The sequence below is a fragment of the Equus asinus genome, chromosome 8, assembly GCF_041296235.1.
Source record: "Equus asinus isolate D_3611 breed Donkey chromosome 8, EquAss-T2T_v2, whole genome shotgun sequence".
Classification (NCBI taxonomy): Eukaryota; Metazoa; Chordata; class Mammalia; order Perissodactyla; family Equidae; genus Equus; species Equus asinus.
In genome coordinates, this window is record NC_091797.1 from 58,705,140 (window position 1) to 58,775,826 (window position 70,687).

The window sequence follows — 70,687 nt, forward strand, 5'->3', positions numbered from 1 at the left end:
ACGAGGAAAACTATCCCAGATGCCCCATCCCCAATCGGATTTCCCCTTACAAGGCTGAAAATTGCTTCATGTGCTCATTTCTAAACCAAGCACCAGAGAGAGGAGTGGAATGATCATTACTGACTTAAAAAAGTGATTCTCAACCCAGGCTGCACACTAGCATAACTCGGAGAGTTTGCAAAACTGTCAAACTCAAGACAAATTAACCAGAATATCTATAGGTGGGCCTGGACATCAGGATTTTTATAGAGCTCCCCAGAAGATTCTGATTAACTGTGAGGGGTGATCACACTTGTTAGAATGGCTATTGTCAAAAAGACAAGAAATAACAAGTGTTGTCAAGGATGTGGAGGAAAGGGAGCTCTTGTGCACGGTTGGTTGGGATGTCAACTGTTGCAGCCACTATGGAAAAAAGTATGGAGGTTCTACAAAAAATTAAAAATAGAACTACCATAGGATCCAGCGATTCCGCTCCTGGTATTTATCTGAAGGAAAAAAACCACTAATTCAAAAAGATATATGCACCCCCATGTTCATTACAACATTATTTACAATAGCCAAGACATGGAAACAATCTAAATATCCATCGATGGATGAATGGATGAAGAAAATGTGGTATATATACATATACAGTGGAAAATTGAATAATAAACAAGAAGGAAATCCTGCCATTTGCGATAATATTGATGGATCTCAGGGACATTCTGCCCAGTGAAATAAGTCAGAGAAAGACAAATACCGTAGAATCTCACTTAAATGTGGGATCTGAAAACAAACAAAAAAACAAGCTCATAAGTGCAGAGAATAGATCGGTGGTTGCCAGAAGTCGGGGTGGGGGTGGGGGATGGGTGAAATGGGTAAAGGGATTCAGAAGGTACAAACTTCCAGTTATAAAATAATTAAGTAGTGGGGATGTCATGTATAGCACAGTGACTATAGTTAATAACATTGTCCTGTATATTTGAAAGTCGCTAGGAGAGTAAATCTTAAAAGTTCTCATCACAAGAAAAAAATTTTTGTGACTGTGTATGGTGAGGGATGTTAACTAGACTTATTGTGGTAATCATTTTGCAATAAATGCAAATATTGAATCATTACATTGTACACCTGAAACTAACATGTTATATGTCAATTATACCTCAATAATTCAAAAAAACAATGAAACAAAACCTTCTGAATAAAAAAATAAAAACAGTGAGGGGTGAGAACCAGTGAATAGCCTAATTCTTGGATGAATCAAGATTCATTCCCTTGGGTATGGGAGGAACCCAGGCTTTCTTGAAACACGTGGTTGCTTGATAACTGAACAAAATCTGGATTCTGTTTTCAAGAAAGTAGAGAGAGAATGGCTTTGCTAGGTAGATCATGGCATTACAGAGAAGATTTAAGACCTAGTTGGTACTCAAGAAGCACTGGTTACTGGTACATACTATAAACACTGAAGATGATTTTCATTTTGAAGTCACAAGCAGTCCACTGCATAATCATTGGCCATTAAAGGAAATGAATTCCTTCTTGTCTCCTTAGGTTCCGAGCCACTCAGACATCGAGAATCAGGTTTGTCAAGATGACGGAGCACCAAGGTAATGGATTCCAATGATGAAACAGGAAATTCATTCAGGAGTTTTTGGTACATCTCCAAATCAACTATTTAGCCAGAAAAGGGATAACTAGATTTTCCTACTTCTGTTTTACTATCCTCAATGAGAATGACCAAATAGTCAATGAGATGGGACCTTAGAGAAAATCTGGCTCCCACTCTCTCCCCATCCCGCCAGCCTGCCACCATTTTAATATTTGAAGAGACCAAGGCACAGAGAGGTTATGTAATTGCTGGCGATTGCACCAGGAGTCTGTGACAATAGTAAAACCTTTTCTCCACCTTTCTCCGACCCTGTCTCTGGAGCTCTTTCTACAATCATTAGAGTATTTTTCTGGTCATAATTCTGCATATCTAAACTGTGAATGCTGCCTAGGAGGTGCTAAATAGATACAATTTAGCTTTCACACTCAGTTTTCTAAAGGGACACATGGGGGCAGCAAATGTTTAGGAAAAAATTCCAGTTCTAACTTGTGCGGGCTATATATATATTCAGAAAACATTTGGTAAAAGGGATATTTGGGGGGGTGGGGTTGGTTTTGTTTATTTGGTGGTACTGAGATTGCTTATGAGCCATATGCTTCAACGTGGTCCTGGGGATTTCGGAGAAAGTGGTAGTCACTACAACTCAATTTTGCTGCCAAATGTGCCAAATGTGCCACTGCTAAGAGATTATGCAAAGCACTCCTTGTAAATAGGAAGTGTGTCTTCTTCAGGATGTGCATTAATATTGAGCCACACCTTCCTTATAGAAGGTAATGAGATTTTGTGTCACATGGACTGGAATAAGCACAGGCAAACTTATTGGTGAAGCCCCCTTTCAGAAGTTACCATTACCCATGTTCACTGTTATGATTACTGAGGAATAAACGTTCTCTTTTGGTAAATACTATTTCTGATTTCCTCACTCATTTAATGTTTTCTCTCTTGTTGTCAGTTGTTTCTTATCACTCCCTAAGAACTCCTAAATAGTGATTCCTGACGGATTATTCCTGCTTTCCTGCTATCACTTGTTAGTAAAAGTGGAGCTCTTGTACTGGAATTTTTTTTTTTCCTTTTTCTCCCCAAAGCCCCCCAGTACATAGTTGTATATTCCTCGTTGTGGGTCCTTCTAGTTGTGGCATGTGGGACGCTGCCTCAGCGTGGTCTGATGAGCAGTGCCATGTCCACGCCCAGGATTCGAACCAATGAAACACTGGGCCGCCTGCAGTGGAGCGTGCGAACTTAACCACTCGGCCACGGGGCCAGCCCCTCTTGTACTGGAATTTTGTGCCATAAATATCAGGCATGTGTCCAGACAAGGTTCAGGACACATTAAAGAGACAGGTAACTGCAGGCATATTCAGACTAGACTTTACATTTTCTGGTTTTCTTGTAGCTTTCAGTGGAGGTTGAGCTCATTCACGGGAACGGTCACCAATGAAATGTCAACATCAGACCCAAGAGCCATTTCTCAAGTATCATCCAGAATCAAGCCTTGGGATGTCATTTCTATCAACCCTGGACATTTTCTGTCTGCAATTAACAACGGATTCATAGGCCATATCTCATTCCAACCCCTTTAAAGCAGGTTGGACGCTTAGGTTTACAAACATTTAGTCAAAAAGGGATTGTAACCAGGCCTGTATTCCTGAGCACAATCCAGGGTGCAGTATCGTGGACTAACTCAGTAGGGAACAGGTGAGATGAGAAGGTCTCCAGCCTGGACACTAGTCTTGACCCCCTTGGCCACCAACAAGCTGAATGGTGCTGCGTTCGGGATACACACCCCTGTGGGGAGGGGCATTATGATGAGAGCTCTAAGACTCTCAAATTGTGTGGTTCTGATCATTTCTCCCTCATGATAAAACTCTGGAAAGCATACTGAATTCCTTCTCTTTGGGAGGTTTGAGCCAGGCTGCTGTTGAACATCGCAAGTCAGATTTTTCCTATACAGTGTTGGCATGGGGACGCGCCAGAACTGCCGAGGCCAAGGAAATCCTGTAGTTTGAAGAAGTTTTAGTTTGTTATCATCTCTTTCTAGTAGTAAAAGAAAAAAGATGTTAAAAATCTCGTCAATATCCTGGAGCGTTTTTGTATAAATATTTCAACACAGTAAGAATATATAAACTGGATATATATTTTTTACACATTTTACTTAACTTTATATAATGGTTGCTTAAGGTGCTCCAACAATGAAAGGAGAAAATATGTATTTAAGCGTTTTTAGGGATTTATCCTTTATTCAGCAAAATTGAGAGGGTCACTGAAGCTGTAGTTTTAAAATTGAAAAATTTTAAGATAACTAGAAATTAAAAGCAGTCAGATGTGATTATCTGAGTCTTTGCTCAACTAAGTGTCTTAGACAACTTCGCCTTTAAAAGTTCCTGGAGCAAACGAAAACCAGTTTTTTGAAGTTAGAAATAAAATATCTGAACTGAAAACCAGTTAACTTAGTAGCCTGTGACTTTGATATTTTAAATGGTAATTCTCAAAGGGGAGAGTCAAGTCAGAAAGGGAATTGTGTGTATAAATTGTCAGGTTCTGGTGTTTGTTTTCAATCACTTCTCAAAGAAAAGCTTCCTTTTCATTCTTCTCAGCACCATACTTCAAAGGAAAATTGTATAGCTCTTATATCCACAACATTAGGGCTGAAATTATCTAATCAGAAAGGTTGTACAATTTACATTTTAAGATTCAGAAAGAATACATTTTGAGTTTGGAAGCAGATGAAGTGATGTGTGCTATGTTAATTTTTTAAAAACCTCGTACACTTGATCCGACCTTGTTAAATTGTCAGCTTAAATTCTGAAAGCAACTTATCATGTTGATATAAATATGGAAAAACATAATGCCATTTGAACAGTGCCTCCCCAAGGTTCAAGAATCATGGTAAGTATTGTTTTATTTTGAAAAAAAAAAATTTAATGACTTCAAAAAAATTCCTCTCTAGACTTGAGAAGCAAGATACATGCATCTTTGATTTTTGAATATGTAATTGGAAATGCAGAGGAAGCTGGCCGATCATTTTGAGATCTTTGATAAATAATGTTGGGCAGCTTCAAAATACCCACAGCAGAGCACCTTCACTGTAGAGCTTGCCTTTCAGGATCACGTGCAAAAGCAGTAAGGCTCCATTATCCAGAAATTACAAGAGATTAAAACATGGAAATCTGGCCGGTTTTAATGACAACCGAGGTTTGCTCTTTGAACGTCTGTGGTCGCGTGGAAAAGCAGTGGAATCTGGTGTCTGCGGTCCCGTTGAGCACATCATTAGGAGCTTCCTTTAGGAAGGCAGAAAAGGCAAAGCGAGCGATCTCCACTTTTTAAAATAAGGCCTTACCTCGTATTTCTAAATTAAAGTGACAAATCCTTGAGAAAATCTCAGAGCACGCCTTACAGCCTGTCCCGCCATTAGTCAACTAAGACGAACTGAAAGCAAACGGAGCCTTGTCGGAGTCGATCCACAACCCCGGAGCCCTGCGGGCGGCGGGAAATGGGGAGAAGGTTGGAGGGCCTGCCAGAAGGGAGCGGGACGGAGCCCTCGCGCAGAACGCGCTTTGCGCAGAAGAAAGTTTTGAGGCCTCCCCGCAGAAGATCAGGAGACTTCCATCAACCTAGGAGACTCTCTGTCTCCACCAGCCCCTAACTTCTGAACGGGAACGAGCGCGATCGGCTCCCAGCCCGCCCGCCGGCCCGCCGGGGTTGGCGCCGGAGCGCGCTCTCGCCAGAGGCCGGCGCGTGGCCGACTGTCCGCCCGGCGGTGGCGCCCTCAGCTCGGCGCGGCAGCCCCTTCTCCGCCGCAGCCGCGGGGTCGGCCTCCGAGGCCCCCGGCCCCGCCACCCGGCAGCCGACCGGGTCGGCCGCGCAAAGCAGCGGCGGCGGCGGCGTGGGGAGCCTGCGCGCGCTGTTCGCCCGCGTCCCCTCCGCGCCGCCCGGGAGCGACGCCCACCTGTTTGCCCAGATCCTGCCATTTCCAAGGCAAGAAACCTGTAGCCCCGAAGGGTGACCAGGCCCCACCCGGGGCACACACCCTGCTCGGATTACGTGGCCTGAGGGGCAGCTGCGGGTGAAGCCCCAAGGGCCGGGCGAGGTAGCCTGCGGCGCAAGCCTACCGCCGAGATGCAGTCGCCCCGGGCGCCCGCTCCAGGAAAAGGCGCCGGAGCCGCTCCTCCCAGCGCCCCAACCCACCCAGCGCCCTCCGGTAAAGATGCGGCAAGCTTGCCCTAGGGGCGGGGGCAGGGGGCGCTGAGAGGGCGCTGCGACTGGGTGCAGGCCTGATCGGCAAACCTAACCCGACGAGTCTGGGGGCAGGATGGAGCAGAGGGCGGAGATTTGACTCCCTCAATGCAGGAAGAAGTCCGAGACTGAAGGATTCGCTGTTTGGGTTCACAGGACAAGTCCCAAGCACATGGCCTGAACGAGTGAGACTGAGATGCCAAGTCGGGTTCGAGGAGTTGGGAAGAGGGGAGAGAAAGGGTGGAAGAGGGAAGATGGAAAGAAAGAGGAGCCCAGAGCTAAGAGGAGTGAAAGGTACACCTGGCCCCAAGGAAAGCCTACTGTCTCCATTTCTTAGCGTGCGAAGACCGCCTGCGGTGTGGTTCTAAACCTGTATCCTGGGAAAACGGCGACGCCACCAAGAGAGGCAGGGAAACGCTGGGGTTGTAGCAATGATGTCAGACTTGGTCTTAAGATGGTTAATTCTCCTGCAGGGCAATTCGCTTGAGAGATTTACACCTTGCCATAGCTAAGACTAAGACACGCCCTCTTTCCGAGCGATGGACAGGTAAAGTTGGGGTCTCGAGTTTTTCACAAGGGCAAAGATGAAGAATAGCTGCAGTTTAGAAGTCAACCCCAAAACTCTACCTCAGATGGAAGATATTTCCCTTCCTCAGTGGTTCTCAAATTTAAGCGGGCACTGGCACCGCTGGGAGGGGGGCTTAGAGCACTGATTGCTGGGCCCCACCCTCAGAGTTTTCAGTAGAGCTAGTGTGCAGTCTGAGAATTTGCCTTTCTAATAAGTTTCCTAGCGATGTTGCTCATGCTGGTCCCTGGACCACTCCTTGAGAACCACTGCCCTAAGCCATCGGTTCTCCAGTTTGGCTATACATTGCAGCACCTGAGAGTCTTTTAAAAATATTTGTGCTTGGGTCCTACCCTAGAAACTCTGATTTAATTGATTTGGGGAGCCACTTGGGCATCGGGGTTTTAAAATTCTTTAGGTCATTCTAATATACAGCAAAGTTTGAACGCCACTGCCCTGAGTCATCAGTTGCTCCCGGACAACTTTCCTGGGGGGAGAGGGGATTCAGACCTCCTCCCATCCTGCTCTGGGTGGTTCCACTGTCTTTGGATCTAGCCCCCGAGTCTTTGGAAAGGAAAATTGTTCATGTTACAGATGATTTGCACAGTGACACAAGCACGACGTTGACTCTCCACTTTCATCAGCCACAAAGAAATAATAAAGGATGAAACAGTTCTGCCAAGCCCTTTAAAAAACTGCAAATGATAATCTAACATTGAGAATTCTGCCTATGAATGGGGTATCAGGTAGCCCCTTCAACCACGCCAGCTCAGGATATTCCATTAGGAGCCAAAGTTATCTCTCAGGGCTAGTGGTTATAGACTTTTCAGGCTGGAGTGATGGAGACCAAGAGTCCTAAATCCAGGTTGGATCGCAGGCGCTTCATCCAAATCCGATGAGTATTCACCTGCTACATTAATGTGGGCTGCAGGGGAAATCTGGCCCTTGGCTAAGAGAGTGGGGTGGGGCAAGCAGTACTGGATGTCCAGGATCGCTCACGAACAAACCCAAACTCTGCTGATATTAAGGAGTGAATTACTGATACCAAGACTAGAAAGGTCTTCCCAACGGACATCTGATGGGAAATGGTGGGGGGTGGGGGTGGGAAAGCTTGTTCTCTTCCCCCTTCTGAAGGACAGCAGGAGAGGCAGAGGCACACCAGAGGGAACGCCCCAAGCACCCCGCTGTTCATAGGTTTGGCTCCCTGAAGCTTTTCTCATCTCACTCTAGACAAGCCAGGAAGGGGATGGAGATAACTGGAATGGACTAGGTCCCGACAGGGATTGCTTATAACTTCCGAGGACTTTCTGCGTTTCCACCATTTCCTGGGCATTTGGCCACAATACTGCCCAGCACATCCTTAATCTGTGCCCCTGCCCAACCCGGAACAAGTGCATTGAGGGGAGGGTGGGGCTGGGGGTACAGAAGGGTTAAGAGGAGCAAAACCCTTTAAAACTGGTTAGGAATTCCTAAAGACTGTCTTTTGGGCCTTGCTGTGCCCCTGCGAGGGAAGAGATCAAAAGGGACCTAGCAGTCTCCAAGAACTCACTTTCCCCCCCCTCTGCCCATCTATTTCAGGGAATGGGGGGAGGGCTTTAGTCTTTGAAGATGCCAGAAAAGTAGACATCGGAGTCTAGCTGCGGATGGGTGGATTCCAAAGAGCCAAGAGAGGGATTCCGGCCTCTGCCCGGCCCAGTCCCAGGCTGGGCTCCCCTGTCACCCTCCGGCACCGGTGCTCAGGCTGTCCTCTGTCTCTCCCAGGCCTGGAGGGACACGGCGTGTCCGAGTGATTTACTCTGGAGGAGAGTTGGGGGAGCTCTCCTTCCCTTTGCCCCCTCCCCCCCGCAGACACACAAACTCCGCGCGGTTCTTCGCTAGGGTTTCCCTCGGGGCAGATTACTTTATGACAGGGTGTGATAAGTGGTGATTTTGTTCCTCTTTTGATGGCAGGATTGCTTTGTAAACAGAAGCGCAAACTCGTTCCGATAGTGGTTCCGCACCAGTGCGCGGCGGCCGCCCTGGCACAGCAGGCGGCCGAGGCTGCGGCTGCACCTGTCGCCTGAGGCCGGGAGGGACCCGGGCCGCGCGTGGAGGGGAAGCACCGAGCCGGGTCGCGGACCTCCGGCCTCCGGGGCATCTCTAGGTTCTTGGCCTTTGGGCCTTCTGGCTTGCTGCGCTGTACCCTGTGCTCCAAGAACTCTCCTGCACGCCAGGGAGGCACCGCGGTGGACACTTGTCAGGGTCACCAGGCCTCCCTTCTGGACTCTCCCTGGGCACCTTTAGTAAAAGGTTTGGCTTCTTTCTTCTGTGGTTACTAGTAACCCTATTCCTTTGGTCTAATCCTTTTGGAGAGTCAAACGGGTTTTTGCACCCTGGAAGAGTTGCCCAGATGAAGGCTTCAGCTCTTGGTGTGGCATGACGCCCCACAACTTCTCCCCTGAGTGGTCCAATCTTCTCCTTTCCTTGCCCCAAGTCTGGGGCCCGTTTACCTCTCCCAGGGGCCCAAGAAAGACCCAAAGTTGACTTTGGCTCTCTAAGCCCAAGGTGGGGGGGGGGGGGCAGGAAGATGAGCCTCTGGAGGAGAAGAGGCACAGGCACAGTGAGTGGTCACTCAACTTGTCCCCATAATCCCCGAGTCCTCTAGGGGACAGCGAAGCCAAGGCCACCACACCAGTGAACTTGCGAGTTAACCCACGGCTTTAGACTTCCAAGTGCAGTAAGGAGACTCAAACGCTGCGGTGAGGGTTTGGCACCGGATGATGAAGGAAAAGGTGGGAGAAGAGCCCTAGATGTTCTAGGGTAGGGGGAATGAGGTTCAAGCAGACTTGTACCCTAAAGGAAAGATTGTTCCTGTTGCAACTTTGAGACTGATGAAGCTGGGGGGCGGGGGGGGGGGGGGGGCGTTATAGGATAGGAATAGATTCCACCAGGATATCCTAGGTCACCAGGGGCCTCAGAGAGCCTGAGCTCAGCATTACCTGAAGATAGGAGCTCCACAATTTGACACCAAGTCATCCCGCTCCTTCCCGCAGCCCAGGATGCCCACACTGAGCAACGCACAGAAAAGCTCCCAATTGGGCCGAGAGTCCCAGGACCTGTTAGCAGCCGAGCCTGCTTTGTGGTAGCAGCACCCAGCATGGGGAGAGGGACTAATGATGATCTCCCTCCTCTAACCCAGTAAAAAAAAAAAAAAAAAAGCCGCAATTTTTTCTGATTCGCAAGTGGCCCGAGGCCAGACAGTTCTGGAGAATGCTTGGGTCCTGGGGCGGGTCGCCAAGGGCAGTTAGCGGCCTTAGGCCTGCCCTGGCACTGGGCGCAGCTGTCTCTCTCTGGCGGCTGACTGGAACCTGGGCGCAGGCTGAAGCTGGGAGGCGTCCTCCACCTGCCCCCTACGGCTCCGTCCTGGAGTCGGCAGAATCCGGCTGTGCGGGGCTAGGGAGGAGATTCAGGTGGAGAAGGGCCCTGAGGGGCGAGGGGGTGTCTGGGGAGTAAAGGGGAGGGCACACACCTGGGAGGACCAGGGTTCTGAGGAGGGAGTCGCGGGAGGTGCAGTTGACCGCGACGTCCGGCTGCGGCTGCCTAAGGAAGGAGTGGTGAAGTTGACATCATCTTGAATTGAACCGATCTTGGAAGCCATGAGGGTGGGGGATGGGGCGGAGTAGGCCATCCTTGACCAGGCTCGGCAGCGTAACGTGGGCCAGGAGCTGTGCTAAGCACTTTGCACACTCTTCTGGTGAGTTCTCACAGCAAATTACCCGTTTTACAAATGAGTAAATTTAGGTTCAGACAAGTCCAGTATCTTGCCAAGTCACTAAGCCCGTAAATGTAAAGGACAGAGCTGAGTTTGGACCCCAAGAGGTCGTACTCCAAAGCTAAATTCTAGCTCCCGGCCGCTCCCAGATTCCTCACGTCCCTCCTCCCTTCTTTCCCCTCCCCCTACTCTGACCCCAGCCCCTGTCCCAAGCATCTGAGTAGACCTCAAGGGCCCTTGCCCAGGGCCTGAACTGCTTCGCTTCCACACCATCCTGTCCACTTCCATGCAACCCTGCACGGCAGCTTGGCTTCGCGTTTAATCCCACTGGCAGCTTTGCCTCCTCATTGCCCTCCCCACCCCCACCCAAAAACACGACCGAAGTTGGAGATGGCACTCTTCCTTCGCGCTCCACCCCGGCCCGTCCTTCCTGGGCCCAGCCAGCGGGGTCCCAGGTCCCTGCAGCTCTTGTTCCACCCGCGCGGGAGAAGGCAGGCCTGAGGCCGTGCTCATTTTTAAGAAGGCACAGCGCCTCTGGTCGGAATGTCGAAGAACTACAGGCGCGTCCTCCGCGTGTGTCTTGGACTTTGATGAATTCGATTTTCACCAACTTATTTCGACAGTCTGGAAAAAGCCAGGAAAGGGAAGCGTAGACACTTATGGGTTAAAAGTGCCATAACTCAAATTATTTAAAATTCTCACAAGCAAAAAAAAAAAAAAAAATCACAAACAAAACCCAAACTTGTTGAGCAAGGTTCTAAGGCAGGTCCAAGAAAGTTTCAGATCAACAAGAGAACCGGCATCGAGATAAAAGTCCTGCAGCCTGGGGACGATTAAAATGCCTAGGCGACACAGGGTTTCCTGGGAGAGACACCACCACCCCACCCCTGGAAATGTCCGGAGGTTGCAAGGCCATCTGGGCCGGCCACAGGGATGGAGGCTCGAGCGGGGCGCAGGGTTAGAAAGGGGAGGTGTGGGTGTGGGGACAAATCTCCACTCCTCAGAGCGGAGCTGACCTTTTACACACATTTGCCTGACATGTCAGAGAAGACGATTTGAAACCGGTTCTTTATACGCCTCGCAGTCCCCGCGACGGCAGCCCGAGAAGATCAAGGGGCCGGTCCCAGGAGCCCCAGGCCCAGGCCCTGGACAGTGGGATCTCGCTGCTGCCCCGGAATGAGGCTGGCACGGTAGCGGCGCGACGGCGGCCGCTGGCTAAGCTCCTCAGCCTCGCCTCCCTCCCGGCCAGGTGTGGTTCCCGACGGAAGTGAGCTCCTCGGGAGCCCAAAATCCTGTGGCTTCTTTTAAAGCTCCCTTCTAATTAGAAGCAGCGGTGAAATCACCTGAGTGATTTTATCTGTCATGGGAAAGCAAACCCCAACCCAAACTTCAGTTGCCCATCCCAGAACCACCGACGCCCCCATTCTCCCTTTAAAAAGTTTTTAGTGGAAAAGATGAAGAGCTGGGAAGCCATGGAGGAGTGGGGGAAGGGGATTGTGAAAGTGGGAATAGAAGTGTAAGTGTATGAGTGTGCAAGGGTGTGTGTGTGGTTGGCTCTCTGCGGTGGGAGGAGACTAAAACTAGAAGCCAGAAATGAAACAGAATCGTGAACGTCTTCACCTACTGAGAAACGCTTTGATCTGAGATCCGACGTCGAAGCAGCCCTGGGGGTTGCCGACTCAGATCCGCGAGGGCCGGGAGTACCCTGAACCTCGTGGACCAGTGGGGAGGCCCGGACTAGCATCTGGCCCCACAGCGAGCATCCAGGTGCGCAGGACCTATCGGGTCTGGCCCCGTCTCCAGGCCTTGCCCTCCCCCGTCCACATCTCTGGGTGGAGACTCTCCCAGCCCCAAAGTTCCGAGAGGGAGAAGAGCCATGGGAAGAGCGTGTAGATGCCCCCATTGCTTGAGTGCGAAAACACCCCCTCACACTCGCATCGCGCCCAGTACACCCCAGCAGACAGTCGGCCTCAGTTCGCTGCTCAGGGACTGACCGGGAAAGCGGGTTGGGGCTGTTGGGAAAAGCTGGAGCTGATGGCGAGATTGCCGCGGCTATAAATCCATCACTTCCCAGGTCAGTTCTGCGAGGCGAGGAGGCTAGGGCTGGCGGAGTGAATTCCTGGGCTAGTGCGCATGCGTCAGCAGGTAGCAACCCAGCTCTTTATGACCAGGTGAGATGTTGGTGAGCAGGTAAAAAAGGAGGATTTGCCTAAGCGATTCCAGGGAGCGGGCCCGGCCGAGCCCTACAGCCCATGCCCGGCGGGGACCAGTCGCCAGGAGCGCCGAGCCGCGATGTCCTTACTTGCCAAAATGGGGGACTGGCAGGTACGGGGGTTTGCCTTGGCCGGGGCCGAGGTGGGCGGGGGTGAAGCGGGGGAGGGGGCCGGGAAGGGGGAGGCGGAGAGGAAGAGCCGTGGCCCAGGGCAGGAGTGTCGTAGGTGAGGCGCGCCTGGCAGTGCCCAGGAGTGTTCCCAGGAGAGAAAGAGGACAGGAAAAACGAGCGCAGGCGGCGGCCGCGGCGCTGGGGGCAACGCGCGCCGCCGGCGGGCCCGGAGCCGGGAAAAGTCCGGCGCGCGCTCCACAGGTGGCCCCCGGGGGTCACTTGTGGCTTGCGCTGCAGCAGTCCTCCCCCACCCCAAGTAGAAATAGGGGTAGATGACTAATTCAGGAGGGGGGAGGGCGCAGGGCGGGGGGTGCGGTGCGCCGAGAGGAAGCTTCCCTGCTGGTTTCGCCTTGGGTCTTGCCCTAGACCCCAGGGCTGCGCGTGAGGTGGGATTCTGGTGCACCTGTCTCCCTTTGGGTCTCCAAGTTTTGGGGATCTAGGGGGTGTGGAAAATGAAAAGGGGGTCCGATGGACTAGTTGCGGCGGCGAGCTTCTTCTTTTGGAAAATACTTAAACGAGTTTGCGCAAAGTTTAGCTTCTCACTCAGTCCGCTTCCTGAACCCAGTTTTCCCAGGTTGGGCTCCGGATGGGGGTGACTGGACGATGGGTGAATGGTGGGTGATGAGGCAAGAGGGTTAGAATTTGCCGAAACCAAAGCCTGAGAAACTTGGCCCTCCTCGGTCTCGGGCACCACAAGGCCACTTAGGCTCCGGATCCTGCCCTGCCAGAGCCCCGGAGCTCGACCCAGGCCACGGGGGCCTTCTTCCAGCGCTCTCCTAACTTCCAGACATTTCCCCTACGGGAACCAGGGCAGCTGTGGCCAGGTTGGTGAGGGTAGCAGCCTCTCCCCTGTCGCCCATTTCATAATGAGAACCGCAGGGCCCTCTTTTCGCCCCAGCCAAGCTAGGCCTGGTTAGGGCGAGATTCTGTGTTCCTACGGGCCTGCGGGGCGATTCGAAGCAAACGCCCCGACATTCCCGAAGAAAAGTCGAGGCCCGGCTCCTTCTGGGGAGAGTTCTTTCGCTTGTTTCAGATTTAGGCCATTACAAGTAAGGTTTAGAGAAGTCTCGTCTTCACTACATTCCCTGGAGTTGGGGAAAGGAAGTCATCTTGCGATTTTTACTTCTTTCCCTGCACTTATTTTTATCAACCGTGGGCTCTTTCATACTTCTTCCTCTAGTTAAACCTCAGTAAATGCAATTTTATCCCCAAAGTTTGACTAACTTTGTGGTTTAAGGATGCAAATCCAGCACCAAACACAAATCCTGGGAATCCACATCTTTCCCTCCCTTGCCCCTGTGGGCCTCAGGGCCCTTCTTCATTCTCTTCCCTGGAGGGTGAAGATTGGGGGAGTTCGTGGGCAGAGGTCTTTGGAGTTTTCTGCTCAAGTCGGGCGAACTTCGCTGCAGAATTCCTCACGGAGAGAAGGCCCCGGGCGCGAGCTCGGCCCGGGGCTGGGCCTCCAGGGGGCCCGAGTAAGGTTCGAAGCAGCAGATCGCGGCCTGAAGGGGAAAGGAGGGAACCCTGGGCCTGGCTCCTGCGGGCTCACAGTTTGGCAGGTGGTGGGAAGACTAGATCTCGGGCGGGCACGCAGATTTGGGGCCTGGAGGGGCCGGATCCTCAGGCCTTGGCCTGTTGGGCTCCTGGGTCCCACTGGGTGGTGACAACCTGAACAAATAGTCATTCTGGCCCCTCGCTGTCTCTTTGTTTCTCTCGGCGTCCCTGTCGCTCACACAGATACTCGCTGTTCCCCGGACGCCCTCTCCACGCCCCCACATCAGGCCTGGACCCCCGACCCCTACCCCCAGGCCTGGCGCTGCTGTCCCGGGGTCCGGCGAGGCCGGAGCATTGACATGCAATGAAGTGACTTGTCGTGGTAATGACGCTCACACTAACGCGGCTCGGCTGTCTCCAGGGGCGACAGGGGCGGTGGCCCCGGCCTTTCTTCAGCGCCCGTAAGGCGGGCAGGGCGGCGGCACCGAGCCGGCAGGCCCCAATCTGCACCTCAAAGGCGCCCTCGGCGGGAATACAACAACAGTTTAGCAGCCCCCGCGGGTGCGGAGCCGGAGATCTGCGGGGCGCCGGTCAGAAAGGGGGGTGGTGAGTGGAGAAGATGAAGGGCCTTAAATGCCTCCTCTAGCCACAAACAGCAAGAAAGAAAGCGAAACTTAAGAGTTGCCTGAAGCATACTCCGGCGACATCTGGGGGTGTAAAATCCCATGCTCCCAGGCCTGGGATTCGGCCTGCAGCTCACGCTCTGCGGCTGGCGGCCGCCGCTGGAAAGGTGTCAGCGCTCCCGGCGGCCTACCTCCCGCCTTCACGCCGCGGGTTGAGCTGCGGGCCCGGGGGCAGCCCGCAGGGCGCGTGGTGCTAGCCCTGGAAGTTGACCGTTTTCTGGGCAGAGTGCGGTACTGAGCCGAGAGCGGGGTTCAGCCAAGGGACTGGACTCGTGTTCAGGAGGGGAAAGGGAGGGCAAGGGCGCGCGGAGGGCTCGGGAGGGCGTCCATCCAGCTCTTCCCACCCCAGCTCTAGTTTTCTTCCTAACTTTTTTGGGGGCTTCTGGCCTACTTTGCCTGGCTTGGGGAATTTGCTGCCGTCTTCTGGAGGGAGAATTGCCCTTCGGCAGGTTGGGGGGAGGCATCCTCCCTGTTCTTGCCTCGCTTCCACCTGTTAGGGAAAGCTCGGATTTGCAAAAGCCTGTACCCCTCTGCGCGGACGCCCTGTGGAAACCTAGGAGGACTGGAGATTTGCAAGAAACAGGCCCAGATGGAGCGGAGGTCGTTGCTAGAGCAACTCTGAGGCCAGAGCTACTGTTGTTCGGGGAGTTTGCGGTATTAGACAGGGAGAAAGACAGAAAATTTTTATGGAGGAAAAACGAGGAAGATCAGCCAGATTAATTACTTTGTATTTCGGAGGATCACATCACGTCTTTCTCTTTTCTTTCTTCCTTAAAAAATTTCGCTAAAACAGAAGAAAAAAATAGAAAGCCCCGGTGGGGCGAGCAGGCCCCTGTGTGGAGCGGGGGAGCTAGGCTTGCCAACCTGGACGAGGGGCTGGCTCCGGGGCCTCCGGGTTCCGCGTCAGCCGGGCACTGCGCCGCGAGTGCGCCCGCGTTAGTAACATCACCAAATCATGAAGGAACTCTCCTGCTTTAATTAAAAAGGGGGATCTTGGGAAAACTGGAGCAGATTAGCACAGCGAAGAGTTGGTTCCTAGCGATTTATTTTGATGCATGCATGACACGGCGCACACATGTCGGTATTTCGGCTCCACTCCAGAAGCGACAGTGAGTCTCCATAGGAGTTCTGTATTCTTGTCCACACCGCACCTAGGAAACCCTTAGCCCAGACGCCACGTTGAATTATAAGTCGGCCCTAGTTTCATACAAACGAGAGGAAAATCATTTAACCCCTGGAGCTGTCAAGTAACCTCTTCAGGGTACAATTTTTATTTTACACGCGGCAATTAAAGGATCGCAAACCCCAGCCGAGCAACCGGAGCCATTTGGCAAAATCTCCCACCTGGGGGGAAAGCGCAAAGCCAATAAAACTCTCGAGGCGCTGCGGCCGGAGGTGGCGGCTGCCGCGAGCAGAGGCGATCTCTTGTTGGGCAAAAATCCTGGAGTGACTTCGCCGGTCTTGGTTTGTTGGTTATGTTTAATTGCGAAAAGGCTAATAATTTCTAATAAAATTGGACAGGGCCGAAAGGACAGCGCCGTTAGTGGCGGCAGGGGTGGGGGAGAGGTGCTGGCAGCCGGGCCCCAGGAGTGGCCGCTCGGACCCTGCGCAGCTTTTGCGGAGGACATCTCCCGCGAGGAGAAGATGGAGAGGAAGCTGAATGAAGTGGAATGGGGCGGGGGGTGCTGGGGCAGGGGCGCGGTGGGGCTCAGGGGAGATTTCGTCGGCTCACAGGCGGGCGTGCGCTCTAGGAGCAAGTTCGCGGCTCGGAGAGGCCTTTATACCTGGGTCGGAGCGGCCGGCGGCAGATTGTGGTGCTGGCGAGCAATTGGACTATTGTTGATATGCTAATGAGGCGATTAGGCGGTTGGTAAAGAGCTGGAAAAGGGAAAAGTTTCTACCATTAGAGGGAGATCTCTGAGCGCACACGGGAGCTCTTTCCATTCTCTCCTCCTCCTCCTCACCCTCCTCCTCGCCCTCCTCCTCCTTTTTGCCCTCCTCCTCCTCCTCCTCGCCCTCCTCCTCCTCCTCCCCCTCTTCGCCCTCCTCCTCCTCCTGCGCTCATCGCCGGCAGCCAGCACTTTGCGCTTACCCAGAGAGTAGCTCCACTTGGGTGCGAGGCGGAGAGGGGGCAAATCCGTTCACGCCGATCCATGAAAATGCTTTGGAAACTGACGGATAATATCAAGTACGAGGACTGCGAGGTAAGCGCGGCGCTGGCTCAGTTATCCTTGCTGCGGCAGGCTCCGAGCTCTACCTTCCCGCTCCTCCTCCTCTCCTCGCAGCCAGCTGCGACATGCGGGTGGGACAAACTTTCCCCAGCGCAGCGCCCGCCTCTCGGATTCGCCCGAAGAATGTAGGGGAGAAGATGGAGAGGGAGGATGTGGACGCTCCGTTCTTTCATTCCCCTCTTTCGAAGCCCGTGTCCCACTTTCCCCGTTTTTGTGATCAGTTTTGGCTGTGCCTAAGAGTGGAGCGAAGAGACGAGCATGGGTTTTTGCAGCAGTTACTGACAATTGGGCACGCGCCTGTGCACTCTGCGTGACTTTCCAGCGAGATTCTGGGGGCCCAAGTCATTAGGAAAAGAAAGGAAAGAGAAAACCCCTTCTCTCTTTAACTTCCTCTCTGCTCTTTAATAGTGCGTCTTTTATTTATTCTTTCTTTGCTTCCTTCCTAACCTCCCCACCCCCTTTCTAAAAAGGCTCTCTTCTGTTTGGAGAAGGGGCCGCCCGCTTCGCTCTGAGCTGAGTTGCACCTCCCAGTAAGCGGGTTCAGTTTGGAAACACTGATCTCCCAAATTGCTGCGGGGCTCGCTCCAGGTGCTCTATGTTATTCAAGAAGTTCTAAACAGCTTCTCTCTCTGAGCTACTTGGATCACCCCGGGGGTAGGGGTGGGGGACTGCACGCGGCACGAAGCCTACTGGCCGCCGGGTCCCCACGCGTCTTCCCCTGGAGCCGCCCGGCGCTCGGCTGCGTGACCATGTGAATCCTGGCGGGGCTGCACACGACCTTTGGTTAGGAGAGTCCTCCGGGACGACAGAGCGCGCCGCTTTGGAGCCCATTTTAAAACCCAGGGTTCCCGGAGCTCGGCTTCTTGGGGAGGCCGGGGAAGCCCCAGCACCACGGGTCCGCTCTCGGGAGGCGCTGGGAACGGGCCTGGCGGCCGCTGCCCTCACCACCCTTACAACTTCTGTCGAAATGAGCGCCTGAGTCACGAGAGGGGGTGGGGAAGGAAGGCCTGCTGCCCGACATTACCTAAATAAATAGGTGGCTGTCCTGGCTTTTGCTATTTTTTTCTTTTCTTTTCCCATTTCTTGTCTGTCTTTCTTTCTTTTCGGCATTTGGAGCTGAGAATGTCAGGCGTGGAGTTCTGTGCGTGTGCGGCGGCGGGGGTCTTGTCTTCACTTGAAATCAGCAGCTGAGTTTATGTGAACGATATGTCACCCGTCCCCTTCCCCCTCTCCTTTCTGCAGACTATTTTAAATCTTTCTCCTTTCAGGGGCCCTCCCTTTTCGCCCTCTCGTCCCCCCTCCGCCTCCGTGCATTGGGCACCGGATGATGTCGCACCGGGACTGGCGCGACTCGGGGGGCTTCTATCGCGCACAGTGCGGGGCGCAGAGACCCCACGTCAGACCATCCGCTTTGTTTTCAGGGCTGGGGAGGGGGGCCCTTTGCAAGCTGGTCTGGGTGAAAGTGAACCCCTAAGTCTCCCAGGATGAGTTGTCCCAGTCTGGGCTGTGGCCCGAGGTTCGGACGCTCACTTTCGCGAAGGCCGAAACCTAGCTCCGGGCGCCGAGCCCTTGGCAGGCGGGGGCCGAACCTCCGCGCCGCGCTGGGCGCCTACGGGACCTACGGGAAAGGCAATGAACTTGCACCCCCAGGGAGGCACCCTGTAGGGGCGCATGTGAATGTGTCTGTGAGCGAGGCAAAAAAAAAAAAAAAAAAAGCGAGAAACAAGGGGGAGCGGAGAATAAAAAGAGTGAAGGCTGTTTCAACAACTTTGTAGTGGGCGAGCGCCGGAGCAGGGATTTCGGGTTTTCGAGCCGGCTTGGGACTGTCTAATTATGTCGGGGCTCTGCAGGGACACGCAGCAGGCGAGGTGCCGCTTGTTCTGACAACCCAGCGGACAGACTGGCAGCGGCGGACGCCTTGCCGCCCTGGGAGAGAGCGAGCCCCGTCATCTGGGGGGGCGTCAGGCGGGAGTGGCCCAGCCAGTCGGACGGGTTTGCGCCGGGAGCCGGGAACCCGTGCCAGCGGCGCCCGGGCTGGGCCGCCTTGCGTCTCTGCGCGCCCCGGGCCGCGTCCCGGCTCCCCCTCCCCGCACCTCTGCCTTGGAGAGCCGAGGGCAGGGCGGCAGCTGCCGCAGAGCGGACGGCTCCGGGTGTCCGAGGGAAGCGCAACCGGCGGCCGAGGCGAGGGCCGGTGGCGGGCGGGGCGCCGGGCCATGGAGGAGCGGCGCGGCGGCGGGCAGCCGAATCCCGAGTCCCAGGCCCGGCTGCGGAGCGGAGGAGCCCGCGGCCGGAGAGGACCGGGAAGCACCCACCGTGCCGAGAGCCCGATGAACGCCCGGACGCGGTCCCCGGCAGCTCCTGCCCGCGACGCGCGGCCCCCACGGTATCCCGAGGTCTGCCTCAGCCTTTTAGGTCTGATTGTCCTCGCTCGCTTCCTCTCCCCCTCCCCTCCCCTCCCCCGCTGCCTCCCCCTCCTTGCGCTCCGGCTCGGCCCCCTCCCCCTCCTTCCCTCCCTCCCTCTTTCCCTCCCTTCCTCCTCTCGGGCTCTCCCTCCTTCCCTCCCTCCCCTCTCCCCACTCCAGGCTCTCCTCGCTCGCCCACACTTTCTTTCTCACACACGCACGCAGACACATTCTCCCTCTCTGCGCTCTCTCCCTCGGTCTCCCGCTCTCCCTCTTTCTCTTTCACTTTTGCATGCCCTGCAACCTTTTAAAATGTTGCCCCTTCCCTGTGATTCGCCAGACGCCGCGCCGCGGCCCCCCGCGCGCTCGCCCGCTCCCTCTCTCGCCCGCTTTTTGTCTCTCGCGCTCCCTCTCCCCACCTCCGATTTGCTACACTGAGGCTCCCGTCAATGGACTGCATTGAGAGCCGGCTCCGGCGCGAGTTGCCTCTCCGCTTCACGCTCGATTTCCAGGCATTCTTCCCTTATTAAGTATTCGTGTAATATTAATAGTCATGAATATCTGCTATTAGGAGGCTCCAGGAACGCTGCCCAGCGCGGTCATTAGAAGCTCAAGCGAAGCCGCCGCTAAGAAAAGAGGGGGAGACACGGATTAAGGAACACGCACACACACACAGACACACACACACTTTTTTCTTTTTCCTTTTTTTGGGGTTTTTCCTTTTTTAAGGAACTTTGAATCATAACCGATCACGGCAGGATAGAGACCGTGGGCTCGACCAGCTGAAGGCGCCGCTCGAATCGGTGGTTCAAGTTCGGATGGACCAGAGCGGGGCTCCAGCGCTCGGGGGAGCGTCGGCGCCGTGACTGGAGTCCTGGGTGGCGCGGGCTGTCGGCGCCTTTTGTGTGGGGCGCGCTCGGGCGGCCGGGCAGCCGGGCTCTCCAGGCTTGCTTGTTTTTTTCCACCCTGACTCGTTACCCCAGACTCTTCGCAGATGTTAGTTCACAGTTTTTCAGCTATGGTGAGTCCCACCCCCACCCCCATCCCTGTTTCCTTAGGAATTCTATGCTGGAAACCTGGCGCTGCGGAGCTGCCCGAGACCTCGGGTTTCACGCGCAGGTTTCCTTCAGGACACCCCCTTTCCATGTGCGTTTCCCTCTTTCCTCCTTTCTCTCGCTCTTTTCCGTTCGTAAATCGAATGCATTACCCTCTGCCCCCGCTCGACCCCTCCCGGCGCGCAGAGCTACCTCGCTGCTGCTTCCCAAGGCGTGTTTCTCGCCACCTTCGTCTTTATTTCCTTGCGTCTTCACTTGTTCCCGAGATGTTCCCAACGTTTGATGCTTAATCCGTCTGCAGGAAAAACTCGGCCCGGTGTGCCCCCTACCTTCGGGGCCCGGGGCGGAACCTCCGAGGGTTCGCGGTGCCTGGAATCGAACTCTGTTTGCTTGTTTTGCAAGCGAATTGCAATAGAGGAACATAAAGTCAGGCGTTTCTTCTGCCCTTTGGGGCTGGGGTGGAAGGGGCGGGGGCCTCTGCCCCGGGGTGCACCTCTCTCTTTTAAACCCACTAAGGCTGAATCTTTCTGTTGTAAACCTTGACTTGACGTCGCCCTCTCCCCGTCCAAATCAAAAATCGACCCTGTCCAGAGAAAGGCTCCTAACTGAGGAAGCAGAAAAGGTAGCCCCCCATCCCGCAGTTAAAACCATCTTTAAGCTGCTAATTTAAACGTGTGCTTTCGTTACAGCCCCTCTACGAAATATGTTTCTATTTAAATAGTCATGAAATGGTAATAGTCTTTGAACGTGTATGATGCCCCCCCCCCCAATAAATGGAACAGAGTAAACAATAACGCAGTGGCAGGCAGGTTCAAATCCGGGGGAAAAAAGAAAAGGCCTTTTCTGCTGTTTAATATTTAGCAGGAATTTTAATTTTGCTTAAGGGAGGTCTCATGCTGCAGCTGAACGGGCTGTATTCCAGGAGGCCCTTTTCTGTCTTTTTCCCCTCTTTGAAGGAAACGCCTAAGGAGAGTCTCTTATGCCCTCACGTTTGCACACTCTAATTCCCTGCGTTTTTGGAAGAGCCCGGCTCACTTCTGGGGGTGTTTTCCGAAATGAACAACTTAGAGCTGCTTTCTTTCGGCAGCCTGCCGACGGGAAAGGGCGGTTTCCCACGCAGTCCTGCGGAGTGGATTTCGAGTGCACAGCTGTAACTCGACGCCTGATTTCTTGTTCTTTCCCCTTCCTCTCGCTCTCTTCTAGGACCGTCACGACGGCACCAGCAACGGGACGGCACGGTTGCCCCAGCTGGGCACTGTAGGTCAATCTCCCTACACGAGCGCCCCGCCGCTGTCCCACACCCCCAATGCCGACTTCCAGCCCCCCTACTTCCCCCCGCCCTACCAGCCTATCTACCCCCAGTCGCAAGATCCTTACTCCCACGTCAACGACCCCTACAGCCTGAACCCCCTACACGCCCAGCCGCAGCCGCAGCACCCGGGCTGGCCCGGCCAGAGGCAGAGCCAGGAGTCTGGGCTTCTGCACACGCACCGGGGGCTGCCCCACCAGCTGTCGGGCCTGGATCCTCGCAGGGACTACCGGCGGCACGAGGACCTCCTGCACGGCCCCCACGGGCTTGGCTCAGGACTCGGAGACCTCCCGATCCACTCCTTACCTCACGCCATCGAGGACGTCCCGGTAAGAGGCCTCGCGCGCGCGTCGCGAGAGGGAATGCAGCCCCTACTCACCCAGCCCCAGAGAAGGTACCCGAACGTGCGGCCGGTGGGCCCGGGCTTTCCTCAGTGGTGTTTACCTTTTCAAAATTTCATTTCGCTTTTGGGGTGGAGGTTTTGAGGACCCACATAGACAACCAAATTTAAAAATTTAAAGTAGTTGAGAGTTCTGCTCCTAGAACAATGGTTCCTGGAGCTCCTTCAAACAATGCCTGCATTACCATTTCCATCAACACAGAAATAAATCAGACGAATGTCACCATCAACAATATCTTCCCCTCTCGAGGACCGTAAACTGTTTCGATTAGGTGAGGCTCTGATTCCACCGCTGAGTCTGGCATGGGGATTTCTCCCTGTCCTGGAAAAGACGTTCAGTTCAACCGAAAGAGCTCATGAAATGCCTTAGCAATTTAAAAGAAAGCTAAAAGATGCACTAGGAAAATTATTTTTACCGATTTTGGAAGTACTAGTGATATCTAAAAGTTGTGTGTATACCTGACTGATTAAAGAATAGTTGAGCAGCAAATCCGAGCAAAGGGACATTAAAATACAGCCTTCTTCTCTTCCTAGGGGTGCTAAATGCTGACCTCATAAATCATTAGCTGGGTTCCCAACGCCTATCAGAAGCTGCTACACCCCATATTAAATTAAATGTTTTGAGACTATTGGGCAATACATTATTTGAGTTCTAATTCAGTTATCAATAAATGCAGCTTAAATGATTTCTAAATAAGCATGGTATTAGCACATTTACTGTTTACAATGCAAACCAGGCTATTGATAATTTGAAAATACTTTCCAAAATTAAATTTAAACCAGCATCTCTGCTTCAATTCTACATATTTATGGTTTCCTCACAACCTTGCTGAAACAGAATTAGAACAAACCAATAATTTCATTAAAGCTGTAAAGGCTCTGTTAATGCTACTTTTCTTTGGAGAGGAAATGTATCTGGATGTGATTTTTGCTAAAATGCTATTTCAAATTACTGCATCAAATATTGCAGCAATATGTTCGTTGACAGTTTAATGATTACTGCATTAGATTGCAAAGAAAATGGTCAGATGAACTTACCTGCTTGCTTGGTGAATTTAAAACATTATTTAAGTTACATAGGAAATTAGAAAATTTATTACATCTCTCATTTGGCCCAGTTAATCACTGAAATTTTTTGGTTATGTTTAGCAGCCTTGCATGGAAAGCAGGAAAGTAGGTACTTGATCCAGTGTGGGGTTTAGTAAGCACTGCATGTGTGTGCGTGTGTGTGCACGTGTGTGTGTTCATACATGTTTTTGGAAACTGATACTAAACAGTGCATTTCTTGGGAAGTGAAATGAGAGAAGCAATAGTTGAGAAAACAGCAATTAAAAAACTAATCTGGAAGTTGTGATCATTTTAGTTCCCCTTCCCAAAGAATCTCTGAACCCTTTCCCTAGTCTGCGCTTTGGAAATATTTGAATTGCAAAATAACGTTGTAAGCTTTTGGAACTACTGTGAATTAGAATTGCTCTGCTTTGCAAAAATTCCAAAGTGGCTGGTGTGAATTCTTAACACCTGTATAGTTACTCTTTGTGGTGAAATTGGTCAGTAGGAGAAATCAAGCAAAAAATCAAATAAAAATAAGGAAACCCAGTTGCTGCTCTTCCCCCTCCATCCCCCACCTTTTAAGAAAAAAATTCTTTCAAAGGAATTTGGGTCAGGAAAAGGGTTGTTTTCAATTTTCTCACTGCTACAACAGTTAACCTTTAATAAGAATGACTGCTAAATATTTAAGAAAATCAAATCGATGGTGAAAATTATTTAATCATTAATATCTCAGTGGGGTTTTAAACTTAACAGTCTTCCCTGTATGGACAAGGTCTAGAAATAACACAAATAAAAGTATTATGCCACACTACATTTACTTTATGGGTTTAGGGTGCATGCATAAAGGGATCATATTTCCCCATATAGTTAAAACACAAGAACTGCAGCAGTAGTCATTTCTGAACATTTCTCAATTTAATTATACTTAAATCCAGAAGCACTTTAGGCAAGTTACAAATGAGAGCATTGAGTATAATAAAACCTGTAATAAAGCAACTTAGTACCATCCACCCGGAATCATTGCGATCAGGCACAATTAACAGGAGCATAAATCCAAGACAGAATGGAAAATGTTCGAATTAGTATTATTGTTGGACAAAGACTAGAGAAGGAAGTAATAGTTTTTTAAATGGTAATGCCTGTGTTTGGTAACGATTGCAAAATCTTCTATCTCAGCAGCCCTGGTGCTAATTTGTAAACACAGCCAGACATTATATTGCCTGTCAGTTTCTGCATTAGAAAACATGATTTCATTTTACTTTCTAATCACGTTTTGACTCTAGCACACACGTATATCCATCCATCTGTAAAAACAAAACACAACAAAAAAACCCCACCAACAAGAACCCCACACCAACAAATCTGCTGCTGGACAACAGGAAAACTACCTCAAAGGTTTTCTGCTTTTTATCGTGTTCATACTACTGTCTGCTAACCAGTTTAGGCAGTAGTCCTTTTTTTTAAAAAAAAAAACAAAACAAATAAACTATTTTCAGTTTTGCATAAGTGAAGGTGTGTATATGCGCTTGCTCTTTATCACACTACCTACAACGGTCCCAACCCTCCCCTGCTCCTCCCGCCTCTGTCATTTCTATTGTGTTTCTCTGGCTTTTGCTGCCTGAACACTGGAATCGCTAAGGTCCGAAGCCGCTGAGGCGCCAAACTAAAGCTAGGTGTGTTTGTAAAGGGTGAACTGACTGTGAGAAAGATTAGGTGCTCCAAAACTTGATTTAATTTCCAAAGAAAGTTTTATTCCCCACCCCCACCTGCTTGAAACATGGATTATTTGCTAGGGGAGGAAAAATTGGCTGTGGGTGTGCAGTGAAACCTCTTGAGTTGCAAAGCCCCAAATTCCAATAAGCCAAGATGAGATGTTTATATATAAATGTCACTATATGGGAGGGGGAGATTTCAATTCTACACCTTCCCCTCCCCCCCTCTTGCACGGAATATTCATTTCCTTTTGTTTTGATTATACACTTACATCCATGTGTATCCTTTTGTTGCAGCATGTAGAAGACCCGGGTATTAACATCCCAGATCAAACTGTAATTAAGAAAGGTAAGCCATTTCCTTCTGCATTCCAAGCAAGTCCTTACAGGCAGAGTGCTATTTAAAAGAACTTGCAGAGCTGTATTTATTTTTTTCAAATAGGATTTCCTAAAGGCTCAGAATTAGCAAATAGATAGGCATAGAACAGCAATGCTTAAATGATCGGTTTTCAGTATGTTAGTAACAGGCTAGCTTTGTTCTGATTCATGAGTTGACCATTTAATTTAGTTAATGATATCTGGACAAACACATGAAATGTGTAATAGTTGAACTGATTTGGAAGTGGTATTTCAATTTTGGAATGGCTTAATAGTGAAATCCATTGTGTGAGTGGCCATGAGTGTTAAGAAGTGTATAATGCTAAAATAGTGCAAATAACTTCATATTAATATAAGGGCAGATGATAAAAAGATGTTGCACCCCTACCAGAGGATGAAACCTTTTACATTCTTCAATTTAATTTCTCATTAGTTGTTTAAGGGTTTTGAAACTTTGTGAATTAGGTTAACAAAAATTTGGCTTTTGGTTAAAATTAGCATTTTCAAGATGTCAGGATCATTAACATAATGGATCAGAGCAGAAATTGTTGAAAAAAGTGTCAAGTGATTTGGATGGATTTGTAATTTGTATTGTTTAGTGAGCAGAAATAAAGTTTACTGGATTAAATGCTATTCACAGCAGCTTTTTTTTTGTTATGGTGGCAATGTTACATTTCAGGATTCTAGGCCCACCAGAGGACGATGCTATATAAAACTGTTCTCATTTCTAACCCCAATCACTATATTGTTAGCTAGTTTAAAGTTTCATTTTTGCATCTGTGAAGTCTTTGTCACGTCAAATTAGATGTGCAAAGGATAAATCTTAAGAGATGCTCTTTCCAAGTCGACATGATAATTGGCTCTTTTATTAGTAATCTCTCAAGAGTTCGTTTAACTCCTATTGTCTCTATTAGCCTCCCCAGAGCTATTAATGTCACAAGTGATCTATCCAAAACCTAGAGCCCCCCACCTCCCCATACGTCTAGAATATCCCCATCAAAAAGGGAGGGGTACTGTGATGAAAATGTATGCATATTATTACATATGTCTCCATGTGGAATTTTAAAATATAAATGCATACAGGACTTAAATGGTTGTGAATGCATCTGAATTGTACCGGTGTTGAGAAATGTTACATGTTAGTATGCGTTCTGCTAGCCTTGGATTTTTTCTAACTACGGTGGGTCCAATAATGAAGAGCTTGTGATTTTATCTAGCAAGAATATAGCCTCCCCACTTTCCTAGTGAAGACTCTTAAGGGGAGAAGTACTGTTAATTATTTGCTCAACAAAAGGACACACTGCTAGTATTCTCTGGTAGGCCTGTTTATCCTTCGTGCTCACAGTTCAAAACAGGGCGTGGAATGGACTTCCAAAACTCAAGTCTTTCCCAAAACTAAATATAGGAAGGGGCGTATTTATCAAAAGGATGGGGCATGTGTGGTGTGGGACAACAGAACCCCCCAGTTCCCAGCTCAGTGCCTTAACTGAAATGCTCATTTACAGGCTGCCTGAGCCATCTAAACTCTCGGCTGATTTTAATTTTAGGTCTTTGAAGCAATTTCTCCCCAACATAAACCCCTCACCCCACAAAGCCTCCGAAGTACACATAGTTTGCTCTTGGTTTGCAAACCCCCTCCCCTGCACCCTAAACCCTGCTCCAGCACCTCGTCTGGGGCCCACTCTCATCGGATGCTGAGGCGAGATGGTCACAATTTCAACACCATCTCTAGACAGCATCCTGAGGCTAAAAGGAAAGAGCCCGGACACATGCACAGGCCTGGCTGGCTGGCGGGGTGAGGCGCCGAGGGGCAGAGGTCGATCCCTAGGCCGGGAACAGAGCAGGGAATAGGGCAGGAGGTGGGAAAGGGCCATAGGCTTTTCAGGGCTGGGAGACAATCGGGCTGGCGGCGCAGCGCGGGACGCCGGCCGGGGCGACGGCCGGGTCGGGCAGCACTTGGGCGGTCCCCTCCGCGCCCACACGCGGCCTCCGCGTCTGTCTCCGCAGGCCCCGTGTCCCTGTCCAAGTCCAACAGCAACACCGTCTCCGCCATCCCCATCAACAAGGACAACCTCTTCGGCGGCGTCGTGAACCCCAACGAAGTCTTCTGTTCAGTTCCGGGTCGCCTCTCGCTCCTCAGCTCCACCTCGAAGTACAAGGTCACGGTGGCGGAAGTACAGCGGCGCCTCTCACCGCCCGAGTGTCTCAACGCTTCACTGCTGGGCGGAGTGCTGCGGAGGTGAGGCCCGGCGCGGCCCTGCCCGCCCCGCCCCGCGGCCCGGGGAAACACTGCGCCTGCGCGGGGCGGCGGCGCAAACGGGCCCCGCGCCACGGCCCTCCCTTCGCGGGAAAAGAAAGGGGCGGGAAGAAGAGCCCAGAACCGGGTGGGTGGGGGCTGGGGGGGGCGGGGCGGGGCGAGGCGGCGCGCGCCTGCGCTCTCCACCGCCTTCCCGCGTGCTCCGGGTTCTGGCGCGCGCCCGGGCGGCCTCCGCAGCGCGCTCACCGGGCCCTCCGCCCCCTTCCCCCGCTCCCCACGCGCACGCGCAGCTCGCTCCGCCGCCGCGGGCTCAGTCCCGGCCGCTGCAGCCGCGGGGCGCCGTGCAGCCGTCTGTTTCCTCCTCGCGCACACCTTGCAAGCCCTGGAAAACTTCCTCTTAGGCTGGTCGCTTCGCCTTGCCTTCGTGTAGGGTCTTCGACCGCAACTCGCTGTCCCTTGGCTAGGGTTTTAAACGGAAAGATAGTGGCTTTCTCTTGAGTCCGAGCGCCACGCCCCCCGGTCACTGCCACTTGGTCCAGACGGTTAATGGTTCTGATGGACGGCGGCCCTGATGTGTCCCAGGCAGTGTGCAAGGCCCCTTTACGTGCATTTTGTGCAGCAGTTACTGACGAATGCATGTTACCTACGTGGCCAGGGATTCTCATCTTATCCGCAACCCCCCCCCCCCCCCCCCAAGGAGAGGAACATTCATTTCGTAGATAAGATCTTACCAGGGTCATCGAGGTGAAGCCCCTTCCCTGCAGGCAGGTTTCTCCCTCCTGTGGGCTTCGTCCTCCTAGGGATCCACCCAACGTTGTGAGGGGTGGGTCTTGTGTTGAACTTTACTGGATAATATTTTCTTCTTTTTTAAAAAAACATCAGAAAGTAGCCCCAAAACTTTATTCCTTTGACATTTATTCATTTGTGTGTCTATTTATGGGCCCATAGTTCCGCTCTGATGGTATATCCCATATAAAGCCCATAAAGCTGTTTTGGGAAGGTTTTAACATCAGCTATCCTAATCTTTTCTTCCTCCTTAGCAGTCATTTTGCTGTCCCTTTGTAGTCTTTCACTGACATAGATCTGAATCCACCCTCTGCCTGTTCCTCCCCTGCCCCCATCCCCAATATTGGAGACTGTTTACCTAGGGGAGTATAATCTAATCCACACAATTAAAGAGCACTTGAGTAGGGAATAAAATCTGAAATTAATTAATTTGCTGTTTTATTTAAACAATTTATCTTAACCACTTTCTGATTATGGGAGTCTATTTAGACATCTATTTAGAACGGCCTCCATTGTCTTTGAAATCAGTGAAATTTTTAAAGGCTGATATCAGCTTTTGACATTTCCAGTTAGGCTGGTGACATGGCATGTAAACAGCTGGTGAAATGAGTTTTCCATTGGGGCTAAAGCCAGAGCATGAAACACAGAGGGATGATAACTTTGGTTACTCTGAGCAAACTAACAGCAACCTTGCAAAGACAATTTAAAGACCCCCTTGGGATTTGTGTGATTGTAACAACAGGGAAAATACACAGCAATCAGTTAAATTCAAAAATACCTCAAATCATAGAGATGGGAGGTGTCTGTTTGTTTGTGGTTCTTCTTTGGAGAGTTGGCAATTCAAAACCTTCCAACCTGCCACAGCAGCTGCAATCATAACTGAGCACAGGGGTGCTTTTCTGCTTCACAAGTTCTTATGTCCTGTGGTCTGTCCATTACCATTCCTTCCTCTGTTTCCCTCCCTTAAATATCTCTGGGCCATGGTTCTTAATTTTTAAAAGCACATTTTAGGAGGTTGTCAGAGTGACTATAATGTGATGCAGAACAATCCAGTGTTTTCTAAATTCCTTTCTCGCATATGTTTGTGAAACAGGGCGAAGTCTAAAAATGGAGGAAGATCTTTAAGAGAAAAATTGGACAAAATAGGATTAAATCTGCCAGCAGGGAGACGTAAAGCTGCCAACGTCACTCTGCTCACATCACTAGTGGAGGGTAAGCGAGACCACTTGCTAACAAGAAAGGGAACTGTCTTCTGGGAAAATGGATAATACTTAGTGGCCAGATGTTTGGTTGTATTTTGTGTCAATTGGGCAGTTTCAGTTTTTCCAGAGAATATAGCTGGAAGTGAATGGAATTCTTGCATGTCAAAAAACTATTGGCATTTACTCCTATCCTCCTTTCCTCTTCCCCTCGGCCACAAAATTACACCTCCCTGGCCCAATTCTGATCTAAACAATGTGAAAATTTAAGAACTGCATATTCTTCAAGTTCCTGTCTCCTTTATAGAGCTCAGCAGTAAATCACTTAAGCTATTCTGACATGTGCGTTTGAGAAATGCGTGACCATTACTTCCTGAATTAATTTGGGAATCTTTGACCTGCATCCTGATTTAAGACCGTCCTGAAAGCTCAGGGTTGTATGGCCTTTTAGGTTTTTGTTTTCCAAACATGTGCTCCCTTATCTTTCATTTAACTGTGCTTCTCTGCTGGAGGGGAAGAAAAGTGAGCAATTTTAGACTTTGAATTGTTTGGATAGGAAAAGAAAAAAGAAACAAGCATTGTAAAAAGTTTCTCATGTCAGTTTTTGACACACACACACGCACGCACGCACGCACGCACACATCTACACATAGACGCTTCCAAACTCCTCAAAACAAAAGATAACCCTCTCCTCACTCCCGGATCTAGATACTGTCCCCAGAATCTGCTCACATTCCTGCCTCCTCTAGATTCCTGTTAAGTTTTTCTGATACTAAATTAGCTTAAGTTTGGGTGTGCCGGAATGAATGCGTAGCTCTCTTGCATTTTCCTTTGTGTTCTGTTGGAAAGATCTTATGCCAATAGGAAAAAAGGCATTTAAATGATCAGTCATATTTCAAAACTATCACTTATATTTAAAGAAGGCATTTTATCTTATTTACATCTTATATTTGAGGAGATGTGTTACAAAGGAATTCCAGTTCTAGCTTTGTAAATAACTAAAAAACTGTTTAAAACCATACATTTGCGGAGGAATCCCATGAACCATTTGTTAATAAGGACAAAGGTGATAATAAACTAACTTAAATACTAAGCAATTGTTCAGTGACAGAAACTCAACTACATTAGCATTATATTAAAAATAATGCCAGTACATAGAGAACCTGCTCTGCATACCCTAAAAGAATTATACGCAAAGACAATGGTAGTGGTGGCTTCGGGTGTAGTGTGAGCGTGTGTCTGGGTTTGGGGGTTGCGTCCTGTAGCAGGGAGGCAGTTTCTGGAGAACTGTTATTGTTTGTGATCCGCTCCATTTTATGGAAACAAGCTCTGCGCGGACGGCTTTGATGCTCTAATTGGCGCATGCGTTCTTCCGGAGCTGGAGCTAATGGCAGGAAGCCCTGCAGTAAAAACCAACTGGTTCAGGAAATTAAAACCAAAGATTCGAAAATCAACAACACAGACAGACTCGGTGGAGTGACCCTCAAATCCTCGTGGTTAATCGGTTTGGATGAACAGATAATTATATGCGATCAAGTTAAACTGTAAACCCTCCGTTGTTCCCCTGCAGAAAAGCTCAAGGAGTAATTATGAATATCATTTATGGATGTGTTGATAGGTGTGAGGTTGGAATACAAGAGACATTTTAAAAGAGAAGTTGGGAAAATGTCATCAGGTGGGGGATGGGACTGGAGGGTAGTGGACGGGGTTTACATTTTCAGGTCATCTTGGCCTTTTAGGACAAGTGGCTATTTTTCCTGGTAAATGCATCCACCAGATCCTGCAGAGAAGGGAATAAAAATGCCTGAAATGAGAAAACAAGTAGTTTGTGTTTCCTTCAGCATCTGGGTTCAGAAAATAAGAGAGTTGGGAGGCAGTTTTGATCTCAACTCTTTGATTCTCTTTCACTTGCCTCCGTCCTCTCACCTCTTGCCAGGAGAAGCCGTCCACCTAGCCAGGGACTTTGGGTATGTGTGCGAAACCGAATTTCCTGCCAAAGCAGTAGCTGAATTTCTCAACCGACAGCATTCCGATCCCAATGAGCAAGTGACAAGAAAAAACATGCTCCTGGCTACAAAGTAAGGCATTTACCTCTTCGGGGTCTCTGTGTCTTATTGTCAAGAGAAACCAAAGTCAAAATCATTTTGGTTCTCACTTTTCTCCTCTTTGCTTTTGTGTTAATCAGCTTTGTTGTTGTAAACATTGAAGTTACACCACAAACTTATAAACCATAATGTATTTTAAAGAAGGAAGTATGGTACAAATAGGACTGTTAGTGTGTTCCCATCTTTTCTCTCTCTTCTGCCCCAGCTTCTCATTTAAAAAAAAAAATTGATGTGTCTGGGGGTGGGGAATAGTAGGAATTTGATGGAAGCTGAGTGTGGCTTTGTGACTGTGTTGTTTCAGATAGACCAGAATCAAGTCCTTAAAGGGGTAGCAGGCTTGTCTGTATCAGTTTTTGTCTTTCTTGTATCAGTTTTGGCTCCTATCAATATGGTCTCCAAGGGCAAGAATTAAGCAGTGGCCTGCAAAATGTGCAAGCCAGAAGCTGGCCTAGTTTCAACCCTAATCCCTTACCCCATTTCTTGCCTTCCTTTCCCCTCCCTCCTTGAAAGTGCCACACACACACACACACACAGAGCCCACAAGTTTTAGCCTACAGGCGAGATGTCAAATAGGTTTCAAAATGGCCCAAGTTATATTCCCATTGGTGCCTGGGCTGAATAGGCTTCTCCAGGTGGTGTGTGAAAAGAAAATGACTGTTTTGATATGTTTTCTCAAAATTAAAAGGCTTGTTTGGAAGCCCTTAATTATCAAAGTTGATGTCACAGGAGGGCATGGAACCAGAGGGCAGAGGCTGAGGCCTCAGGCGGGACAGTTTCTGGCCTGGGGACATCAGCTGGCCTTGGAGAAGTCAGCCAGCCAGTGCTCCCCATTCTCCCTCCTCCCTGCTCCCTTCCCCGCCCCCGGGCTGCTGCTGCCTGAGGAAGGCCCCAGCTAATCCTTGCTTCCCAGACTCAGAGACAGGGCTCCCAGGGTGTAGATCACATCTGTGTTCCTCACTTTTCAAGACCCTTTCTGCAACTTCAACTTTTTCTCTTCTCTTAGTTTCCTAAGTACACCCAAATTCACAATTTTCCTAGAGAATTGTTTTTTTTTTGGTGTGGGAAAAGAAGTGGAATGGGATATTGAAATGTTTATTTCTTCTGCCCCAAAACCAATCTGAATTATACCCAAGTAATAGGTTTCTCGTGCCTTTTTTTTTTTAAGGCACAATAACCCCCAGAGAAGTTTGGCTTTTCTGTCCACATCCAGCCTGATTTGAAGGTGAATGAGTGGAGACTTCATCCCACAAACTACTGTTGAGGTCTCTGGGAGAGCAGAGAATAGGGGCCCTGTGATGCTTTGAACAGGACAGCTGATGGCTGCACGCTGTTGGCCGTTGGCCAGGCACTGTGTTTCTGACTCCTCAGCCCTCTTCCTCTCCTTTGTTTCTCCTGTAATGTGTGAACTGTTTTCCTATGTCTAGGATGTTTGGTGTGAGTGAGAAAGGAGGGAGTTCGAAGTTTGGTATAGCTGAGAGAGGAGAGAGAGAAGTATGGAAGGAAGGAGAGAAGTTTTAGTGGACTCAGAGGTGACTGGATCTCCCCACATGTGGCCCCCCCAGCTCTGTCTCGGGGCCTTGGGTCAGGTCAGGTGTCCGCTGGCTCCCGGCAGAGGGAAGTGCAGGAAGAGAGGTGGTATCTGCTGCCCATGCTGCCCACAGAGGAGCCTCATCTCTCTCTCTCTGCTCCACTTGTGCTGTAGACAGATATGCAAAGAGTTCACCGACCTGCTGGCTCAGGACCGATCTCCCCTGGGGAACTCGCGGCCCAACCCCATCCTGGAGCCCGGCATCCAGAGCTGCTTGACCCACTTCAACCTCATCTCCCACGGCTTCGGCAGCCCAGCGGTGTGCGCCGCGGTCACGGCCCTGCAGAACTATCTCACCGAGGCCCTCAAGGCCATGGACAAAATGTACCTCAGCAACAACCCCAACAGCCACACGGACAACAGCGCCAAAAGCAGTGACAAAGAGGAGAAACACAGAAAGTGAGGCTCTCCTCCCGCCCTGCCCCCTCCCGCGCCTCACCAGCCCCGGCGCGCCCACCCCCTCAATCTTGCCCCACCTACCACCGCCGGCAGGTGACAGCTCCGGGATCAGCAACCCCCACTGCTGCTACTGCTGCTGCTGCTGCTGCCGCCGCCGCCGCCGCCGCTGCCGCCACCACCCTCGGCCCTCGGGAGTCTGGGGGACTGCTCTCTCCTGCCAGTGGGGCAGCCCCTGCTGACTCAGGCCCTGCCTCGACTTCCCCATCAGCACCAACTCCCCTTTACCCTCATGTGGAGCCTAAGAGAACAGAACAGGCCGTGAAGCCAGCAAAGAAAAGTTCTGTCCGAGTTTGTGAACCTTTTTTAAAAAAACCCCAACAAATCAACAATAACGACAACAAAAAAAGTAATAACTTTTTTTTTTAGAAAAAAGGACGTAAAAATTAAAAAAAAAATTATATGAGCTTCATGGGACTGAATCACCACCTTCCCTTACATACTTCAGTTCAGATTGTAGCCATACTAAAAAAAAAGGCAAAAAGGATAATGACATTTTTATCAGTATTGTGAATAAACTTGAACACAAATACACGAAGTTCCATGTCATGTCTTCAGTTGTAGAAGTTTTTCCTCTTCAAGGTAAAGCGACCAACTTGAACTTTCTCTGGCAACACGATTCACAGTTATATAAGGGAATCAGTGTTCACGTCTCTGTATATATTTATTTATGTGTAATTTAATGGGAATTGTAAATATGGTGAGTCTGTTTTAAGCCTTTTTTTTTTTTTTTATTTATCTGGTGATCTCGTTTACCTCTTGTTTAGTGGGTTTTGAATCTTCGCTATTAGTTTTTCATGTGGTTCATGGTACTTATTTAGAGATTCAAGGTTTGGGGGATTTTTTTCTCTGGGATTCATGAATTTAGCCCTGTTGTAGCATGTTAAAGACAACAATGAAACAGCAGAACAAATACAAAAAAAGTAAAATAAAATTTTATATATAATTAGTATTACATTTAGCTTTCCATTGAACTGAAAGAACAAAGTGATATTGGACCCTGGAAAGATTTTTAAACTTGAGTGGTTTGATAACCCTTCTATGTATTGTGGGGAGAAAAAGAAAGTTTATTTTATTCCACTGTCCGCCTTTAAAAGCATCATTTGAGCAATAAATGAGTATTGTCTTTAAACCAAGGGTTAGGGATTTTTCCCCTCTCTCTTTCTCTCACTCTCTCTTTTTGTTCAAAGAACTTCAAACATTTGGGACCACCTGGTATTCTGTATTTTCACTGGCCATTTTGGAAGCAGTTCGAGTTGTATTGTATTGAGTTGTGCTGGCAGTAGTTTCCATGCCTGTCAATGTATCATAGTCCTTTGTTGCCCAGATAAATAAATATTTGATACGCTTTATGTCGATTTTTTTTTATTCAGTGGCTGTCTTTACCCAGGCGTATTTTTGTTCTTGGCAGTATTTTTTATTCAGTATGGTTACAGTAATTGAGTTTAACTCTCCCTTGGCAATTGCTCCTTGCAATAAGCAGCTGAACCCATTGTTTCCCTCAAGTATAATAAAAACTTACTTTCAACTTGGAGTTCAGAGCAGGGTATCATTTAGATATTCCACTGAGTCTGTATTCAGACAAATGACACAATAAAACCCAATGTATTCTTTTGGATAAAAGATTGTTTGTACTGCTAAAGGAATGACATACTATCTTTTCCTTACTAGAAACATTAATTTTATTATTAAAAATAAAGTTTTATTTTATTTATGTTGATCCTTTAGGTTTTCATTTGTGCTTTGGAAACCAAAACATAAAACCTTCAGAACTAGACATTAAGGATGACAAGGAAGATGGAGAACAGAACAGAAGAACCTCCCCCCACCCCCACCCCATAAGTACTGTGGAATCTGTCTCAGAGGATGACTGAAATTTAAATTGTTAGTTCATTAGCACAAAGGAAATACCCACTTCAACCTTCACTTGCTCACTCAGGCTTCTCAGTGGCTGAGACATGTAAATGAGCTAAAACCAGCTCTCGTTTTCTGGGAAGAGAAAGGGAATAGTGTCAGAAATGTACGTGGAGCAGAGAAAGAGAGGGCAAATTGTCTCCCATTTATTTTAATATTTTATTTAGAGATGAAATCACTGCTGTGCTCTTCTTAGTAGCTCTTGAGGTTGCAGAGGGGAGTGGGAAATTATGTTGATTCAAAGAATCTTCTCTGCCTGGCCACTAAATGTTGACCCACTGCTTTCTATCACTACGGGGCTCCTCCTAGGACCTTTTAGAAATAAAAAGCGCTCTCTGAGGTGGGGTGGAGAGGATGGGGGAGGGCTGCGAATCCTGCCTCTGCAGACCTTTCCTATCTGTCTTCTACAATAGCAGGACTGTGTGCTTAGCTCTTACAGAAGGAAGGACTTCCTGTACATAAAAATGGCGAATTCAGAGCTTTTGTAAACTGATTTTGAAAGTCTTTGCTTTGGAAGTGAGGAGGATTTTTAATGATTTTTAAGAAGAAAATGGGGATGGTTAACTAGGAGATTTACAGCAAAGGTCATAGAAAAAGTGTCTAGGCACACATACTGGAGGAGATCTAACATTTGTTCATCCGGTTTGACATTCCCAAGGACTACAGAATCAAAGCATGAGGCAGTGTCCATTTTGCAGCCTTTGGCTTTCTGATCTCCTCATAGAAGGCTGTGTAAGGGCGATCTCGACAGGCGGAGGAGAGTTGGTGGGGTCTAAATTCTATTTTCCAAAGCCAGAGAATTCATAACAATGGTGGATTTTTTAAAAAAATTTCAAATGGAAAGTGTATCCTCAGAATGAAACGCGACAATTGTTTTTTAAAGCGGTTATTTATTATTTCCTAGAAGACTGGTTAACTGTAACGTAGATGTAACAAAATAATGAGGCGAATGAACCCTAACTGTACATACTCTTGACAGAAATGAAATGCACACAGCGTCGGAGCAGGTGAAGTGAAGCATTGTCTATCAGGGCTGTTTTTCTTGGCTGCATCTCAGATTGTGTGGGGATCCTAACCTCAGGCACAATAGCATTCATAAACAGCCATACATTGCTGCTCTTTCTCCAACGACACATAAATACTCATTTTAAAACGAAAACAATCTTATTAAATACCATTCATTCATATCTGGATTTACAGATGCTTGTTATGTTGGAAAACCTGAACCCAATATAATCCTTGCATCCTGAGAAGGATAGAGAGAAAATAGTGGGTTAGAACATTACAAGGTCCCAATAAACAATGGTTTCCAAATGCACAGAATTAGTTATTTTTATTCTGCAGTTGGACATTTTGAGAGTCATGGTATTATCACTTTCTTTCTCTCTTCTTTTTTTAACAAAAAATTTAAAAGAAGTTATATATATTTTTAAGAGGCGGAAGGATTAGAGGGATTAAAAATCATTTTTATGGGACTAACCAGAGGCTATATGGATTTTGGCTTTTTCTGTTGTGACCAGTGTGTATTTTCTAAAACACATGATGATTACTTGACAGGCCACATGTTTATATACTAACACCAATGATTCTCTTTGGATTAATTCAAATTGGGATACATAGTTGAATTATAAGGATGCTTGCTAGGCTATGCTAATTACCACACCCAATTTTTTATGGAAACACAATGCTCCTTCATGATCCCTTCTGTTCTCCAACACCTTTCAAAAATCACAATCTGATCCATCCCTCCCCAAAATCGAATATTAATATAATTTGAGTTCTTGATGGAACTACCATCAGGACTGCAATGCCCTGCAGCTGAAATAATATTTAAAATAGAAGGGGTCTGACATTTGAGAAGTCAGTGGCTTGAAATACCCAGTTGTACTTAGCTAATTCAGTCCTTAACCTCTGGTTTCAAATAAATCAATTACAGTCGATTCCACTTCAGTTCAGAAGTGCACAGGGTTTTAGTTAATTGAATACATTTTATTCACTTGCTAGGAATATTCATTTATCAAAATTCCAAATTTAATGTACATTTCTTTACAACTCAGGTTATGTTAGACTGCACAATCAGATTAAATTTTCCCTGGTTTCCCCAAATCCTGCCTAAAAGCTAAATTTCACCACTTTTTATGAAACAATTTCTCCCCATTGCTTTCTCATCCAAAAGTAAATTCACAATAATTCCATGTCAGGCAGGAGAGCTGCTTTCACCCGCAAAGAAGACATCATATGTGGTCATCACGTGTGTTATGTTTAAATAGGTTGAGAACAGATCTAGATTAATTAAGTTTTTAAAAAGTATTGACCCAAAATGAAAAAACTGCATACTATGCATGGTTTCCATTAAAGCTTAACTTTGCTGCAGCTGACAGGTATGACAGCATTTTGTGGTCTTAAAGCCACAGGCCCCTTTTCTTAACCCTCTCTCTTCCTCCACCGCCCCCCTCCAGCTTTTGGAGAAGTGCTTGAATAAATAGAGAATTGTTAACTGGAAGCAGTACAGTTAAATGTGCCCAGATGAAGTTGTGCTTTAAACAGATATTGATGTATGCAGTGTTTTATATTTATTGTTTGTAGCATCCTGCTGGCAGCAGTTTACTGTTTGGAAAGGAAAAGGGTTAATTAGCGTCATTATCAATCACTAATGCTTGCCTAACGTGTCCAAAGAATAATCAAGTTAGAGGACGGCATGAAGCCAACAGCTGCTTCATCCCAGTTACAGATCTCCTCCTAAGCTACTCCGTAAGGGGCTGGGGGGCAGGAGGGGGGGCGGGGGGGGGGGGAGGTGAAGTGAGAGGAAGAATCCTCATTGCTTGGGTAAAGGGGCTATAACAATCGGGTCAACTCACTAGAGAGCCAAGAGACAGAAAGTACAACATAAATAACCAGCGTTTTCACTCTTTGAGTTACAGGTGCAGAGATGGCAGTGGACCTGAGGCGAGAATACTGAAATCTGTTCTTTAATTTGCTTGATCATCCAAGTTGGACATTTGAAGAAACATACTCATATTTCCCTATTGCTTACTGCTATGTGGTAAAAAAGAAATCTAAAATGAAAGGAGAGAAGAAGAAGAAAAAAACCCACACACCACAGACAAACCCAAGTCAACTCCTAACATCACCTAACCTTCCGTCTCAGAAGAATGAAACCACAGAACACACCAGGTAACAGCAGTTCTCACACCTCTGCCTCACCTCTTAGGATGCTTAGGGATATTGTTCCTTGTGAATTTCAATGAACGATTCTTTTTTTATATTAATCTTGGTTGCTGCCCAGGTATGCCGTCTCATCTGCCATTGTTATGACTACTCTCAGTGATACTGTCCTTGTGACACACTGTGGGAATGTGAAAAAGTGTGACCCTGTTATGCATTTCTCTTAGAAGCATGTCTTTAAAAACATTATTTGCCAAGTTAACCATGAGTTAGAACTAAAGACCCCGTTAATGATCACAGTTGACTCAACTGTTTTTCTGAAGGCAGGGATGAATTAGTCCAAGGTGGAGCATTGATAAACAGAGAGCAGTTGTATGACTGAACAAGACATTGATTTCTTTCTACAAAAGCAGTAGCCCAGACTCATCTTTGCCCATGTGGACTTGGGTGAGAAACATTCTCAATCAAATCACAACTCCCCTCCCCCCATCCCCCCAAAGAAGTAACTGGTGTTTCCCATCTAGGGCAACAGGGTAGCCATCAGAGTGGGAAAAGAGAACGATGTTGGGATGGAAAACTATGTAATTCATGTATATGGGAAGTTTCTGTGCTTAAAAAATAATATTGTACTCCTCAGGATCATGATTGAAAAAAGGGAAGGAGGGAAGAAAACAGATTTTAGGCTGAACCTGGGGGTCCTATAACGAAACTTTAAGTGTTATTCATGTGTAAAACTGTATTTCTTTTTCATCTTCGATGCCTGAAAAGGATATCACAGAACCAACTTTGCTTTCACAGAGAGATTTATTTCTTAACAAAAGAGCAACACATAGCATATTGCTGGAGAAATCTACCTTAGAGAAGAAAGAAGTATGTGGAAATGCGCTTTCCATAGTGGATACTTGTGGACACTTAGAACAGGAATTTCTTTCTCTCTTTCCTTTCTTCCTTCTTTTCTCCCTCCCTCTCTTCCTCCCTTTCTCTCTCTCTCCCTCCTTCCCTCCTTCCTTCTCTCTCTCTCTCACTCTCTCTCTGACACACACACGAATGACTCTGACATTCTTTGGGGGAACTTCATAGAATTAGTTAGACTTTCCATACTAGGGTCCATTTAGAGGTGGGAATATTTTCAACAGCAAGGCGGGGATTTTTATTTTTTTAAGTGGCCCAATTCCATGTATGCTTTTGCTGCACGTGATTTTTCTGTGGAAAGAAAGATTATATTCTCCAAATTCCAATAGCAATCCCAAATACAAGCCTTTACAGTGAAGGTGGAGTCTCGTGGTCCAGCCTCTGTGCACTCGTGACCCGCTCTTCGGTGTCCATCACGCCTCTCAACTTTTGCAAGTCAAAAAGCCCGGGCCCCCGTTTTTGTGTGGGCGCACGTCTCTCCGAGCCTTCTCTCGAGTTGTTCTCGTTTGTCACCCTTTTAAAATTCAGACTATCCTGGGGAAATATACACATACATGTATATTTATTTATTTATATTTATATTTGAAGTGTTTGGTCAAACTAAATTTAGCTAATATAGCTTAAAAGAATTTTTTTTCCGGAGGCACAGAGTTAATGCTGGGATCAAATTTCCGTTTGCTTTGTCAGCTACCAAATCCTATTTCAGGATCCCCCCTGTCTTTTTTGGAGCCCCCAAGTCTGGGCTGCGCCTTTGTCCGCAGCATGGAGTCGGTCCCCAGCGCCTGATCTCAGCTCAGGGAGCCTGGACCCCCGCCCGGGAGGAGGCGGCGCGGTCCGCACCCCCTCACTGCGTCCGGCCGGCCCACGTCGGACCCCGCCCGCCGGCCCAGGCGTTGTCCAAGCTGAATTCCTTGAAAACGTCCCGCCGCGCGCCCGTTTGGATTAGAAGCAATTCGTAACTTGATTTTGATGATCTGGCGTTGGAGGTGGGAGGCGGGGGCGGTGAAGGTGGAACTGGGCACTGGAGGTTCGAGCCCAGCCTGGGCTTGGATGGAGGAGGGGGTGCGGGATGCAGGGGGCCCGGAGGGCAGCCGGGGAAGGGGGTATGGGCAGCCTGGGCGGCTGCCACCGGCACTCGTGTCCGGGTTAGAGCCAATTAAGCTGCAGTAAAACCCTGAAAAAGAGGTTTGGGACTTGCCTGCGCCTCCCGCCTCCCTTCGCGCGCTCGCCGGTGCAGTGAGCGAGAGCCGGGAGGCTCCAGGTCAGAGTTTTAAGGGTCTTTTTCACGAGAAGGGCGCTTTAATTAATGACTAGAGGGGGAGGATCGGGGGAACTTTCTGGCTCCACAACTCCCAAGGCGGGGCGAAGTTTCAGCATCCCTGGCCCGGTCTCTAAGCGGATAGAGCTGCGTGGGACTTCGGCTCCGGGCACCCTCACCCTTTCTCTCCTACCAGACTTCCCCAAGCTTTGCACTCTTAACCCATTTCATCAGATGCCTAACTGGCGGACACCTCTCCCAAGGCCTTCCCTTCGTCTAGACCTAAGACGCAGCTGGGAACAGCGTCGCCCGCCCAGCCCTCCTGCCCACCGCGACACTGACCATTACCCATTTGAATCTTTGAAAAGTCAAGACCTTGTTTTATTGCAACAATTCGGTTGACCTTCCAATACTTGTTTGAGCAAACATCCCGGACAGAACTACCCTAGCAGTGGGAAATTCTGTGGGGGAGCATTTACGCAATCCTTTCTGGGCCTCAACACCCAAGCATGGATCTCCCGTTAGGATGACCAAAGAGAAAAGCCTCGGGTGGCGCTTCTCGCCAATCCCAGACCCACTGACACCTCTGGGCTCTCCCTCCCCCTCCCTGCCTCCTCCCAGCTCCCTCCTCCGGGATCTCTCTGCTCCTCCTCTCTTTGTAAAACTGTGCTCTGACTTTTGGGGCGGGGGCAGGGAGACTGGCTGGGCTGGGCTGGGCTGCGGAGGGGGGCTTCGCAGATAGTTGATATTCCGGGTCCAGCCGCTCTCCGCGCTCCCATTCTCTAAGCTCAGCCGGGGGGAAGTGTCGCCCCGGGCCAAACATATGCTTCTTTCCAGCGCGCTAATCCACCTTCAGCGTGGAGGCATAATTGCTCGAGTGTCCATGGATTCGCGGCGCTTTGTCCCTCGCTGGCTCCCATCAGCCCTGGCACACGCCATTTCAATCAAATCTTTTCAGAAAACTGTCTCCTTTTATCAAGCCCCAGCCCCTGCGAACGACGGGAGCGTTTAACAAAACACCCTCCGTGTTGCGCCCGCCTCCCTCGGCTCTGGCGGAGCAGGGAGCTGCGATTATTGCAACAACTTTTCATTGAGTTCAGTCTCCGAGAAGGCAGAGAGAAAGAGAGAATGAACAACAAAAAAGCAACATCAGCATCCAGACCCAAACAGGTCTTTTTCTAAAGCCCTTGCTGTCAGGTGTATTGGAAAGGAAAGGTCAAAGGTCACCCCTCAAAGAGAAAACATGTTTCATCTCAGTTATTTTTTTCTTTGAAATTACAGACATCGACTGCCTCTGTGGAGTGTTTGGCCAGTCCTGTGGGATAAAAAGACAGGCAGAAACAAGCTCAGCGAAATGGGCAGAGAACAGGGAAGGACTCTGTCTGAAGGATATTATTGGTAGTCTCTTTATCAAAAAGCTGTGACCAAAAATCTCCAACGCTGACTCCCATGTACATATCCACCCTCTCTTTTGTTGCTTGTGACAGGCATATATAAAAGTTGAATCTGAAGATCTTTGCCTTATGATAATACCCTCTTGTACACTTCTGATTTAATATTTTTGACTGGATTCCTAGCTTCAGGAGAAAAAGCTTCCATTGACTAGGGGAAAAAGAAAGGAGGAAAGATGGAGTGAAAAGATAAATTATGGAAAAAACCTTAGAAGCAGACATAAAAAAGATTTTTGATGCTGTAGAAAAAAATAATGTAGCCAAATGCAAAAGAGGAAGCTTGAGGTTTGATTTTGTGTAGCAATTATTATGCAAATACACACAAACAGAAGAAATTGTAGTTCTATTATAGGAACACAGCTTTGCTGCTTGTTTATAAAATGAGAACGTCAGAATAATGAACAGTTTTCTTTAAATCCCAAATCACCCTATATTGAGACCAGTTTCAGGGACTTAGGTAGTTTTCTGTCTGCAACAATTTATTTCATGATGATCAAGGAGGAGAAAGGCAATGTATATGGACCTGCCACTTCTTCCACAGTCTTAGAATGCAGTAGGCCTTTATGGCATGGAACTCCATGGGGCTTTCTGGTGATTCCTCCTACTCCTGACACGTCCAGGCTAAAGACTATGAAGTGCTTGAAAGTGAGACATTCTTCCTGCTGACATGGACCCTTCAACGCCAAACCCACTAGCCTTGGTCCACTTCTGGAGTCTGATGAAATCCTTGAGGTCTCCTCCGTTGACCAAGTGGATGAACCAAGTTCACTATTAATGTCGAAGTCCAGATGTTTTAAGTGAGACCTCCAAGACCACAGTTTTAATAAGCGATTGGAAACGTGCTGCCTGAAGTCCCTCTAAAATGTTCAGGCCGTGGGATGGGAAGTGATGGGACTTTGAGGAAAAGGCTGCCCTGACACATCTTGGAAACTGGAAAATGAGACATTTCTTAGCTAAGTAGCCTCCTACTTTGAGAACAAGGAATTCGTTTGTTATGGTTACAAAACACCAAAGAATGGTTAAAATTCTTCAAAACCTAAACCATGAGGATCATCAGGGGAAAGAGGAGAGTGATTTTTAAGTTTCTATACATTTGCTTATATTATGATCTTTTTTGTAGTTATAGAACAAAAGGAAGAGAGTAACACCAAGACCTCCTCCAACCATCTTTTCACCCCTGCAGTAGTTTGAGGGGATGGAAGGGGAATTTAGAAGCAAGCAGTAATCTTGGGAAGGAGAAAGAAGTTAAAGACTAAACCCCAGGATGGCAATGATGGTGAGAACCCTCCAGTGGGGGAGACCATGCTCAATAAACATAGTTGTCACATATTCTGTTTCTCACCCACACCCTCCATAGCCAGTTGAATGAAAGGACTCAAGACAATGAGTTCCAAGGAGGGAAACTGTTTTCTGAAATATCAGGGAGCATGGGAAGGATGAATCCTGACCCTGAGGATGTCTCTCCAAGCCAAAATGGTCTTGAAGATTCCCATGAAGTTTGGAGGCTGGGAACTGAGTGGATTTCTCCTCTCGCATCATGAGACTTAAACAGGTGGCTCCAGCTTCTCGGGTTGCCTGAAACAAGGTGGGAGTGGGGGAGACCTCTTATGAGGAGATGATGAGTTCCAGAGGGCTTCTAACCATCCCTGGGACTGCACCAAAAAGCTCCAGGAATGACAGAATAGAGGACAGTTCTGATGAGGTAAATCTAAAATTAAACTAACCAGTTAATAATGAGACCATTCTTAGAGGGTTTTTTTCTTTTTCAAACCCTCAAAGAGATAGTGATCTCTCCAAATCCCACCCACACCACAGCTGTCTAACTCTGTTACAAGGCTGAGAAGCATCTTGCTGGTTTTGCTCAGGAAAGCCAGGAAGAGGGCTGGCAGGGATGCCTGGACTGGCACTGCTTCTACAAGCTCCAGGAAAGGCTTGTGGTCCTCAGTGGCATGCCTCAGAGGGGGAAGACCCCACCTGCATGCTTCTGAAGGGGCCTTTTGCTACTAACTCAATCAGGAAGTCTTAGAGGAAGGCTGGAGCTGACTGAGCAGGGAGGTGCCTCAGAGAATCTTGGGGCTGGAAAATCCCTCACTATACCTTCTAGTATAACTCCCAGCCCTTGGAAGTTAGTGCCACATCAAGAGAGTCAAGCCACTGGTCTGCGACTGTGAGATGTGACAGCTGCTTAGGAAAACTATCCAACAGGCATTAGCAACTTTGGAAAAGCTCTTTAAGGAGAGGAATCAAGAAGGAAACAAGAGTTCAGAGAATCCTCTTGAATTTCCCTCCCACCCCAACTTCTTCCCCTTTCCTCACTGAGCATTTTGGCTGAACTTAGCATTTCTTTGTATTTCCCTCCTTTGCTGAGAAAATCTTAAGAACCTTCTACTAGGCTTAGGTTTAACCACAAACCTTACTGAATCTGGTTTATGAAAACCAGACTTCTCTAAGAGCTGGGTCTTCTGGCAACAATTAGTCTGACTTTTCTTTAACAAAATTCTTTGTAATGCCATTCAGAAAACGGGTTGGTAGGAGTTTGTGGCAGGGAGTGTGTGTGTGTGTGTGGGTGGGTATGGGGGGGTAGTTAGGTGGGGGTTGGTGTTACAGAAGACCAATTTGTATGATTTGGTGGAAAAAAAATCCCAATGTTAGCACATTAACTTTGGGAGCTGTGAAATATTTAATTAGTGCACTGGTTGGGATCCTATTAAAACTGGCTCTATTTCTGAAGACTGCCCTGAAAATCTGCTTGTTCCTTTCCTATGTGCAGAGTATGAAACAGCAATGCTGTCTCTCCTTGTCACTGAATTATTTCAAGCAGTTTACCAATGCAATTTATCTTTAAAAGCAGGACTGCCTGAAACAAACAAAAGAAAGATCCAGTTAGTGAATATTTGAATGTAGAAAAGCCTACGGATGGGTATGAGGAAAGGGTGAGAGAACCTGGAGGAGGGAGCGAACAATAGTCTGTCACCATCCTAGCAGTGACTTCTCTGTTTCTGCCTCACTCATGGGGCAGCAATGTAGTCCTAGAGATGCCCTCTTCCCCTACATGTGTTTAAAAATCCAACTGCACAACACACACACACACACACACACACACAACAAACAAGAGACCTATTCATCGCGTCTGCAAAGCCACCTTCTTCTCCTGGTTATGCAAATACTAAATTGAATCAACGGGCTATAGCATTCAGCCCATTGCTGAAATACGATAGAAAAAAAAAAAGTTGAGTATTCCAAGGAAATTGGTTCCAACAGTTCATTTTCAGCCGATGTGGATGTCTGTGTGTCTGAATGTGGAGACACAAATACACCTTGTTAAAGTTGTGGCTGCCGTTCTGAGAAGCAGCCTGCAGTTTTAGATCACCCCTCACCCCCTCTCCTGGGGAGATAAGAATTTGAGCCATTTAAGATGCACTGCAGAAAACTCTGGACGGCAGGGCCCAGGGGGAGAGGACTCCTCTCGGAACTCCCTCTTGTCCTGGTTTCCCCGCCATTGACAGGACCCGAGGTCCGAAGGGCCAATTTAATTGCGAGTGCATCCCAGGCGCGAAGGCGGTCAGCTCCTGTCTTCAGCCCTGCCCGGAGGAAGGAAGGATTGTGGAGACGGCCCGAGAGCCCGCAGGGCGCAAACGCATGCTCCCCTTCCCCTTCAGACCTGTGGCTCGGGGCCTTTCTTCAGGCTATCAGAGAACTAGGTCTGGTTCCCGAAGAACAAAGGACACCCTGGGCATTCCTTCTCCTCTCTGAGCCTCCGGAGTCGCTGACTTCTCAACTTAAGGACAGGCAAGCCTGCGGTATCTCAGTTTCCCTAATGCCGCTACCGAGGCGGGAAGTTTCTGAAGGGGCTGGGGCCACTTGTTCTTAGGGAAACGAAAGTGGGGGCTGGCAGGAGGAGGGGATCAGCCCCCCTCCTGTAGTCCAAAGGGGGTGTTCTCTAGCGGGGGACCCAGGGCAGAGCCCCAGTCACCCAACCCCAGCTCAGAACAATAAGGGCAAGACGCGGCCGGCGCTTGTTCTCCGCCACCACCTCCATCGTAAGCATCGTGGAAAAAAAAATCCAATCTTTCTGCACACCCAATACATCATTTCAATAAGAATGACTTCACTTTAATAAAGATTTAATACGTTAAATCTGTCTTTGTCGCTGATTGATGCTTCTTTGTCTTGAAAACGATTTGGGTTTTACTGATCAAGAATTCTGGGGGAAATGCTGTAATTCAGAGTCCGAGGTTGTTATTATTGTTTGATAACACTTCCCGAGGAGGAAAAACCCCGCGTGCGCACTGACTCACACGCGCTCGCACACTCAGAGGCCCGCTTGCTCTTTCTCCTTGGGCTCCCTCTCCAGCATGCAAGCCTAGAAAGCTTTCCTGAACTGCTCGGGACGTGGGGGAAGGGGAGCGCCGGGAGGGGAGGGGGCGCGGGCGGGGAGCGGGGGATGCGGAGCCGAGCGTCTGTCGGAGAATCATTTGCCCTGAATCACAAATTTTCACGGCTTAAAAAGAAAAGGTATAGCTAATGTCTGGCTCAATTAATAAACATGGTAATTTCACACCCGGAGAAGGACATAATTTCATCCGAGCGCTATCGGCGCCATCACAAAGGGTCAGGGCGCAGCTGCGGCGGACCCGGGTCATTACGGAGTCGCCGAGCGGCTCCCGCGCCCGAGCCCAGCGCGCGCCTCGAGGCGAAGGATGGCTGCGGGCGAGGCCGGGGCTTCCCCCGATAAAGGACTTACCCACAGTGCGGGAAATGGAGCCGCTTTCAGACGCCGAGTAATCGGCTCGCAGACGTAGCGCCCGCCACCGTCCCCCCAACCCCCCGCCTTTTACTTTTTAAAAATAAGAGATTAAACAAGCAAACACCATCTCCCCAGCATCTTAGTCTTTTTCTCTTCCTTTCTTATGTCCTTTCATAATAAAACCATGACCAATACAATATAGACACACATACACATTTTTAGTTTTTAGAGGTTGTCTTTGATTCGTTGTCAATAGAAACCTATTGTATCTGTAAATTTCAGGACAGTTGCAGTTGATAAATTTCTGGTGTCAAGATTTGGGGCCAGGAGCTGGGAGACAAGATATTAGCTTCAATCTCATAATCTCTTAATCACATTACACTTTAAGTGAGCATGTGTAATTTCACCCATCAATGATTTATTTAAGCATTTGGAGCACAATTACTTGTCTCATACACAAATACTGACTAGATCATTGTTTGCTAGAAAAAAAACCCTGAGATTTATGGAAAAGGGACATATCTTTTCCGTTCCATTACGTGTTTCACCTCGGAATCAAAATTCATCTGTAATCGAGACCCGCAGGGCCCGTCTCCTCAAAGGAAGGGGCCCCAGAGGCAAACCCACCCGAACCACAAGGGGGGCTCTCCTCCCCCCCACCTTTCTGGGTTTAGATTTTTAAGCAGATCTTCAAAGCTAAAATAAATGCCCATTAAATAGCCTCATGCAAATAGGATGGAGCCGGGCAGCTAAACACACAAAGCCCATCTCACATAAAACAAAAGCATGATTGATGGCAACCCGGATGCTCGCGTGTTTGGGAAAAAAATTATACTTGTCCAGTCTCCCAGGTGTCTAAATTATTGAAGAGCGATGTGCATATTTCAACGGGAGAAGGTGGCCGAGGGTAGGGACCGGGCGGTCGGCCCCGCGAATGCCACACTGTGGTATATTTGGGTCTGGGGAGACTCCCGTGCAAAGAATTTTGAACACATTCTTCCTTGGGCGGCCGAGGAGGCAGCGCTAACCTGACAGCTCTTGGACAAATGGTTAGAGAAAATGCATCGCTTTCCTGGGCCGGGGACCCCACTTCCCGGTCTCGGGCAGCGGGTCTCTTTGCAAGTCTCACCGCTCCCCTCCGCGTGCGGTGCAGGCCACCGAGGGCGACGGGAAGGGCCGGGCGCCGCAGCCCAGCGAGTCCCGAGGTGCCCAGCCCAGCCGTGAACTTCTGCCCGCGACGTGGTTGGGGGCCTCCAGGGCAGAGCTCAGCCCTGAGGTCCGACTCCGCCGGCGGGGCCCAGAGAGATGCCCCCTGCGGGAGGCGCTCGAGGCGTCGGTTCTTTGTTCTGGCACTTTCAGGGCCTCCCAGTGAGGCACCTCTGGGGAGGCACGAGGGGTCGCCCCGTCGGGTGGGGGGACAGGACGGTGCGGGGCCGGGCACTGAGCGGGAGGCACGGTTGGGGGAGCCAATGTTGGGACCCAGAGACCAAGGGGGAAGTAGGGAGTGGGGGTGATTTACTAAAGCAGGGCAGGGTAAAACAGGAGGAAACGGAGGGAACTTTCCATTATCTTCTTTCAGATCTAGGAAGGAAACCTTTGAAAATAAGCAAGCATCTCTACTCCTCTCCTTCTGTCTTTACCTCTTTCTTTCTGTGCTCTTCCTTCTTTGTCTAACTCTTTAGATCTCTCTGTCTCTCCTCTGTCCACTCTCTCCTCTCTCTGTTTTTCCTGTCTTTAACTCTGGAGCCATCTCTCCCTCTATTGCTCCATCTTCCTTTTCTCTCTCCCTCCCTCCTTCTCTCTCCCTCTTTATGCCCCAGAGAAAAAAAGAGCCTCAGCAATTCCTGCTCCTAGAGAGTGGATCTGCCTTGGGGGATCAGGTTTAACGGCTTCCTGTCAGCGAGGAAACCCCAGGAGCCCCTTTCTTGCTGGGCTGGGGGGAAGAGACCGGTGGGCCCAAGGTCCTCGGCGTGGGGACAAGTCAAGGTTTCCCACGCATTGAATCCGAAACCCAAAGTTGAATCCATCCTGCTGCTGAAGTCAGGCTCGGCGGATTCATAATAGCGACGACAAAGAGTAATTACATATTAGAAAACAAAACAATAATTACACCACCAAGTCGACAACACCAGTCAGCGAAGCACAGTCGCCTGGGTTGGAAACAGCCAAGCCCGCGCGGCGCCCGCGGCTGACTCAGCAAATTGGAAAAGCCGGGGGACCGCGTCCATACTGGCGGACGTGGACAACGTCTCCTGAGGCTGGACGGCAGATGCGCTCCTGCTCCTGCTCTGGTCACCTGCTAACAGGTCTTAGAGGTCTCCTTTCACAAGATATGGTTTGGGCGCTGTCTGGCAGGAAAACGTGTCACCAGTACCAAATAACCGGTTTTTTGGAGAGTTGAGTTTTGTATTTTAATCAGGGTGGACGCACAGATTCTTGCATTTGAACTATTGTCTTACATTTTTACGTTTAGAATAGAGAAAGCCGGGTCTTACAGGTTAATTTCCCCCAGCACCTGTCACCTGGCTTCTTGGTTACTTCACAGCGCCCTCAGGCCGCGGAGTCTTTGGGTTTCGGCTTTATTCCCCCAAGTGTTAAGGCCGAACCCTTTTTACTTCTTCCCAGGACCTGGAGACGGGTTATTGGGCCCAGCTTGGGACAGAGCACGTCCCTAACCAAGGCCCATAGCAGTCTCTGTTCTATTCCCCTATTCCTTGGACGAGCCGTGGGGGTGGCTCGTCTTTGGGTGTTGCTCCCCCTTGTCCTCTTCAGCGGCTTCAGCGCATCCCCTGCTTTGTCCCGGAGCCCAGGCCGAGAGGGTCGATAAGGGATTTGGGGGGTGGCTGGGGAGTAGGGGCATCGCCCGCCGCCGGACCTAGATCTGCTCGACTCCCTGCTGCCCGCTGCCCAGCGAGACCGGCTCGGACTGCAGTTCCTGTGTGAAAATAAACCCAATCTGTTTGGGCCAGGAGAAAGTGGCTGCAAGATGCAACTAAGCTTGAAACACGGGGAAGGGCTTTAAAAAGACTGAGGCGGGCCCTCGATTCGGGTTTCTCCCACTTCCCCAAGGCCTTTCTTACCCGGCGTTGGGGCCTGCCTCAAAGGCGAGGGGGCTTGGGTGGGGGCCGCCAATGCACTTGTGCCAAGGGCAGTGTCGAAGAGCGAGAGCCGAGCTAGCGACCGTACCCACCAGGCTCAGGAATGCCGCGCACCCTCGGCCCGGGAGAAAGCTCGGAGCATCCTCTTAGGCCCCAGATGTGAGCTGCATTCAGCCGGGGACCAGACGCAGGCTCCCTTTAGCCACGGGACACCATCAGCAGCTGGTAAAGGAGCCAGACTTGGCCAAGGAGGGAAAAGGCCGGAGCGACCCAGAATGGGTACCTGGGACTTGGGGAGTCTGGAAAGCCGGCGGGTAAAGCCAGGCGGAAGCGAGAGAGAAGCCCGCGCTCGGTCTAGCGCCCTCTATAGGGCTCACGAGCCCTGCCGAGCGTGGAAGGCTCTCCTTTCGTCCCCCAGGGCTCAGGGAAGCACAAAGGACCTATAAAAAAACCCAACAAAAAAAATATCAGCTTGACCCCCAAAAGAACACTGTTTAATGAGGTGGAAAATTCTTCCACACAAATTGCTTTTTCTACTACTTTATGAGAGTTCATAAATGTTAATGAAATCCAGTTACCAAAAAGTAACATACATCATTGCAGCTGAAGGGAAGCAGAGGAAGGAAGGTGGTGGTTAAGGTACAATCATAATTAAAACAGCAGCGGCAGCAACAACGCGGCCTATGGCTAATGCGGTTGGAGGCCCGGTCCAGCGGAGCACCACGATATCCCATTTGGGTTGGCCACTGGCGTTTCAGGGGACAGGAGCAACAACTACAGCATAACCGCGGGAGCAACAACACAACCAAATACGTAGAGGTGCATAAGCCGGTGGATCAGAGTGAAAATAAAGATGAAATGTTGCTCTGTTTCCTTTCTTTTGCAACAGAACGCTTGTTATTGACTCAAAGTCCTCAAAATTCAGGCAGAAAAAGGAACACAATGGAAACGCCTAGGAGAAGAGCAGGGGAGACGGACAAGTTCATTGTTTTCCACAAGCAGCAGGGCATGTTTGATTTTCCCTTCCTCTCTGCTCGTGGACTGTGAGCCCCTCCAGCAAGCATCTTAGTCCGTGTTTCTATCCTCAGCACGCAGCCCAGTGTTTGGCCCCTAGTAGGTGCTTAATAGGTGTGTGTTGACTAAGTGCATGATTGTCCGATAACAGAAAGTTAACTCAATGGACAATCTCTATGATGGCATCTGAAGATGGACTGAGATGCTGGAGCGCTAGGTATTTTCAATATTCCGCAAATATTTTTGTTAACTTAGCTATGCTCAGGAATGGTTCCTGGTGCTGGGGATACAGCAAGCAAACAAAACAGACAAAAATTTCTCCCCTCATGAAGCTTACATTTGGATTTGGGATGTTTTGGTAGATGTATTGTTTTACATGGTGGCGCAAACGGCTCCCTATCTGACTTTGCGTAAATGCTTTGATTTTCACCTTCCAGATTCCCCTTTATCAAATGGAGTTTAGCAGAAGAGATGTGAGGTCTACTGGTGAAAGTGATTATATAAAGAACGTGCACTTGTTTCTTCCAGCTTTATCAATATATAACTGACAAATAGGAATTGTATACATTTAAGATGTACAAATTGACGTTTTGATATGTGTATACATTGTGAAATAATCACCACATTCAAGCTAGTTAACGTGTTCATCACCTCACATAGTTATCCCTTTTTTTTTGCAAATTTCAAGTGTACAAGACAATATTGTTAATCGTAGTCACCATGCTGTACACTAGATCTCCAGAATTCATTCATCTGGCATAAGTGAAACTGTGTGCTGTTTGACTAATATCTCATCTTTTCCCGCTCCCCTCTGCCCCTGGCAACCACCATTCTAGTTTCTGCCTCTATGAGTTTGACTATTTTAGATTCCACATATAAGTGAGCACATGCAGTGTTTGTCTTTCTGTGTCTGGCTTATTTCGCTGAGCATAATGTCCTCCAGGGTCATCCATGTTGTTGCAAAGGGCAAGATTTTCTTCATTTTTAAGGCCGAATAATATTCCATTGCATATGTATCTATACCACATCTTACTCTACTTTACTTTAAAGAGCATGTTTTGAAAGAAGATATTTTATATTTCTTTAATGGGATCATTTTGTCTTATGGCTTTATTTCTGAAGGAGAAAATAGATTTTTTTTTTGTAAATACCTAGGACAATTTGAATATTTTCCTATTCCCTTTGAACTGCTGAGCTCAAGTCATATTGGCTTTGCACACATTTGCACTCATTTCATGTTGTCTAAATGTGAGTACTAATACTAATAACTATTTTTTTTTTTATCTCTTACCTTTTGCCAGTTCCTGTGCTCAGTGCCTGGCAGCCTTTATCTCATTTAAACTCTCAACAGCCCTTTGAGATAGGTGCTTTTGTTGGTATCTTTATTTTTCAAATGAGGGAACCACGGCTGAGAGAGGGTGAGTCTTGTTTCTTAGCCCACTGGTGAGTACCTGGCTGTGCCTGATCTGGAACCTGGGATGCTAGAATGGAGAGCATACTGCCAATGGGCTTTCAGCCACTGTGATCAAGGGCAAGCCATTTGCCCCCAGCTTCCTTCTCTATAAAATGCAGCTAAAGCCTGTCTAGTCTGTATTGTACACTGTGTGGTGAGGGGAAAATTTGATCCATTTATGAAAACACTTGGTAAATGTTAAAATGCTTGTGAATACACAGTAGTTTTTGTTCTTTTATATGCTGTTTCTTATCCATAATTCCTCCAATGTCCTACTCCGCAGCAGCAATCACTGGAATGGACTGGACTTTAGCTGAGCGATTGTTTTGGGATGCAGGTGGTGATGGATCTGGTGAGAACCAGGTAGAGAGACGACGGTGAGTGGAGGAAACACCCTTGGAGATGAGTGGGCTCTTCCTGATGAGTTTCCCTGCATCCTGTGGGATCTCAGGGTCTGGCAGGAGTGGGTGTCTGAGGCCCCCTGCCCACCCTGCACAGTTGTCCTTAGGGAGTTCCTCCCTCCTAATTGCAGGGTGCTCTGTTCTGCCTTGCCTGGGCCATTAGCCCTGCTGTCGGCCATCACTCTTAGCAGCCAGTCCAGGCACAACAGTGAGAAAGGTTAAGTGTTCATTTTTGTGAGTAAATTTGCAATGGTGCTTTGAGACAACATAATTACTACTTCCCATACCTTATTGTGTCTGGTAGAGAGATGGTCACAAAGACATCAAACAAGCATCAAGTCTCTGTCACTGCCTCCTGCACCTGTCATCCTTCAAAAAGTGGGCAAGACCTCGTGGATGTTTGAAGACCTTTCCAGCCTTTTCACACCGGGTGCTTGTCTGGGGCAACACCTGGAGATGCCTTTAATGTTTGAAACTCAGGTCAGTTAGTCAGGGACTAAAGAGGCAGAGTGTTAAGGACATATTGGCTTCCTAATTGTGGTAGTAGTCAAGCTTTATATTTCGTTCATTCATATGTTCATTCCTTTATTCAACAGTTTTGGGCTCTTTGCTGGGAATTCAGAAATTCCATTGAGAAGCTTCCAGGCTGCTGGGGAGGCAGATGAGTAAAAGTAAAATTACAGAACAGTGAGGTAAGTCCTAATAGAGATTTATACGTAAAATGGGGCTGGATCAGTTAATCATTTTGATATATTGAAATAGGGGAAAACATGCATTCTCAATTGGGGTGATATTGCCCTCAAATGGGCAAAAATGGTTCTCAGGGGACTAAAAAATCTTAGACATTACAATGGTTTGTGGACCTCCAAGCTCAACCCTACTTGACAAAATCTTATTCCTTTGTATTTAATTTCTTTTGTTACCTGGACTTTCAATTACACTTATTTTTTTCTCCTTCAGAGGTATGTTAATGAGAAAAAGACTGATAACCACTGGGCTAGGTAAGGATTTGCCTCACTACTGTGGGCTGTCTAGCTAAGACTACCAGGATGGTTATTGCGGCTGCCTTGTTCAGTTAGTTTAAAAGCAGTGTGGATTTATCCAAAATTTGTCATTATTTTACTGATAAAAACTCTCCTAATTAATGGCTTGATAGAGAGAGATCTCCCTCAAAGTCTCACAAAACAGGAAAGCGAATTCTCAGATATTTCTTTAGTTCCATCAGAAATTAGTTAAATCTGAGAAGCATGGAACGTCAACTTTTGGCCTCAGTTTCCCTGCTGCAAGATGAAGCTGCTGGGTAAAATGTTGACACCTCTAGAAGAGAGAGGTTTTGGACAGATGATATTCCATATTATTAATTACAGATAGATGATTGTTGACTTTGCAAATATGTTTCCTTCCATTCATGCAGAGAGTAAGAGATCAAATTTTAATACACAGAGAAAGTAATAAAATCGCTTCACAAGGTTGCAATTAATTTATTCTTCTGGTTGTAGTTTTTATACTTTGGACTCACTATAATTACCACTTCTGTATCTTGCCCAAAGCTTAAACTAAGAAATCGCTGAGCCCAATATCTGAGTTTTTGGAGAAAGCTTTAGAAGGAATTTTTCACTATATAAAGACATTTAAGTAGTAGAACATAAGACAAGTTGGAAAATGTACTAATAGTTGGACTCCAACAATAAGAAAGCAGAAATGATAATTACTGAGCAAGTTGAGTGAAAGGAGAGGAAGAAAGGTGGCCGGAGGGGCAAAGGGGGATGAAAATGGTCACAAACATAGCTTTACCTGAAATTGCCTCATTTAAAAGAATAATAGAACTTCCTGTTCCCCTTTCCACCAAAGTTTACAAAATAAAAAGCCCTACCACCCATAAAGACGCCCTGGGTAGTCCTAGGGAGTCAATGAACACATTAGGGGGTGCTAGCAGAAAGCCTGGCTTAGGACTCATTGCCAACAAAGGACAGAACAAGGCAGCTGGAGTTAGTAACTTCCCAAAACAGGGCCAAGCAGGGAGGGGGGACCCCACAGTGCTTCTCAAACAGCATTTCAATCCATCTGGGTCAGAAGGGGCTCCTGTAGATATAAACCTTTATATATAAACCCTTCTTGTGTGAAGTAGCCGCTTGTCCAGTCTCATACCATAGTCACACAGACAGGGAGACAAAAGCCATTTGTTAATGCTTCAGACAAGGCTGAAGGGGAGGCATGAGAAGGTTGGCCCACATTCCTAAGGGACTGTAACAAACAATTCTTCTCATTCACGCCATATTCGTATTGACTGTTTTATTGTAGCCTTGTTATTGGGGCTGTTATTCCTTTAATGACACCACTTTCAAAAGTTTAAAAGTTGACTGCTAACATTTGCTTCACTCTAAATCTTGATGTTAAAGTTTTTTGGGGGTGTGTGTGTTCACACAGAAGGATGACCAGAAAGGCAATTTTGTTTAAGGAAAACTAGTTTTTAAACTCCCAAATATTTTTGTCTTTTTATCTACAACACTAGGTAACTTTGAGTCAATAACCCTTACTGTAGAATAAAGATGGATGTATTTGGAGTTGACTGTGGTTTAAAGCAAAGAGGAGTGGATTCGGAGGCAGAGGAACAGATGGTTCTTGTCTGTGGGCAAACCACTTAATATGAATGAGCTTTTATTTTCTCATCTGTAAAATGGGCATAATAATAACATCTTACAGGAATGTTGGGTGGATTAGAAAGAATAATGAATACTGTAAAAGTGCAGAGTGCTTTGCAAATATAAGGTGTCTTTATAGTCAGCCTGGGAATGAGCTAACACCAAGACTTCCCCTCTGACATCCTCATGGACAGTTTTTCTTCACCTCATTCGTCTGCCACCACGGGTTAATGCTGCGTATTTTCTTGTAGCCTAGAGTTATATTCCTTCATGTAGGTCTAATTATATAAATCTCCTCTCCAAAAAAACTGCAACAGTCCCCTTTGTTAAAGATTAACTTCAAAAACCCTTAGCCTGGCAGGTAAGGTCTTCCTTGATCCAGCCCCAAACTGCTTTTCCAGCCTTGTTCGTTAAACGCTCCTAAACGCCCGTGCCTTGGCTGCTCCAGTCCTCTTGTCTCGCCTCGAACGTATTAGGAACTCACAGGACTCCTCCTGGCCTTTGCTCAGCCTAGAATGCCACCCCTCCCACTCAGAAAATGAAAAAAACCTTCTTATCCTTTAAATCGTAGCCTACAGATTCATCTCGTAAAGCATCTCTGATCTCCCTAGTCAGAGCAATTGTCTCTTCTCCTGATTTCTTATAGTGTGATTCTTGTAACCTTATTTAATTTTATTTAAATCCCCTTGCTGTGAACCTATGATAATCATTATTTATAGATCGTCCTCAAGATTTCTAAGAAAGTTAATCAACGTACTGCTGTGCCTGCATCAGATGCGATGAGGCCCTGTTCACAAGCATGAGCGATGCTCTTGCTCTGCTTTGTGTTTGCGTAGTTGCTTATGTCTATTTCTTTCACTAGATGATAGGCATATTGAGGGCAGGGCCTATGCTTTATTTGTATCTGTATTCTTTATAGTGGTTGGCAAAGAGCTTTGCAGATATTAGTAACAAAAAAAATGTTAGATTAATAAGATAAATGTTTATGAAGGTTTAGATCTTTTGGTGTGAAAAGCGTTAAACAAAGGGCAATAATCACACGTGATTTGGAAATGGGTATACTTCGTGAGATGATGTATTCCTGAAAATATGACTAAATTGGATTTCTTTGTCTGTGAAAATTGGCTCTGAGTTTTCAACTTAATAGGAGATGTTTTTCAAGAAACCCCTGTGTTGACTTCTTTTGTAAGTGAAGACTGTGCTGTTTCTTTTTTTTTTTTTAAAGATTTTATTTTCCTTTTTCTCCCCAAAGCCCCCCAGTACACAGTTGTATACTTTTAGTTGTGGGTCCTTCCAGTTGTGGCATGTGGGACGCTGCCTCAGCATGGCCTGATGAGCAGTGCCATGTCTGCGCCCAGGATTTGAACTGGCGAAACCCTGGGCTGTGGAAGTGGAGTGTGAAAACTTAACCACTCGGCCATGGGGCCAGCCCTGTGCTAAGTTTCCATGTTGGGTTTTCTGTGAACAGAGTACTCACAGTTAGCCTTCCCTTCTCCCTGAAACCGCCTACCACTCTGAATTGTTGCCAGCAAACAATTTAACTGCTTTTTCATTTTGACAAACGAACTCCTCCAGGACGTTGAAGTTGAAATATCAGCTGCTGCGTGGCCCATGGCCTTTTCGTCGCTGAAATTTCCTTTGGCTTTGTAGGTGAATGGGTGTCATCTGAATTAATGATGAAGCCCTTCAATTTTATTGGGTAATTAGTAAATGCTGGGGAGGGGGATCCTGGGTGATACATATTTGCCTCTTCCGGTATTTACAGAAAAGGAATGTAAACCAAAAATGAAGGATGCTTTGGGCCAGTTATACTAAAGTGACTCTGGGCCAGTAGGGGCCCACTACGACTGCACGAAGGTAATAAAAAGATCAGGGCTTCTGAGGGCTGTGTAAACATGCATACACTTCCCTAGGATGTTTTTACTTTTCTTTTAACATGCTGGAACCACCGCCCCGCCCCCCCCAAAACAAACCAAGCCCAAAGCAAGCACAAATGCATCAGAACTCTCATACAGCGAGGGTTCAGAATCCAGCCCGAATAGAGAGCGCTCCTTTTCCAAGTGTGCTAGTTTGTTTGTGATGGTAGTCTTCTAAATTTTTAAATGTTATGCATTTCTCTTTTGCACATGGCATGAAAAAATAAAATAGTATGAAAGGAGACACTATGAAAATTTCTCCCCTTCTTGTCTGTTGTGGGTTGTATGATGTCCCCCAAAAAGATATGTTGAAGCCCTACCTCAGTATCTCAGAAGGTGACCTTATTTGGAAATAGGGTCATTGCAGATGTGGTTAGTTAAGTTGAGGTCATACTTAATGCAAAATTAGGGTGGGTCCTTAATGCAATATGACTGATGTCCTTACAGGAGGAGGGGAATTTTGATACAGATACAGAGAGGGGGGAGGCCACGGGACCACAAAGGTAGAGACTGGACCAATGTAGCTGCAAACCAAGGAAGGCCAAGTATTGGAGAGAAGTTACGAAGAGGCAAGGGAGGATCAAGCCAGACTTTTAGACGGCGCACGGCCCGCTGGCATCTTGGCTTTGGACTTCTAGCCTCCAGAACTGCAAGAGAACGCATTTCTGTTTTAAGCCGTCCGGTTTGTGGCACTCTGTCTTGGCAGCTCTAGGAAACTAATATACCATCTTCCTGTCTTTTGGTTTCTCTGTCCAGAGGCAATCAATATTAGCACTTCTAACAGTAATACTTTAATTTAAAGATCAATGTGTTTGATTTTTTAATAGATAGTACATTCATGTGAGTCAAAAAAATACACAAAAAGTTATACGGTAAAAAAAGTCTCTCTCTTAATCCATTCCTCATCTGCCCATTCACCATCTTGCCCCACCCTGTCTCTCCACCATGGTCATTCATCTTATTAGTTAATTTATACACATAGGTAGAATAGATTTTTATCTCCTCTTTACGTAATAGGAATCTATTATATCATTGTTCTTTACCTTGCCTTTTTTTTTTCTGATAAGAAAAGTACTTTCCAATTATTTTCCAGTCAAAAGTTTTCTGGCCTGGAAAGTGATAAATATCATTACTGTTTCATGATCAAGGAGAGAGGAGAGTGTGGACCTAGTTAGGGTTCCCTTCCATCTCAGCATCAGAATGGGACTGACTTTCAGGTGTCTTCACTTAGGGGTTCATAAGTTGTGGAAGAAGTATGTCAGTCAAGGCTGGGAGGCCTGGAGCACTGCTCCTCACTCTGGAAGTTACACAGATTCAGGGAAATCAGGAGAGCCAGAGAGTCAAGCTTCCAGGCCCCAAGTAGTCTCTTGGGGTTGGTGGCAGAGAATGGGCTGAGCGTGAATGAGTTGGCCTTCGGTGTCTCCAGCGTCTCCTGGGAGCCTTCACGGTCAGGTGGGGTGCTCAGAGGGAGCGGGTGTCCAGATCCCTGCCACCCAATAGTGTGGGCTTCAGATTTTCTGATTTGCAGAGGAAGGGGACGACAGAGCATGGAGGGTAATCAACAGCATTGACTTTGGAATCAGAAGGTTGGATTTGAATTTCTGTCACCAGCTGGGTGACTTGGCCTAGTTATTAAGCCTCTCTGTATTCCAAATGCATCAACTGCAAAATGAGAATTGTTCTGATGAGTAAAGGAGGTCATGCGTGTTAATGCTCTGCATAACACTTCAGTGTCAAGATGATGATGAAGAGATGAAGGTGAGGCCAGAGATGTTGGAGCAAGACACTTAGCAATGCTGCAAGGTGAAAACTGAGAGAGCTACTGGCTTATGCAGGGCCACGGAGAGATTTTGTTTTTCTGAATGGGTTAGCCTCACCTCCTTCAACAGAGGCTGAAAGGAACCAGGGATGCATAAGACGAAAATAATGAAAATACACAGGCCGAAGGGAATTTGTGTTCATTTTGACCTCAATTAACTTATAAAACATATAGAAATTATATGCAAATAAGTACCAATTATTTTCTGTCATGCTCGTTGGTCGTTTTTGCAATCTTGACATCTACATTATGCTAGGTCATTTGATCTTCGATGTCCCATGTTGAGCTATCACCTCCAATCCATTTTATACCTACCATCCATTGACAGCTTTGACAATCGCAATGATTCTCTTCATATTTATTCTTTGTTCAAATCCTGACTGCCCTTGTAAACTCCCTTATTGCCTTGAATGGGTAATATAGCACTTCATAAGTTCATAAAAATGTTCCCTTTTAACATCACACCAGCCAAGTGACTGGGGAGCTATTGAATTCACAGTATGTACTGGTAGGGATTTCGCAGAACATCTCTTAGAGTTTCAACGCACGATCTCCATTGAAGCTAAATGTAATTGGAGTTCAAACCCTCAAAAATCCTTATATGGAAGCTCTTCTTGGGTCTATTTTAGGGTAAGAGGCCTCTTAATTCAGATATCTGGAAAAATCAATTCAGGGAAAGAACTATAGCAGTACAAACAACACACCATTTGTCTGTTCATTCAATCACTGGTCACTGAGTAACTTGTGTGTACCAGGCTTCTCAAGAATGACAGCTATATGAAGAAAAAGCCACTGGCATCTCTGAAAAGTATAACATACAATAATTACGTATTGTTATTATTAATATTGTTATTATTATTTTTAATGAAAATACTTTTATATTAATCAGCATTTCACGTTGTCAATTTAATATATTGTTAAAATGAATATACTTTTATATTTATTGTCATTTCATGTTGCCAATTTAATATGCTCTGACTCACTACAAGGTCATAGTTATTAACACCTTAGGTCCTAAGGCTCAGGGTAATGGAGGCATTGTTATGTCAAGTTTGTCTCCTGACGTGATAGCATCTGTGAATGGCAGAGCAGAGACAACCTGGACAAGAGTTGAGCCAAGAAGCCTCCTCTTGGACAATAACATTGAGCCCAGGAGAAACTGACACTGGGCAGCAGCCACAGCCTCATGCACATCCAAAGACAGTCCACCCACAGGAAGTAAGTATTCTTGTGTTAAGTTGTTTGACTAAGTTTGATTCACCTAGAACTATATTATCCTACAGCTTACATTTCTCCATCAACACCACAGGGGTAAAAGAGATTTTATCCAAAACTTTAAAAAAGTCGAGGTATTGCTGTTGAAAATATCCTTTAAGCTGATAATCTTACTTGAAAAGGAAATGAACTCTCTTGGGTCTTCTTGGTGAACCCTTACTGATTTGGTGTGATCTTATCTTCTTTCTCCTGTGTTCACATGTTCCTACTCCCCAACCCCACCATGTTTACTAGAATTTTGCCAGTGAAAGGTGTCAGATTCACTGATCTAAAATTTGAAGAATGTCATCTTTTGTAAAAAACCCAAACTATATTTTGATCTGATCTTCCAGAATCTCATGTGATTTCCAACACTCTTCGAAAGCTACCACTGACCTTCTCACGGAAATTTGTTGCCTTATTATTTCAATCCTTGAAGTTGGATTTCTTTGCTTTATATCACAAAACCGATCTCCTCAATGTTTTCCTTATAAAGAATACTTTTGATCACCAGTGCCACTCTCTAGGGTATGACAGCAGTAACACTTTGGAAAACTATCAGATAAGAAAGTTTCAAGATCCTCTAATAAATCATTATCTTTAGGGTCAACAGCCTTGATCTAAAAATTTCTGGAAGGATGAGATCAAGAAACCAGTAAAATGGACCAGATTCTTTTAGTGTGGATATGAGCTACTGAAATATGATTTTTTGGCATTATGCCTTTATGTTGTAAAAAAAATGTAAAGTCTTTAACATGCAGAAGGGTAAAACAAAACACTAAACCACTGAGTGATAAGCCTTGAAGTAGCTTCTTGCCTGAAATGACAGATCACAGCAATCAACAAAGACATGTATTCTGCGCTTGAACCTTCAGTGGTGGAATGCATCACTCTCTTCTAGGCTCTGAAGAAGAGGGCTTTTCAAGTGTGTTGTTATGGGGTCAAATACCACAGGAGAAATGGAAACGATAGACATCATCCTCGGGTGAATCAGAAGTGACATGAATCACATGCCCCAAGACCTGTTGGAGGAGTTTAGGATCTTGATGGACAAACTACTCAGAGCCTTGGGAAACATAGATAGACGATGAGCGCAATTTCCCCGCCTCAGGCAGAGTGAGATTGGGTTGTTTCAGCTTGTGCTGACAATGGGCAAATGTTTCTCTCTTCTCCTCATTTCTCTGGCTCTTGGGTGCACCCATAGCACCCTTAGCTGCTGGATGATGTGAAGGGCTGTTGTATATGAAGCAGGCCAAGGTGGGAGTGCCACAGCACCCTCTGCTTGGTGTGTCTTTTCGTTTTCTCTTTGCCTGTGCAAATTCTGCTCATTTCTAAAGATTGTTCCGATTCCATATCCTCTTTCCCGAATATTTCAATATCCATTGATCTTCCTCTAGTTTGATCTTTAGAGCTTATCCTCGTGGTACTCCTCATCTTGGCTATTTATCTGTTTTATTGTCTCTCTCTGTGCCTCATCTTCCTCAGCCAGTTCACCAGCAGTATCTAGTGGTAGGGACTATATTTTAACTTAATTTTTGCTTGTTATACTTTCTTTTTAGTGCCTTTCACAGGATGCGAATGAATGAATGAATTATTACTTGTTTGATTTTTTATGTCACCCTTGGAAATTCTAGGTTCTTGATGATCTGAGATGGTCCCAACTTTCTCCCATGAAGGCTTCTTAGCACATGACTCCCAGTTTTTGATTTAGAAAATATGATTATGGTACCTCATTATAGTAATTTCTCCAATACATCAATCTTTATTGAGGGGTTGACCACTGAACAATTTCCAGGTCAGTTGTAACAGCCAATACCCTTCTCTCACGGGAGAAACAAGCACAGTAGTCCATGCTGGTCCTTCCTCTCCTAGTCAGCAAATTGCATTCTCGTCATTATCTATCAAGGTAAGTTTCCATCAAGAAAAGCCTGAGGTCATCTCCCTTAAAAGAATGTGCTACTGCATTGGTTTTTACTGATGCCCTGTCAGCAGGACATGTATTTTCAGTTGTTTCCAGGAATGTTGTGGGTTCTTTTGCTGATTTGGTTTCATTTATGACCAACGGCCCCCAAGTGCCAAAGGTGCAGCCGGAGCCTGGGGTCTGAAGATTTGGGTGAGAAACTAAGCGAGGCTCCTACTACCCAGCTGTCACTTTGACCTAATTTGCACCAGCGTCCGTGCAAAGCAGAGATGTTGACTGCACAAGACAATGCAGGAACAGGCTAGGAAAGCTTTTCTTGTTTGCATCAGAAGTCTTGAATTTACCTGGCTGTGAAGGTAGACAAGTGGGTAAAGCGTTATGCTATGGTTTTCAATCTGGTACAAACCAGAATCCTTTTTGAGAGCGAAAGGAGATACTAAAAACAATTTAAAATAATTTATTGAACTACAATGAGAGCAAAGTAGGACTGTTCCAGATGGTATGAAATTTGAAAGTTCTGAATCTTCTCTAAATAACAATTCACATATGCACATGCTCACAAAATTGTGCATATAAGTTTTGGGGTTTCATAGAGACCCCCTGAAACCAATCCAGGGGTCTAGCTGGATTAGAGGGAGGGACCTAAGGCTAAGAATCCCTGATTTGGAGATTCTGTAATTTACTTTGTGCCAGAAACTCAGCTACATTTTAAGTTTTTATTCATTCTTTCAGTGATTTGGCACACATTTACCCATCACCTGCTACTTCAAGACATTTGCTGGATCGTGGAGAGACACAAGACTCGTTAGAGTCCTTCTCCTTGAGGCACCTTCCTCTGGTTTGGGAGGCGGATAATTGCAATGCTTCAATAGGAGTATTAGTAGAGCGCTGGCATGGCTTAAGGAAGAGCATCCTTCCTTAATTCAATTTCTGAATTCTCTTTGTGAGCTTGTCTTATTGCTGGGGCTAGTAAAGAAGGAGGTGATATGTGCACTGGGTTTTAAAAATTTAGAGGCAGTTTGCCAGTGATAGAAGATTGATTAAAATATCCAACTTGTGTGAAGTGACCAATCTTTTGCAATTTTTCCAGGTGCAGAAACGACAGTAAATTTCACCAGCTTGAAGACCAGTACCATGGCTAGGCAGCATAGTTCATGGGTTAAGAAGGCAGCTTATTAACCAAATGACCAGGTGTCCTGGTTAGTTGTATGTGTCAACTTGGCTAGGCCATAGTACCCAGTTATGTAATCAAACACTAGTCTAGGTGTTGCTGTGAAGGTGTTTTGTAGATGGGGTGGAGGGTTAACATCTATACTCAGCTGTTGCTAAGTAAAGGAGATTACCCTTGGTAATGGCGGTGGGTCTCATCTAATTGTTTGAAGGCCTTAAGAGCGAAAACTGAGGTTACCCAAGGAAGAAGAAATTCTGCCTTAAGGTTGTAGCACCAACTTCTGCCCGAGTTTGCAGTGTGCTAGCCTGCCCTACTGATTTCAGGGTTGTCAGTCCCCACAATACCTTAAAATAAATCTCTTTATCTCTCTATCTCATCTTTATCTATCATCTATATCTATCTATCTATCTACCTACCTATCTATCTATCTATCTATCTATCTAGCCATCATCTCATTGGCTCTGTTTCTCTGCAGAACCCTGACTGATACACCAGGGTTGAGGCCTGTGTTTGAACCCTGACCCTGAATCCTGATTCCCATACTTTGTAGCTGTATGATTTTAGACAAATTACTTGATTGCCAACATATCAATGTCTTCACATGTAAAATGAGATCATAATGGTAATTCCCTCATAGAGTTGTCGAGAGGATTAAATGAGTGAATGCATTTAAAGCACTTAGCAAGGTGCCCAGCCTGGGTTAAGGGCTCAGAAATGTTAGCTCCTATTCTATTTTTAGTTAAAATTTTTTTTGCCTCAACTTAATTTGTTTGGGGTATGGAGGGAATACAAAATTGTGCATCATAATAGCCTGAGTTTTTCTGGGGGCGAAGCGTGTTTGTTTTTTAAAAGTGCCTTTGACTCGACACTTTCCATCAGCCATATGAACAGCCACAGGATTGCTCTGCAGCTGCTGCTTAACCAGCAAAGTGGGTCACCCCCAAATGGGCTGAGGAAATGATTCTGGGAAGCACAGTCTGGACATGGGGACTGGTCACTGGGGAGCAGCAGCCCCAGAAAGGTCACTGCAGTGACTCAGGACTCAGGATACACATTGGGTTCTGTTTGAACTAAAACACTGTCTACCAGAGGAGGCAAGAGGAGGCACCCCAAATGGCATCAGGCTCAGAATACATTAAGGTTACTCACCATTGGTGGTCCCTTGGCTAAAATAGACTGCTTTACAGAGATAACTATCTAATATTACGTGCTGTGTTGAGCCATTCAGCATTTTAAGTTGGTAATCTTGCTGCATTTGTTTGTGTATGTGCCTGGAGTGTACAGAAGGGTCTGTATGGCATAAATTAGCTGAATGAAAAAGCCCAGTGTCCAGCCTAGAATCTCCAGCGCTGTGCCACTCCTAGTGGAGGCCACTGGAGAGGTCTGTGCCCCTCGGGGCTGGCCCCAGGTGTGTGTTTGTCCAGAGGACAGTGATTCGGTTGGAATGGAGCCTTTCTCAGAGAGGACACCTAACGAAGCAGCTTGGTGCCGCCCCTGAACATGTGCTGGCTGATCAGCACAACCCTGGAAAGGCTCCCTGGTTGTTTGTGATGGTGCTGATATTTGCTTAAGGTTGCCTAAATATAGATCAGTGAGGCTGTTGATCCCTGGGAAAGGAACCAGTGAAACCACAGTTTTTAGTTTTTGGAGGGTGATTTTATACGATAGGAATTAACTTGGCACAAATGGAAAGCATAGACACAAATTGCTTGCTCTCTTTTCCAAGTGCCCTTAAAAAGCATAAATGTCCAGTAAATGAAAAACTGAATGCTGATTAGCGGGAAATCATTTTTTGTTGGAAAAAGATGAAATAAGATGACTAGGTATTTGCTTTATATTCCAGCTCCCCATCTCCCCCTGGCCTAGAGCCTGGACTGATACTGCTCAAGTATCTGATTGTGGTTTAAGGGGTTCCTTCTAATCTTTATGGGCCTGGGGGCCACATACCATCCAGGGTCATACTTACAAAGATCTGATAAGTTTCTGATCAGTCTTGGGACCAGTGGTGATCACAGGTCGGTCTGTGCATCATACATTTGCAGCTCTTCAACTTTTGGGCGTATAGTAGGATTGCTCTTCCTGGCCCTCTTGTTGTTCGGTGGGGTCATGTGACTAATTCTGGCCAATGCAATGGAGTGAAAGTGACCTTAGTCTCTTCCGAGCTGGACCATATAATTGTCTATGTGAGACCGGCTAGTGTTTGCTTTTCCTCCAGAATAGGAAATGGCAATATTTGAGATGGTGACTTCTCCATTAGCCTGAGTTCCTGAGTGATTACAATAAAAAGAGCCCAAGAGCCCTCCTGATGACCAGAAATAGACACATAACATGACCAAGGAATATATCTTTCTTTGAAGCATCCATAAAGATTTGGGGGTTGTTTGTTATGCAGCATAACCCAATCTGTCCTGATTGATACTGAAGCCCGATCATTGAATCATAGAAGGTCATGTAACCAAACTTTCCTGCATTTATCAGGTGTATTTGCATCCCTGAACGTTACTCTAACATCCCTCCAGAATGTCCAGCAGCCCTTTCATCTGGACTTTACTCAGAACAGAACAGATGCAGACCTCTAAACAAGAGCAGACCTCTTCATCTTGTTCTAGAAATGAATATTTGAGGACTCGCCTGGAACTTGGTCAGGGTCTAGAAGTGAGAAGGTAGAGTTATTTTAAAGTTATTAGTGATCAGACCTGGAAAGGGGTCCTTGGAATCAATCATCCCAAAATTTAATTTTATGAAGAAGGAAATCAAAGCTCATAGAAATGAGGAGAGCAATTTAACCAAGGTCACGTAGCTTGCTAGTTGGTTAGTGGTAGAGGCAGGACTAGAACTCAGGGTCTTGGTTATATATTTGTTCTGTGTAATCAGAGACTATTTGCAAAGGTCAAGAAGGCATCCACTGAGCTCTAAGTCAGCTCTACTGATAGAAATATAACGCAAGCTACAAGTAGGCCATTTTTTAACAGCTGCATAACAAAGTAAAAAGAAAGGAATGAAGTTAGTTTTAATAGTCTATTTTATTTAAACCAATTTATCAAAAATAGCATTACATTTCAACATGTAATGAACATAAAAGTTATTAATGAAATATTTTACTTTTTTGTCCTAAGTCTTCAAAATCTGATGTGTATTTTATGCTTATAGCACATCTCATTTGGACTAGCCCATTTTGAGTGCTCAATAGCCACATGTGGCCAGTGACTAACATATTGCAAACTACAGCTCTAAATTCTTGGAGGGCAGGGGATTTCTCACTTCTCTCTGTAAAATGCCTATTTTATGTCAAACATAATGACACGTTTTTTCAATGCTTTTATCTGGATTCTAGACGTCATAATACTTTGCCCCTAGTCACTTCATAGGGATGTAAAGGCAATTAATGAGATAACCTCTGAGTTCAGTAGAGGGTTCTGTCTAAATTCAAGGTGCTATTCTCTTTTATACATCTGTAGGGAAGTCCCATTAACACCCGTGGCAACTATGCGTGTTACTGTAATGGAAAAACAAACATTTCTCATCAGGCAAGGAATAATACCAGGTTGCTCCCAGGGGCTGGCTTTCCCAGTGTGGGTGGGGACTTTCCGCTGAGAACCGACAGAGTTATAAAGTCTCGTTGTGCTACCACGTGGGTGAAGGTCTGGATCATGGCAGGCTGTTGGGTAGAGGAGGTGGAGAAGGTAAACCTGGGGGTCAAAGACTATTGTTTTCAGAGCTCACCTGTGACTGCTGTCCCCCTTAGTGGCAGGGCATTAAAAGAAGGACAGACAGAATGCTACTCTTTTAGTATCCAGAATGGCTAGTTCAGGTTTTCTTATTTGACTGAGTTTGGACAAGTTCCTATTAACCAAGCCATGGGGCAGGATTTCCACGGATAGTACACTTCGCTCTTTTTCCTCCTGCACCAACTCTCTCCACACTGCAAAAGGGACAGGTACCCCATAATTTGCTGGGAATCAGGCCTGTGGCCTTCTTGCTCAAATTATCTAGGGATCAAATACTTCTGAACCCTTTAAAACAGTGCTCTGAGCCATGAGTGGGTACAGCCTGCCTTTTCAGGCTGGACTCTGTCTTTCTGTGAATGAATTTGCCACTCTGCACCACCCCTCTACTCCCAACCAGCTTTCCAAAGTTTTGAAACACACACATTCTTTTTAATCTCAGAGCGTAAGTAAGAAATTGTTTGCTGGGGAAGAAAGATTTAGGGAAATCCATTGTGTATGATTATATTCCTAATAACTACTTTTAATTTGATACCTACTCTGTGCCAGACACTTTGTATTTACTATTTCTACTCCATACAACTGCCCTGAAAGTGGGCATTATTATTTATATTTTATAGGCAAAGACACTGAACTCCAGAGAACTTACAGAACTTGTTCAAGGTGGCAAGAAAAAATAATCGGAAAATTGGATGAAGATGAGTGCCTGCCTGTCTTTTCAGTATCATAGAAAACACTAACAGGCCCACCCAAAGGGGATTTAAAATTCTCCAGGGGAAGGTACTTTGATTGACAGATTATTTCTTAGGATTAGGGGGTCTAGACTTTGTGAAATCACCCAAGTCCAACTTGTTAATTTGTAAATTGCTAAATTACAACTTATTTTTGTCCAGCAGAGATGCAAATGAATTTTTTCTGTTATAAAAGATAATCCAAAGGTTGCGGTTTTATTGACCAGTAGTATTCTACCCAGTTTTGTATCTAATTTAACTAACTTTTTGCAGTATTTCTTTCCTGAAGGGGTAAATTAATGTATATTTTGAAATGCTCTCACCTTTACCATCTTATTGGTTCCTTTGTTAATGAGTTAAATCAATCTTTGATATGTGCTCACTCTATGTATATATGAGAGTCAATGTAAAACCTATGAAAAGCCTAAGATCTTCCATCTTATCACAGATTCATGGATGCTGGCAGAAGACATAAGATTCCTGGGTCAGAAACAAAGGACTTTATGATTATGGCTCAGCAAGCAGGATGCATCAGTATATTTGTGCCAGTCACCCTTGCCCCCAGTCCCACAGGGGTGACACGCATTATGCTACACATAGGGATCCTGAATCTTTCATAATATTCGGTAAGTCTGCCTTTTCTTTTCTCCAGAGGGAGACACCATCCCTGTCTTCCAAGGCTGTTCGCTATGGAAACGTCCTCGCAAAGACAATCTGGAACACAAGACGGTTAGTGCCTTGTAAGATGTGTAGAAACTCAAGAGACTCATGAAGAATTGTCTCCCAACAGTCAAAATTTTAAATTTTGAAAATTATACTTCGACTAAGATTTTGTGGCCAGTAAATGGTTGAGTCTGGATTCTTCCTGTCTGTATAACCTGGACCATTTCTACTACAGTATGAAAAGCTAAGTCTCACCACGTGTGACTAACTGAAGAACTCCCACTACTATGAGCTTTTTGGGTCTGTTCCATCCTAGAGTGGAAGTGGTCTTTGTTTGGAAACGATGCATCATTGAAAGAGATGAAAATTAGTTTTATTACTGAAGTCCTACGTGTCCTGAGTTGCCTAAAACACTTTTCTGATGAAATTTTAATAAGACTTTAAAAGCATGAAAAGTTTAGGCAATTTAAAACACTAGTCTGTGAGAAATTTAAGAGCAGGGACCACGTTTTATTCATCTTTGTATCCTTGGGACCCAGCACAGTGTCTGGTATCTAATAGGTACTCCTTTCTTATCCAATTTCTCTTTGGTTCTTTCCTCTTCAAGCAAACAAAGCAGATATCTGGTGAATTCATTTATGCCCTTCGCTTTAGCTGCTTGTTCCAATAACTTATTCCATATGTTTATTTCCTTTAGTGTGAAAAGATTTGGCTCACGCTTTCTTCTTTATTTATAGTTTCCTGAGTTTTCAGTCCTGTCTCTGTTTGCTTGTTCCCTTTTCCATGTACACACACCCCAGAGTGCGAAGCGGCGACATGCTGATGGGTACAATGTCTGTACCCGGCCTCCTGAAAGAATGGACCCTTGTCTCTGGACAGTCATCCCAGGCTGCTGTCCCCAGGCCAGCGGAGACTGACCGCTTCGCCTTCACTTCCGAGACACTCTGTCGCTGTCTGTCTGACCAAATGCCCTCTCTCTCCTTGGGTGAGTGCAGCCCATATGGTGGGAGAGGGAAATGGGAACAGACCCCCTGAGCTTCCGAAGCGGCCTAGAGGAAGTTGACAAAAGGCCAAGCTTTGAAGGGCACAGTGAGTCAATCTACTAGCTCAAAGGAAAACCAGGGATTAGAGATCTTTGCTTAATTAAGAGGGGATGGGGATGCTGTTTCTGAAGTTACCCTTCATTTTCAGAAGCAAATTATGAATTATCGCCTGAAGAGTTGGGCTTTAGAGGGTAAAGTCTATTTTTCTGTCCCTTCCTGAACCTAAACAAGTGTTGACCTACAGACATTTTCTGATTCAGCATCAGAACACCCCCAGGGGCAGGCATAAGTGTTCTCCCTCTGGGTGGTTTAAGACAAATGCTGTTGGCTTCAGGGAAGCAGAGTACCCCCGAGAGCCACGGCTCCCCTCTCCCGCTCCCCCGCCGAAGCGAAGCCGCATATAAAGCCCCATAGTCTAGAGTTATGTTGGTCTCTTCTTCTCTATTCAGCTTAGGAAATGGCTCTCTCTTGCTTGTCCAGGGGTGGGCAATGACTTGCATATCCCAGGAGGGTCGTGAGGCTCACTACCTTCATAGCTACATTTTCTTCCCAAAGGACGTCCTGAAGGACGGAAGGCCAGTAACAGGATTTTGGCAGGTTTTGTTCCAGTTCGAGCTATGCAGCAGTGAAACAGGCTGTCTGTCAAGTCCAGAACTGTCCAACTGCAGAAGCATTCCTGCTTGATGTGGGAGACTGGAATAGATTATTTCTAAGGTCTTTTCTAAAAGTAATTCTAAGGTTTTCTGACATTTAGCTCTCCTACAGGA

The 70,687-nt window shown here is 47.1% G+C and overlaps 1 protein-coding gene and 1 long non-coding RNA gene across 7 annotated transcripts; one reads left to right on the forward strand and one right to left on the reverse strand.

Annotated features, from left to right (window-relative positions):
* The first annotated feature begins 12,219 nt into the window (after window positions 1-12,219).
* Window positions 12,220-35,193, forward strand: TFAP2A (transcription factor AP-2 alpha). Of its 5 annotated transcripts, XM_070515633.1 has the most exons (8): window positions 12,294-12,459; window positions 21,586-21,643; window positions 21,783-22,020; window positions 25,151-25,202; window positions 27,239-27,470; window positions 29,368-29,486; window positions 31,410-31,551; window positions 33,281-34,974. In XM_070515633.1, the coding sequence occupies exons 1-8, from the start codon at window positions 12,387-12,389 to the stop codon at window positions 33,567-33,569; spliced, it is 1,203 nt and encodes a 400-aa protein (XP_070371734.1). In that variant the 5' UTR covers window positions 12,294-12,386; the 3' UTR covers window positions 33,570-34,974. The 5 variants fall into 5 exon arrangements, with proteins under 5 accessions (XP_044629193.1, XP_070371734.1, XP_044629191.1 ...); XM_044773258.2 differs by having other exon boundaries at window positions 12,220-12,459; window positions 21,586-22,020; XM_044773256.2 differs by lacking the exon at window positions 12,294-12,459 and adding an exon at window positions 16,767-16,898 and having other exon boundaries at window positions 21,586-22,020; window positions 33,281-35,193.
* On the reverse strand, window positions 15,429-19,351 carry LOC123287014 (uncharacterized). Of its 2 annotated transcripts, none has more exons than XR_006529859.2 (3): window positions 17,704-17,895; window positions 16,787-17,158; window positions 15,429-16,572 (listed from the first exon to the last, which is right to left on the reverse strand). It is a non-coding gene; the product is annotated as an uncharacterized lncRNA (long non-coding RNA). The 2 variants fall into 2 exon arrangements; XR_011505219.1 differs by lacking the exon at window positions 17,704-17,895 and adding an exon at window positions 19,238-19,351 and having other exon boundaries at window positions 15,919-16,572.
* Window positions 35,194-70,687: the final 35,494 nt, after the last annotated feature.

Bases quoted from the DNA above. Each gene is read 5' to 3' on its own strand.
- TFAP2A (XM_044773252.2), top strand. From the start codon at position 19,139: ATGGAGGAGCGGCGCGGCGGCGGGCAGCCGAATCCCGAGTCCCAGGCC. The intron at 19,319-21,585 runs GTCTGCCTCAGC...GCTCTCTTCTAG, and splicing joins GGCCCCCACGGTATCCCGAG to GACCGTCACGACGGCACCAG. The intron at 25,203-27,238 runs GTAAGCCATTTC...CTGTCTCCGCAG, and splicing joins TCAAACTGTAATTAAGAAAG to GCCCCGTGTCCCTGTCCAAG.